At 50.9% G+C, this 70,308-nt stretch overlaps 1 protein-coding gene and 1 long non-coding RNA gene across 5 annotated transcripts; one reads left to right on the top strand and one right to left on the bottom strand.

Moving 5' to 3' along the window:
- Window positions 1-12,956: 12,956 nt before the first annotated feature.
- LOC147582674 (uncharacterized) lies at window positions 12,957-27,239 on the bottom strand. 2 transcript variants are annotated; one of them, XR_015249414.1, is made up of 3 exons: window positions 27,100-27,239; window positions 16,948-17,133; window positions 12,957-13,294 (listed from the first exon to the last, which is right to left on the bottom strand). It is a non-coding gene; the product is annotated as an uncharacterized LOC147582674 (long non-coding RNA). The 2 variants fall into 2 exon arrangements; XR_015249415.1 differs by having other exon boundaries at window positions 12,957-13,291.
- On the top strand, window positions 25,811-69,116 carry STK35 (serine/threonine kinase 35). Of its 3 annotated transcripts, XR_015249413.1 has the most exons (5): window positions 25,812-26,249; window positions 26,839-27,436; window positions 39,634-40,383; window positions 65,598-65,707; window positions 65,846-69,116. XR_015249413.1 is itself a non-coding variant. In XM_086701847.1 (4 exons), exons 1-3 carry the CDS (start codon window positions 25,944-25,946, stop codon window positions 40,344-40,346), a joined length of 1,617 nt encoding a protein of 538 aa, XP_086557973.1. In that variant the 5' UTR covers window positions 25,811-25,943; the 3' UTR covers window positions 40,347-40,383; window positions 40,556-40,702. The 3 variants fall into 3 exon arrangements, 2 of the variants coding, with proteins under 2 accessions (XP_086557973.1, XP_086557972.1); XM_086701847.1 differs by lacking the exons at window positions 65,598-65,707; window positions 65,846-69,116 and adding an exon at window positions 40,556-40,702 and having other exon boundaries at window positions 25,811-26,249; XM_086701846.1 differs by having other exon boundaries at window positions 65,598-69,116.
- The last annotated feature ends 1,192 nt before the right edge of the window (window positions 69,117-70,308 follow it).

Here is a 70,308-nt window from a genome sequence, read left to right as displayed (position 1 = left end):
AGGGGGGTTGGCTGAGCTCAGCTTCAGCAGCGAGGGGTCCAGGGGCTGTGCCAGATGTGGTCAATCAGGGTCAGGAGCCCCTGCAAGGATCAGCAGGTCAGCAGATCCCAAGCCCTGGGGGCAGAACGGGTAGAACGGGAACGGGGGACCAGGGAGCCCGTGGAGGTTGGAATTGGCCATCAGGCAGCAGGGTCCCCTACCCAGTCCTGGCATATCCCACTTCACTTCACTAACCAGGTCCTAAAACACAGATGGCCTTAACAAAAATACCAAAAGGGAACCTAATCCCATTATATTAAATAGGAAAAATTAAACACACATTAATTCAAAACCCTCAACCAATTTCCTGAAATTTTACTGAGGTAAAAACTCAGTAAAATGTATGCATGCATGTATGTGTTTTCTGGATATACATATACACATATGCATATATATACATATACATATAGATGTTTTGTTTTTTTTTTTAATTTTTTTTTTTCCAACGTTTATTTATTTTGGGGACAGAGAGAGACAGAGCATGAACGGGGGAGGGGCAGAGAGAGAGGGAGACACAGAATCGGAAACAGGCTCCAGGCTCCGAGCCATCAGCCCAGAGCCCGACGCGGGGCTTGAACTCACGGACCGCGAGATCGTGACCTGGCTGAAGTCGGACGCTTAACCGACTGCGCCACCCAGGCGCCCCCATATAGATGTTTTTTTAAACCATCCTGTTAGGAGCTGGACAGTCTGGGTCGCTTGGTTGAGTTTTCAGCACTTGTACGTGAGTGTCTCATCTATCTGTTTTATTTGGAATATTACATATGAAACTTTTTTCTCCCAAATAATTTTGTTTCAAATGTCCTAATGAATTTTAGGATCTAAATATAAATGTTTTCCTGGGGCGCCTGAGTGGCTCAGTCGGTTAGGCGTCCAACTTAGGCTCAGGTCATGATCTCGCGGTTTGTGAGTTCGAGCCCCGCGTCGGGCTCCGTGCCGACAGCTCGGAGCCTGGAGCCTGCTTCGGATTCTGTGTCTCCCTCTCTCTCTGTCCCTCCCCTGCTCACGCTCTGTCTCTCTCTGTCTCTCAGTAATAAATAAACATTAAAAAAAATCAAATATAAATGTTCTCCTATATAAATATTTGCCCCCCAAAAGCATTGTTACTGACACACCCATCCATGCTATCAATCACAGTCATTCTAGTGGGAGAACATTCCACAGGACACGCCTGAATACTGTGGACGCTCCTCCTTACAGCTGACCCCATCTTTGGCAACAGTCCCACAGTAAACATGCCATTGTGGGTGCCATAATTGACGGGAACTGTCCTCTCTTGTCGCACATTTAGAATGTTTCCCGTTTTTCACAACCGTAAACAAAGCTGCATGAAAGCGTCTTTGTACAAACCTCCTTACCCACTCGTCCAATTACCTCTTGGAGATCAATTAAATCCTTGAAATGAAATTGCTGGGCCGAAGGTGCTGCACATGTAAAATGTTTGATACACGCCGCCAAATCGCCCTCCAAGAAAGGTTGCGCCGACTCCGTCGCTGGAACAATGAACATGCATCACTGGCCCACCTCGCCGGAGAGGAGAAAGGGTGGCTTTGTGAACACAGCCTTTGGAAGCGGAGAGCTTCGTCATTCAGGTACCAATTACATTTGGAAATGAGATGAGCACGTGGAATCTCCCCCATTCATCTCTCTGGGAGTTTCAAGGCTCCGCTCCCGGGCAGATGAAACAGTGAAACAAAACCGGTGAGAGGAAGTCAGTGTGGAGCCAGGACATTTACCCTGATGAGTGTTTTCATTTAGGACGGACTTCCAGGGCTTGCTTCGCTCTGACTGGAGGGACCAGCCACAGCGCACTCTGTCCCCAGTTGTTCTCCGCTGGTGACGCTTCCTTCCTAAACCAGGCACGCTGAGCCCATCAGCCGGCTTCTTAAAAGCCAATCGAGGGGCGCCCGGGTGGCTCAGTCGGTTAAGCATCCGACTTCGGCTCAGGTCATGATCTCACAGTTCATGGGTTCACGCCCTGCACCCGGGTCTGAGCTGACAGTGCGGAGCCTGCTTGGGATTCTCGGTCTCTCCCTCTCTCTCCCCTTCCCTCTCTCCCTCTCTCTCTGCCGCTCCGTCACTCCGTCTCTCTCTCAAAATAAAAAAATCAAGCAAATCACGATGCCCCACCCGAAACATGCTCTGGAGAATGATGCCCGACCTACCCACACAATTGCAGCCCTTCACTGCATGATAATAATGATAACATCAACCACAGCATAAAAGTTAGCACTTACACTACAGGGTGTTACTGTTTAATGGGTTTCAGTTGGGATGATAAGAAAGTTCTGGAGACGGGATGGTTGGTGATGGTTGTACAACAATGTGCATGTACCTAATGCCTCTGACTTGGACACTATAGGATGGTTAAAACGATAAATTTTATGTTATGTATATTTTACTACAATGGAAAAAAAAAATGTAAAAAAAAAAAAAAAAAAATCCCCGACTTCCCGTTTCTGGTCCAGCACCCAAGACACTTGGAAGTCATCACTCTGTCCCGACAGCAAGGACAAAGCTAAACAAACCGAAAAATCAACAATTCTTAAATCTGTAAGAGACATGAGGTCCCAGGGCACACTCCTGCCCCCAAATTGCACAGACAGGCAGATCCAGGCATCATTCTCCAGAGGATGTTTCGGGTGGGGCATCGTGATTTGCTTGATTTTTTTATTTTGAGAGAGAGACGGAGTGACGGAGCGGCAGAGAGAGAGGGAGAGAGGGAAGGGGAGAGAGAGGGAGAGACCGAGAATCCCAAGCAGGCTCCGCACTGTCAGCTCAGACCCGGGTGCAGGGTGTGAACCCATGAACTGTGAGATCATGACCTGAGCCGAAGCAGAAACTTCTACGGGAACCAGTGCCAGGGTAGGAAAACCTGAGCGATAATCGACAACTTGCAGCGGGTGTGAATAAGACTCAGAGATAAAACCTCCAGGGGTGCCCAGTCACGGGGAGCCCCGAGACTTTTTACAAGTTTTTCCTCCAGCAGCTTGACCAGGTTCTCAGGGTGAATATTGGAATTTCAGTGACTATGGAAGGAAAATCCCGTCAAGCCTCTGCCAGGGCAAGTAGGAAATACACCAAAGCACTCTGTTCTTCCTCCCAATGCCTGCCCTCAGGAGAAACTATTTCTTCCAGAGCTTTACCTACTGGGTTTTATCAGAGCCTAACTGACCCAGGGGAAGGAAATATCCAGCTCCAGCAACTGTCTAGCCATCGTGTCCCCTCTCTGGGAGGGAAAAACTGAGAAATGCTTGTCAAGTCCACAGCCCAGAGACACAGACTCATTTACAAGACTGAGACCTCATCACGGGACAATAGCATGCTGGCCCTCCCTATGCTTTATCACCACATCACTAAAGGTCTATTTACATGGGTTTCTTTTATCCAGTAGGGCTTTCAAAACAAACAAACAAACAAACAAATCACAAGGCATACTAAAAGGCAAAAACACAGTTCAAAGAGACAGAAAACATGAGAACCAGACTCAGATAGCAGGATGTTGAAGTGATCAGACTGGGAATTTAAAATAACTATGATTAAAAAATAAGTAAAATAAAACATGATTAATATACTAAAGGCGCTCATGGAAAAAGTAAACATCATGCAAGAACAGATGGGCAATATAAGCAGAGACGTGGACATTCTAACAAAGAACGGAAAGAGAAAGGTTACAGTTTAAAAACCCTTGGGGCGCCTGGGTGGCGCAGTCGGTTAAGCGTCTGACTTCAGCCAGGTCACGATCTCGCGGTCCGTGAGTTCGAGCCCCGCATCAGGCTCTGGGCTGATGGCTCAGAGCCTGGAGCCTGTTTCCGATTCTGTGTCTCCCTCTCTCTCTGCTCCTCCCCCGTTCATGCTCTGTCTCTCTCTGTCCCAAAAATAAATAAACGTTGAAAAAAAAAAAAATTTAAAAACCCTGTAACAGGGGCGCCTGGGTGACGCAGTCGGTTAAGCGTCTGACTTCAGCCAGGTCACGATCTCGCGGTCCGTGAGTTCGAGCCCCTCGTCGGGCTCTGGGCTGATGGCTCAGAGCCTGGAGCCTGCTTCCGATTCTGTGTCTCCCTCTCTCTCTGCCCCTCCCCTGTTCATGCTCTGTCTCTCTCTGTCTCAAAAATAAATAAACGTTAAAAAAAAAAAATTTAAAAACCCTGTAACAGAAAGGAAGTCTGCCTCCCTTCAAGACACATAACACGAGGGGTTATGTGAACAACTGTAGCATAGGGGTTCAGATGCGGGGTGGCTCCCAGATAATAATTCTATTCAACACATCATGTGGATTAGGGCTGGACCAACTCAGACACCTCGCACTCTTCTCCTGGTAGATATTAGTATCTGGTGCTGAACCAGAGGGGTCAGGTGTTGCCCTGACCTCGCCTGCCTTTTACCAAGTTCAGGTTCAACTTCACGGGATTCAGAAGAGCCTCAGTAAACCCAGCCCTAGTAGGTAACCTAAGGACAGAGGCAAAAAGAGTTTTAGGGATTGCCCTGTCTTCCCCTTTTTCTTTTTCCAGTCAGCTCACTCTGCCTTCTGCTGAGCTTTGAAGTATAATTCAAAGGCCTGAGCTGATCTACTCCCAAGCACCTGCCCAGCCCAGCTCTCTGCCCAATTAACAAGCACTTTATCCTGAGACTGGGCAAGTGGGTGCTGCTGGGATATTATTACTCGGTTGCCAGCCTGGGCTTCTGCATCCAGGGGCAGCAGATGTATTCCTCTAAAGGAGGTGAGGAAGGCGTACAGAGGCCCAGGGAAGCACCAAGGGGGTCACCCAACCCAGAAAGGAGGTTGGGGGTCAGGGAAGACTTCCTGGAAACCCAGTATTACAGATGAGTCTGGAAGGAGGGGCGGGAATTAACCCTATTGACAAGGAACAGATGCTCCCCAAAGTGTCTGTGTATGCAGAGCCTGGAGGTGTGAGAAGGCAAAATAAATACACTTAGGAAACAAGCCCAGGGTGAGAGCTTAGAAATCCAGTCGGTAAGCGGCTCATCTCTTCTCGCACCTCAGACTCCCCCCCCCTCCCCCCCCCCCCCCCCCCCCCGGAGAACCTGATGCGTTCTAGCCCCGTTGTGAGCGCAAATATACACGGACGCAGAAACTGGCACCCAGTGGCAGCAGGGATCCCAGGTTCAGGATCCGTTCCTTAGGTCAACCCCGGTCTGTAGCAGTTACCCAAACAGCCCCCAGAGAAGGCCAGCAACCCCCTGCCTCTGCAACATTGTTTTCTTTCCTCTCTGTCGTCCAGCGGACACTTAGTGACTCATAATCTTTATTTCAAAGGGAGGCAAGGAAAAGCCGACTGAAAGCTTCCCGAGCTTGGAGGCGGTTTGACAACTGATGTGTTTCGCTGTAGGGCAAACGAGTGCCCAGCCAGACTTGGCGAGGAGGCCCAAATGTCATGATTGCAGGTCTTTTCTTTGGGGCAGTTGGGTTTCTTCATAAAAGGAAGCTCCAAGCCACTGCTTGGGGCAAGGGAGCCGCAGGGGCTGTTGCTTAATGAGCCTCAACGCAAATATTCTGAAGCCCTTTTTTAGGCAACCCCTGTGTCTAAATTCAGCATCCCCCTCTCTTCCCATATGCTGGGACTGTGGTCCCGAAATCTGGAACCTCTCTGGTTAAAGTCCTCCAGAGACTAAACCCCTGGTATCCTCTGAGGAGAGAAGCACCTGACGACATGGGTTCCAAGTGCCCCACGACAAAGAATTTCAGTCCGTCCTCTTCGTTTTTGGCAACCCGATTTCCCTCCGCTTCCTGCAGGACTTGCTTCTCTGGCAATTCTAGAGCCTTCCAGGATTCCGGGGTGAATCGGCTGTTCCTTTACATGTGTTCCTCCTTCGGCAGGATGGTTGACCCTCCTCCACTCTGCCAAATCTTTTGCCCTCCGCCAGCCCGGTTACTGTCTTCCTATTGTGTTTCACGCTTAGAGGTGTCTCCTGATCTCATCAAAGATGTAGAGGGTGTTTGCTTATTCTTCTTATCGTCTGAAGTGGAGCTGATGAGCGGAGAACAAGAGAGAAAGAAAACCCGGCCACCCTTGAATATACTTAACGCTACTGACCTGCACACTCGCAAATGGTAAACAGACGGTGCACGCACTGTCATGTGGTTTTCACTGCCACGGAAAGCAAAACAAAACTGAGCCATCTTCAAACCCGAAGTCTCCCCGCTGAGTTTTCTATGGATTCTGAAAACCAAACACAACAAGCCATCTCCTTGAAACCCTATTTACCTGCTGCACGTGGATATTTTGATTCCGTCTACACAATCGATGGAGACAGTTACTGGGAATACCCACGGCAGTGGTCCTCAAAGTGTGGTCCCCAGGCCAGCAGCCCTGGCGTTACCTGGAAGCTTACCAGAAATGCACATTCCCAGGTCCTACCCCAGAACTACTGACTCAGAAGTTCTGCAATGTGTGTTTTGAGGCCCTCCATAACTAAATATTGCCTATCAGCTTTGTGACAGCTGACACATAAAGTTCGAGAACCACTCACTTCAGCAATATGGGGGGGGGGGGGCGGGAAAGAATGAAAGCAAGTACAGGCTGGGGCGCCTGGGTGGCTCAGTCGGTTAAGTGCCTGACTCTTGATTTCGGCTCAGGTCATGATCTCACGGCTCGGGGGTTCCAGTCCCGTGTGGGGCTCTGTGTCAGGCATGGAGTCTGTTTAAGATTCTCTCTCCCTCTCTCTCTGCGTCTTCCCCCACTTGTGCTCACGCTCCCTCTCAAAAACTAACAATAATAATAAGTAAAAAGGGAATTAAAGAATAAAAGAGAAATCAAGTATAGGCTGAACATCAAAGGAAGGGTCTAACTTCGTAACACGGATAAAATGTAAAGGAAATCATGAACTAGGGAGAGAAAGTAATTCACTGAGTGCCTCCCATGTGTCACATACGGTGCTTTCCAGTTTCCATACTTTTTTAAAATTTTTTTAAACGTTTTTTTAATTTATTTTTGAGACAGAGAGAGACAGAGCATGAACGGGGGAGGGGCAGAGAGAGAGGGAGACACAGAATGGGAAGCAGGCTCCAGGCTCTGAGCCATCAGCCCAGAGCCCGACGCGGGGCTCGAACTCACAGACTGCGAGATCATGACCTGAGCCGAAGTCGGACGCTCAACCGACTGAGCCACCCAGGCGCCCCATCCAGTTTCCATACTTATTTAATCCTTACAGTTTCCTTGAAAAGAAAGGATTATTCACCCCATTTTACAGATAAGAAAACTGAGGCTTAAGAAAAGTAAGTAACTTAGCTGACTAAGAAGGATTTCAACCAAGGTCTGCCTGACTCCATTAGCCCTTCTCTTTGTTTTCCTCAACACTGAGAATATTGCTGGCTATGGAAGACAGAAATGAAAACAAGGTTTCTCCTCTGCTTGGTAAAATCCTATTCACCCTCCAAAGCAGAACCAAATTTCCCCTCCTCTGGGAAGTCTTTAAGAACTGCCTCGCTGGGGCACCTGGGTGGCTCAGTGGGCTAAGCATCCAACTTCGGCTCAGGACATGATGTTGTGGTTCGTGAGTTCGAGCCTGGCATCCGGCTCTCTGCTGTTAGTGTGGACCCAGCTTTGGTCCTCTCCTCTCTCTCTACCTGCCTCTCTCTCTGTACTACCCCCCTCCTGCTCACACTTTCATTCCCTCTCTCTCTCTCTCAAAAATAAACATAATCACTACAAGAAAAAAAAAAAGAAAAAAAAAGACTAACTGCCTTGCTCAAAGTTAACCTTCCTGTAGCATTTCGCACGTACCTATTTTGAGTACCTCCTATGCCTTATTATCGAAGTTCTGAAATCTTTGGTCCCAGGATCCCTTAGAATTTATTGATTCAGAGGCAAATGAATCTCGAACTAAACCCCACAGTTTGCACAAAAATTGTTCATCAAAAAAGGATTAGATGTAAAATGTAACACTTTTAGGGAAAAAAACACACCTTTTCGGAAAAAAAAAAAAACTTACAAAAATCTTTGTGACCTAGGGCTGGGTGAAAAGTTCTTAGAAAAAGCATGAGTCATCAAAATGATAATAATAATACATCGGACCATGCAAAATGAAAACCTTCTGCTCCGTGAAAGGCCCTATAAAGAGGACAAAAGCACGGGGAGAAAATACGTGCAAACCACGTACATAAAGAACTCTCCGCACTCAAGAGTGAGCACAAATAATCTGAAATGGGCAGCAAACGTGAACAGACACTGCACTGAAAAGGATATACAGATGGCAAGTAAGCACATAAAAATATTTTCAACATCATTGGCCATCAGGAAATGCCAATTCAGATCGCAATGAGATTATCACTACGCAACTATCACAATGGCCAAGATAAAGCACAGTGATAACACCAAATGCTGGTGGAGATGGGGAGAAACCAGATCCCTCATAAATTGCTGGTAGGAATGTCAAACGGTACAGCCACTCAGCAAAAAAAAAAAAAAAAAAAAAAAGTATGGTGACTTCGTACAAAACGAAACTACCCAGCAATTGTATTGGGGGGCATTTACCCCAGAGAAGTAAAAGCTTCTGTTCACTCGAAAACCTGTACATGAATGTTCATGGCAACTTTATCTGCAACAGCCAGAAGTCAGAAACCATCCAAATGTCCTTCCAGAAGGGGAACGAGGCAAAACCATCATGTATCCATGGCATCGAGCACTCAGCCATAGTACAAGGGGGCACCATTGATATTCACAACCCCTCAGCTGGATCTCAAGGGACTTAAGCTGAGCGAAAACGCCAATCTCAAAAGGTTACACAATATATATTCCACTTACAGAACATCCTTGAAATAACAAGATTACAGAGAGGGAGACAGGGGTCAGGGAGGGGAGGGGGAAGGAGGGGGCTGTGGGTCCAAGTAGGTAGTAGGGGAGACGCCTGTGACAGAATTGTTCTACATCTTGACTGTGGTTTGGGTCACACAAATCTCTGCATGGGATAAAGTGGCGTCGATTTAAGCGCACACGCTCGTAAAACTGATGCAATCCGGATCAGGAAGCTGGATTGTATCACTGCCAATCTTACACAGGATGTTAACCATTGGGAGAAACTGGGTGAAGAGCACCCAGGCTCTCTCTGTACTTTCTCACAACCCCACGTGAACCTCCCATGGTCTCAAAGTGAAAGTTTAAAAACGTATATGGTCCGCAAAGGGATTTTGTTGACGTGAGCCATGTTAACTGCCATTTACTATATTAGACACTAAAATGGAGATTTTTCTTGTTTTTTTTTTTAATTTTTTAATGTTTATTTATTTTCGAGAGAGAAACAGAGCACGAGCGGGGGAGGGGCAGACAGCGAGGGAGACGCAGAATCAGAAGCGGGCTCCAGGCTCTGAGCGATCAGCACAGAGCCCGACGCGGGGCTCAAACCCACGAACCATGAGATCATGACCTGAGCCAAAGTCAGACGCTTAACCAACTGAGCCACCCAGGCTCCCCTAACTTATCTTCAAAACAATAATAAGCCCATCTCGTGTTAATGTAGACAAACCACTTTTCACGAAACACAAGCATAGTTTTCGAAACATAGCGAGAAGAGTGACCTTGTTTTGCAAATTTACAAATTCTCTTTAATGTCTGCTTCACAGACAACTGATTCTCCTGTCTGCTTCTGCATTAAAATATGTTGTGATAACACACTTCATGCAGCCCTTGGAAGAGTCCACCTTACCCACGTGAAAAATTGCAAGTGAAAAAGGACATACGGCATCTTAGTGTTATGATGAAAATAGTGTGGGCCTCATGGACCCCCTTAAAGGGTCTCAGGGGCCCCCCAGGTATCCTGGCGCCACACTTTGGAAATTCTTGTATTATTGCGATCATTCTTTGCCACATCCACACCGGTGCTTAGTGAGTGAGGACAGGGAGACTTATCTCTGTCGCCTTTGTATTCCAAGCACCTTATACCGTGCCTGGCAAAAGATGATACCCAATAAATATTTGATGAACCACTGGAATATTAACAGCTTGTCAGCCCTTGGAGAGAGAGAGAGAGAGAGAGAGAGCAAGAGAGAATGAGCGAGATCACCAATCTGCTTGACAATATGTGCTTTAGACTTTTCAGTTCTGAGTCAGAATAAAGGTCAGACTGTTCTGGCAGAGCTCGGTCCCAAAGAACAAACATTGTTCTGAGAAACCAGGAGCCTCCTGGGGCATGAAACATGGGTTTGCAAGGACTGAGTGGCCTTTGGAAAAAGGTCTCGCTGTGTCACAACTTCTCACAAGTCTTGACCTTGAAGCCTTGCCACACCACCCCGAGTAAACCTGGGGAGATGGGGGCTTTGTGGGTTGTGCCGAGACATAACGAATTCTCTTCTCCCGCTCTATTATCCTCCTACCCCTCAGTCCCTAGGTCATCCCCGGAGCACCCACTGGTGACCAGTCTGTCCACTTGGTCCACAGCCACCCGTTCTAACCACCGCTCCAGGTTACAAGTTGGTTCTCATTTCTCATCCCAAGAATTCACCAGAGCATAGACCAGGGAGCCTAGAAAGACGCAGAAGCGGACTTCGAGTCGCCACTGAGAAAGGTTCGTTAGAATCCACTCTGTGTCAGACACTGAGCCAGGCCTGTGGGCTCTTCCGCCATGACCAGGCTCATGCCCCACCCCCAGCAGGAAGTCCTGTTCTGGTGGGGAGATAGCTTGGCTCCATGCGAGGAGGCAACAGGGCTCTGAAGCGGAGACAGAAATCCTCTCTCCTAGGATCAGGGACAGGAGGTACATTTGCTTTCGCCTTAAAAGGAAGGTGAGGGCTGTTGCCAGGCAGAGGAAGGGTCAGCACCCCTAAAGGTGGTGTGTTAGGGAAGTTGTGTTGACACAGACCTCAAGGAACAGTGGGCTAAATAAAATGGAAGTTTCTTCCTTTCTTTTGTCACAGTCAGGGCTTAAGATGGTCCAGGGCCCCGATGGTGACCCCCACAGCATCAGGGGGCCAGGAACTCCAGCCAGTGGATTTCCAAGGGGAAGCGGAAGGGAAGACAAGTTCTTTCCTAAGGAGGGCACGCGTAGGAAGTCGCTCACCTCCCGCTTCACCTCTGCTCACCTCCCCCTGGGCCAGAGCACAGTTGCAAGGGAGGCTGGGAAATGCGGTTTCAAAACGCCACCTCCCATTGTTCTATAGAGACCAGGGGACAACTGGAGGTCTCTGCCCCAGGCACAGAGGGGAGAAAGTGCAGGGAGGTTCAAGGAGCCAGTAGCTAGGTGTGTTTTGAAGTTGCGTGAAGGAAAAACGAGAGATGGGTTGGGGGCCTCCGGTGAAGAAGGGCCACTTCATTCTGGAAGTCGGTGGGGCCCAAACTTGAGCACACCCTTCAGCATCACCAGAGGGCCTATTGAAGCCCAAATCCTGAGCCGCCCCCCCCCACCCCAGAGTGTCTGATTCAGCAAATCTGCGGGGGGGGGAGGACACAAATGCACATTGCTAATCACTTCCCCCCCCCCCCCCCCCCCCCCCGGTGCTACAGGAACTGAGAAATGTGGGGTCGCAGAAAGTTTTAAAGAGAAGAACGAGACGACAAGATCTGTATTTCAGAAGGCTGTTTCCGTCCAGGGATAGAGAACGAGCTGTACTGGAGCCTCCCCAGAGCACTAGGACTTCTCACCCTCTTGTTCCTGAGTGTTCCTGAGAAATTTCCCTCAAGAAAAACCGGGATGATAAAGAGCCTGCAAAGCAGACTTCACAGAACGCCAGTGCTCACGGGTCACTCCCTACTTCCTGGCAGGGCTGATGGCATCGGTACCAACCCGGACCAACCCGCTCTTGGCATTGAGCGCAGGAGCCTGGATAGGGGTGAGGGTAGGCAAGTGCCTTTCCTCCCTGGCCCTGGGTTTCTTCACCAATAATACTCATGAGGAGCATTTACCTATATGGGGTGCCGATGACTGTCAGGTGGCACAGATCAAAAAGTTGGCCAATGTCCTGAGGCTGTGGGGACTCACAGACCCATGGCACCATAGCTTGGAGAGTAAAATGGCATGCCCCCCGAAAGGCAACTTGACAATCAAACCAGAATGTAAGATACCCATGCCCTTTGATCCGAGAGCTACATTTCCAGCAAATAAGCTCATAGATATGCTCACATTTATGTGCAAAAGACAGGTTGTTCAACACCCATTGTTTGTACTGGCCAGAGGCGGGAAACAACCTAGATGTCATCCAGAGAGGGCTGGTTAAATAAACCATGGTGCATTCACAAGTGGAATAATGGACAGCCCTTCAAAATAATAAGTTAGGTCTATACGAGCCAGTTTACCTGTCAGAGATTGATGATGGTGATGATGATGATCATGGATAAATATATATAGGTATGTGTGTGTATCTCTCAATATATATGTATATTTCATATATATATGTATATTTCATATATATATATATATATGAGAGAAAGGAAGATACATGCACACACACACACAGATACAGGAAGAGGCTATATGTAATATATATATATATATATATATATATATATATATATATATGAGAGAAAGGGAGATACACGCACACACACACACACACAGAGATACAGGAAGAGGCTATATGTAATATATATATATACACATATATATATGTATGTATATATATATACATATATATATATGAGAGAAAGGGAGATACACGCACACACACACACACAGATACAGGAAGAGGCAAAATACTGCCATGATATCCTGCCATTTAAAAAATATACATGTGTAAAGAAGAAAAGAGCACATCTATATACACACACACATATACATATATATATATATGCTTACCTATCTCTGGAAGGATTTGGAGAAACAGCTTGCCTGTTCAAGACAGGAATTGGAGTGGAGGTCCAGGGTGAGAAAGAAACTTACTTTTCACTGCAACATTTTTTTGTCTGTTTTTTTTTTCAACCCTCAGTATGCATTATTTATTTAAATAAATAAACATACAAACAATGCCATATGCTTTACATACTTTATCGAACTGAATAACCTAGAAGGGAAGTACTCTTACTATTTCCAAGGCACAAGGACATTCACTCATTTGTGGGAAGGATGGGGGTGGGGAGGCAGCGGAAGGAGCCTTGATCTGTAGGGTTTGCCAGTTCCCATGGGGTAACTTCTCCCACCGTGGCTAATTTCAAGCTGCCAATGGGGACAGCACCGACCAGAGCTGGGAAGACACGCATGCACACGATCAGCTCTAATGCGCCTGGAGGAACCAGTTCCAGCACATGTCTGTCGGGGATCTTGCCAAGGAAGGCACCCGTGGCTTCCTGCTTCACACCTGAAAGGGCTGCTTTTCAAGAGCAAAACAAATGTAAGTAAAATACACCACTTCAGGACCTAAGGGCAGCTTCCGGGGGTCTTGAGACATAGATGCTGGAGCATTTATTTGTAGTGTAAATAGCCTGGCTTGTTCTGCAACGGATTTGAAACAGACACCCCGAAATTAAAATTAAGCATCTGGGTTTTATAGTTGCAAATTGCTCTGCCATTCTCTTTATGAAATACTGCCACAGCCATACCAGCAGAAGGCAATAAAAGAATAATAAATTAATCAGTGTTAGCATTCTGTCAACACAGCCCCACAGACTTACCAGGGCCAGCAATCTACATTAGGAAGTTGGCATAGAAACTTTCCCAGGGCTTTAATGGCAGAGGTGGGGGCGAGAGGACCAGACAGACTTGGATTTGCGTGGTGTCCTGGCTTTGCCGTCTGCTAGGCACCTTGGATAAGTCACCTTACCTTCTGACTCCCAGTTTGCACATGGGCTACGTGAGGACAGTGGCATCACAGATTTGAGCAGACACGTTCACCACATTTAATAGATGAGGTTAACACGTGGTGTATACTTAGAGATGAGGCAGGGTGTTCCTCCCTAAAAAATCACCCCACAGCATAAAGTGAGAGTTGTCTTCTATTTAGGATCTTATGAAGGCTCATAGAATGTTCCATGTTCCCTAGACTCTCAATTACTTGCTTTTAAACAACAAAGTATTCTTCCAGGAAGACCCATTTATAGAAGTCACCTGATGAAAGAAGTTTTTAAAAAAAAAAAAAAAAAAAAAAGCAAACGGGGCGCATGGGTGCCTCAGTCTGTTAAGTGACTTTGGCTCAGGTCATGATCTCACGGTCTGTGGGTTCAAGCCCAGCATCGTGCTCTGTGCTGACAGCTCAGAGCCTAGAGCCTGCTTTGGATTCTGTGTCTCCTTCTCTCTCTGCCCCTCCCCTCACTCATGCTCTGTCTCTCAAAAATGAATAAACATTAAAAAAAATTAAAAACAATTTTTGATACATTATACTGCGGTTGGCCTCATAGCCCCTATAATGAAGCAAGCCTTATAAAATGACTTTGAAAGCAATAAATTAAATGTTAAGATGCTGTGATTGCAAACAGAAACCAATAGAACAAACAGAAAAACAATAGTGCCCTAAGATTAAGTGAATCAGGACTTCGAGATTAAAATCTTTCGGCAAGAGAATCAATAAAGGCTCAAAAAGTGCTGCATCACACACAATTTAAATAGGAGGGAAATTTATGCGATCCAGGAAGCAATCTAGGCGATTCAGAAATCATCCCCAGCAATAATAAAGATCCTGAAATATACGACCCACAGAAAGAGATGGAATAAAATCATTTTGTAGCTGTAATCATCAAGGCGGGGTGTGGTACTGGCACAAAAACAGACACATAGACTGATGGAATAGAATAGAGACCCCAGAATTGGACCCACAAATGTATGGCCAACTAATCTTTGACAAAGCAGGAAAGAGGATCCAATGGAAAAAAGTCTCTTTAGCAAATGGTGCTGGGAGAACTGGACAGCAACATGCAGAATGAAACTAGACCACTTTCTTACACCATACACAAAAATAACCTCAAAATGGTTGGAAGACCTAAATGTGAGACAGGAAACCATCAAAACCCAAGAGGAGAAAACAGGAAACAACCTCTTTGACCTCAGCCCCAGCAATTTCTTGCTCAACACGTCTCCAAAGGCAAGGGAATTAAAAGCAAAAATGAACTATTGGGACCTCATCAAGATAAAAAGCTTCTACACTGCAAAGGAAACAATCAACAAAACTAAAAGGCAACCGACGGAATGGGAGAAGATATTTGCAAATGACGTATCAGATAAAGGGTTAGTATCCAAAATCAATAAAGAATTTACCAAACTTAACACCCGAAAAACAAATAATCCAGTGAAGAAATGGACAGAAGACATGAATGGACACTTCTCCAAAGAAGACATCCAGGTGGCCAGCAGACACATGAAAAGATGCTCAACGTCACCCCTCATCAGGGAAATACAAATCAAAACACACTGAGATACCACCTCACACCTGTCAGAATGGCTAAAGTTAACAACTCAGGAAACAACAGATGCTGGTGAGGATGTGGAGAAACGGGAACCCTCCTGCACTGTTGGTGGGAATGCAAACTGGTGCAGCTGCTCTGGAAAACAGTATGGAGGTTCCTCAAAAAATTAAAAATAGAACGACCCTACGACCCAGCAATAGCACTACTAGGAATTTATCCAAGGGATATAGGAGTGCTGATGCATAGGGGCACATGTACCCCAGCGTTTATAGCAGCACTTTCAACAATAACCAAATTATGGAAAGAGCCTAAATGGCCATCAACTGACGAATGGATAAAGAAGTTGTGGTTTATATATACAACGGAATACTAGTTGGCAATGAGAAAGAATGAAATCTGGCCATTTGCAGCAATGTGGATGGAACTGGAGGGTCTACGCTAAGTGAAAGAAACCGGGCAGAGAAAGATAGACATCATATGTTTTCACTCATATGTGGAACTTGAGAAACCTAACAGAAGACCATGGGGGAAGGGAAGGGGAAAAATAATTACAAACGGAGAGAGAGGGAGGCAAGCCATAAGATACTCTTAAATACAGAGAACAAACTGAGGGTTGATGGGGGCATAGGGGAGAGGGGAAAATGGATGATGGGCATTGAGGAGGGCACTTGTTGGGATGAGCACTGGGTGTTGCATGTAAGTGATGAATGATTCACTTTGGGGGGAATCTAGCCCCAAAATCAAGAGCACACTGTATACACTGTATGTTAGCCAACTTGAGAGTAAATTATATTTAAAAAAAAATCATTGTGTAAAATGTGAGAGTGGAAAAAAACCCAGTACGTCTCAATTAACATATTATTTCTTAATATATATTTAAATATTATTTAAATAATATATTAATAAACTTGAAAGTACGTGCATACCTAAAATAATAAATTAAATATCGCACATGGACATTTGATTATTTCATCTACGGCCTTAAGAATTTATGTATGCAAGGAGCACCTGGGTGGTTCAGTGGGGTTATTTAGCGTCTGGCTCCTGATTTCAGCTCAGGTCATGAGCTCACAGTTCGTGGGATCAAGCCCTGTGTTAGGAACACATCTGTCAGCACAGAGCCTGCTTGGAATTGTCTCTCTCCCTCCCTTTCTGCCCCTCCCCCACTCATGCCCACATGTACATTTGCTCTCTCTCGAAATAAATAAATAAACTTAAAAAAAAGGAATTTGTATATTCAAGTTGACCCCCCAAATAGTTTCTTTTTTGCAATCTTCTCGCTGTGAAAAATGGGAGGGTCGCCTTATATTTACAACTACTAAATACTGAGGTAAGAATGTGCAAGCACTGAAAACTCAACATAGCTCTGCGTGATCTGCAACAAGAACTATTACGGTTGTTAATACTATTTTTATTCTGAATGTTCCACCACCAGCTGGGATCTTTGGCGGTGCTCCTCAAAGCACTCACCTGGACTGAAATTCCCCAAGCTACTTCCTAGCTGTGTGATCTTGGGCAAGTTGCCTAACCTCTCTGTGCCTCATCCGTAAACTAGAGATCATAAAAGTATCTCCTGTGGTTAGAACTTCAACCAATCAGTATATGTAAGAAGTGTTTGAACCAGTACCTGGTAAGTGTTTCTTAAATGTTAGTTGTTACCATGACGTTCAGCAACGGAGAACTCTATTGAGGAACATGGCAGCTTTCTTCACAATGCAGCGAGATTTCATCATCAACAGGGAACCCGTCTTGCTCATCAGGATTCCCAACTCACACACAGGCAGAGCTGTAGACCGGAATTGGTGGAACCACTCTGGAAAACAGGACAAAGATTCCTCACAAAATTCAATATAGACCTACCATAGGATCCAGCAATTCCATTTCTGTGTGTTGATCTGAAGCAAATGGAAACACTAACCGGAAAAGATACGTGCACCCCTAGGTTCATGGCACCATTATTTACAACAGCCACAAGATAGAAACAACCTAAGCGTCCATCAGTGGATAAACTGGTAAAGAGAATGTGATACATGTATAGGAATATCACTCAGTCGTAAAAAAGAAGGAGATCTTGCCATTTGTGGCAACGGGGATGGACTTTGAGGGCGTTATGGGAAGTGAAAGAGGCCAGACTAAGACAAATACTGTATAATCTCACTTATATGCAGACCCTACGAAAAGAAACAAAACAAAACAAAAACAAAAACAAAAAATATTCCAACAACCCAAGCTGTCAATTACAGAGGACAAATTAGTGGTCACTTTCAGAAGCAGGGGGTGGGGGAAACGGGTAAAGGGGGTCAAAGGTACAATTTGAAGTTAGAAAATAACATGGGGATGTAATATACAGGATGGTGACTATAGTTAATGATAGTCTGTTGCATATTTGAAAGTCGGTAAGAAAGGAGATCTTCAAAGTTCTCATCACAGGGGCGCCTGCGTGGCTCAGTCGGTTAAGTGACCCACTCTTGATTTCAGCTCAGCGATCAACTCTTGATTTGATCTCGTGGTTCGTGAGTTCCAGCCCTGAGTAGGGTTCCTCGTCCTCACTGACAGTGCAGAGACTGCTTGGGATTCTCTCTCTCCCCCCTGCATATCTCTCTCTCTCTCTCTCTCTCTCTCTCTCTCTCTCTCAAAATAAGTAAACTTAAAACTGTTATTTAAAAAAAGTTCTCATCGGGGCACCTGGGTGGCTCAGTTGGTTAAGCGGCCGACTTCGGCTCAAGTCATGATCTTACGGTCGGTGAGTTCGAGCCCCGCGTCGGGCTCTGTGCTGACAGCTCAGAGCCTGGAGCCTGTTTCAGATTCTGTGTCTCCCTCTTTCTCTGACCCTCTCCTGTTCATGATCTCTCTCTCTCTCTGTCTCAAAAATAAATAAATGTTAAAAAAAATTTTTAAGAAGTTCTCATCACAAGAAAAATAATTGTGTAACCATGTGTGGTGATAGATATTAACTAGACTTACTGAGGTGATCATTTCGTAATACACGCAAATAGTGAATCCTTATGTTTTACCCCTGAAACTAATATGTTATGTCAGTTACACCTCCATTAAAGAAGAAAAAAAAAAAAAAAAAAAGCCTAGACTGGATATTTCTTTACGTCCCTACAGTGAGTTCTTCACAACAGGAACTGAATTTTATTCATCTCAGTCCCCAAATGACAAACAGTAGGTGCTTAATCAGTATTCATTGAGCAAGTGAGAATGAGGTGCAGTCTACGTTACTGCACATTATTTTTCACTGAATTGTATTGTTTTTTTTCACATCTATAAAAAAGGACTTAAAAATTAATCCCAAAAAGGCATACATTAAAAGTTCAAATCATACAAAAATGTTGAGAGTAGAAGGACCACCTGGAGAGAATGCTTCTCGGCATCTAGAGTATTCTTTATCAAAATGTTTCCTTTATGTATGCATAATCTAACATGTAAGTACCAAGGCTATATCATGTACTGGTTTAAGACCACGAGCTTTGGAATCAGATATGCTGGGGTTTAAAATCAGGCTTTACCTTGGGGCACCTGGGTGGCTCAGTCAGTTAAGCGTCTGACTACAGCTCAGGTCATGATCTCACAGCTTGTGAGTTCAAGCCCAGCATCGGGCTCTATGCTGACAGCTCGGAGGCTGGAGACTGCTTCGGAGTCTGTGTCTCCCTCTCTCTCTCTGCCCCTCCTCTGCGCGCGCTCTCTCTCTCTCTCTCTCTCTCTCTCTCAAAAAATAAATAAACATTTAAAAAAATTTTTTTAAAAATCAAGCTCCACCTTTTTAGTGGCATGGTCTTGAGAAAGTCACATAACCGCCCCGTGCCTCATGTTCTATGGAAAATGAAGATAATGAAACCTACCTTATAGGCTTAATAGGCTATAAGTCTAAATAGAGCACTTAGGATAGCAACAAATACAGAGAAACAACTCGGTGAAGGTTAGTGATTACGTACATACATATATTTAAACAAAATTTGAAGTCACACTATAGATCCTAGTTTACATTTGCTTTTTTTAATGTAACAATATGTTGCAAACACTTGTTCTGTGGTAGTACATACGGGAGCCAATTCCTTCTTTCTGATGCCTACATTATATTCAAAAGTGTATATAAGTAATCTCCTGTCTCTGCCACCTGAGTATTTCTAATATTTTACCATTACAAACAACCACAATAAAAATCCCCATTGCCTATATATTGCTTTATCCTTGGGTATTTCTATAGGATAAGTTCTAGAAATGGGATCGCTGGATCCAAGTGTATGAATTTTTAACTATATTGATAAACAATGAGTTATCAAAGTGCCTCCCCCAAAGGCTGTATCCTTTACACTTTGATCAACGAGTGTACTTTGTTGCCTTGTGCCTATGGATGTTTTAACCGGGTTCCCCCAACCATTTATTTGGACCGTCCCAGTAGTTAACCAGAATCAGGGACTTCGCCCTGTTACTTCTGCATTATATTCCCTCATCTTTCCAAAAATCATAAACAACTCCTAAGAACCTAGCAACCAGTGTTCTGCGGACACACAGCCTGACAAAGAATGTTTACGCTATTCTCAGACGGGAGAAGAGAAAAGGTTGGAATCTCTGAGCCTCTTCTGTGGCCAATAGGAAGACCATTCGAAATTACAACAATCCATTCAGTTTGGGAAACAGGTGCCTCTAACTGCTTCCATCTTTATTTTCCGTGACTCGGACCCTCTTTGTCGAGTCGTACTGGAGATGCGATGTCTCCAGTGCAGCGTCCCCAGGGTGTGATCTGAGTACCTAACTTACTTGTAGCTCTTCTGATGCTTTTAGGTAATACCAGGACGACAGGTGGATGTCAGAGCCAGAAGCTGAACAGCGCCACCAAGCTGACAGGCTGCTTCAGTGGTAGCTAAATCCCATGCCCATGTTTATTTTTAATTTCATTTTAATCCAAGCAGTAAATATATATAATGTTGAAGAGTTAGTTGCTACTGCAAACTGGACCCTACTACAAGGCTTATAAGAAGAACCTCCCGTGCTAACCCCAGTCACAGCCATGAAGCAATAACTCATTCTGTAGTTATCTCTTCAAACCTGATTATGGGGTCACTTCCAAGATCTTTTCATTTTAGGCTTTTTGTATTGATCTGCAGCTACGGAGAAAAAGAATTTCGTTTTCCTCTCTCTCGCTCTCTCTCACTCTCTCTTTCTCTACACACACACACACACACACACACACACACACACACACACACACACCCTCTCCAATTTTCCCCAAATAATTACATCATAATTTTTGGTTAAATCAATGTGCTGTTTTCACATTATAATGACAATGTAATATTATCTCCAGCTAAGTGTTGATGCTTATGATAATTACAACGTTTTTCTTATGAATTGCTTTTGTTTTCTTGGCTTTAATAATCACTGTGTGTCCTATTTGCTTAGTTTTCTCTATAATAGCTCCAATCCATCTCCAACTTCTTTGCCAGAACTCCAATCCTTTATAATTGTCTCAGCTTTGTGCTCAGTCTAGGGGCAGCGTAATGTAATGTGGTTCTTCACGTGTGGTCCCTGGACCAGCAACAGGAACAGCATCACCTGGGACCTAGCTAGAGATGCAAATTACCAAGCCCTACCCAAGACTTACTGATGAGCCACCACTCTGGGGCTGGGGCCCAGCAATCTGGTTTTTTGACCAGCCCTGCACCTCCAAGGGATGCCAACGCGCACTCACGCTCGAGAGCACCAGGACAATGGTTACGAGTTCAGATACCCAAACCCAAGGCCACTGGGGTTCGGATCCCAGCTATTGCACCCGTTTGTGATGGAACAGCTTCCAGGGCCCAATCTTCCCATCCATAAAATGGGGCCAAAGCGTCCCTCCCACATAGCTGGGCAGCATAACCGGCTTCAGCATTGCTTTTTTCCTTTTGAGATGGAGCGCAAGCAGGGAGGGGCAGAGAGAGAGAGAGAGAGAGAGAGAGAGAGAGAGAGAGAGAGAATCCCAAACAGGCTCTGTGCTTTTGTCAGCACAGAACCCCATGTGGGGCTTGAACTCACGAACTGTGAGATCATGACCTGAGCCTAAATCAAGGGTTTCTTGCAGACACCCCTCCTGGAGCCCAGTAGAACCAGTTCCATTATGGGAGGGGAATGCAAGCCAGCTGCAAAGCCTCCCCCAGTCTTCCAGGGTCTCCTGCTCAGAACCAGCCCTCCTCTGAGCACCCACCTCAAGCCTCTGTCTGTCAGCACCTCCAAAGTGAAGCCCCCTCCGGCACCCCTGTAGGAGCCTCTCCTCTTTTTAATGCCTCCCATCCTCCCCTCCCCCTGCTACAGCCACCATTTCACACTGTTCTCTGCCTCTGCTGCCTGGCCCTACCCTCCCTCCGCTTCCCCCTTCCCTCCTAGCCCAACAGAGCCAGCTCTCCCCCTTCCCCACCATTCCTTCCACACCCCTCCACTCCACCCAACTCTCCCCTCCAGGGCCAGAGCTCTCCACTGTCCCAGGGAGTCACCCCTAGGGTGGCCCCTGGGGCGTTCTCCTCCCCCTGAAATACTGCAGGATGGGCAGGAGCATCAGCACTCTGCCTCCTCCCCCTGGGCAGTACTCAGAGTAACCACCTGTGAGAGCCTCAGCTCTCCCCTCCCGCTCCCTCGCTTTCCTTGAGGTTCCGTATATCACAAAGGCTCAATAAATCCCAAGTCCTCATAGGGCCCATGCATCCCTGCCTCACGACCCACCTACCACATCTCTCTCTCTCCATTTCCGGTTTCTCCTGCCCCGTTCCCTGCGTTCCAGCCACGCTGGCCTCCTTTGCACCTGTTGTTTCCCTGGGACACAAATGCTCTTCCAATAGATACGAATTTGGTGGATTCTATCAGGTCTCTGCTCGATGGGCACCTCCTTAAAGAGGGTTTCCCAAGCTGCCATTCGAATATAGCACCTGCTTGGGGCACCTGGGTAGCTCAGCCGGTTGAGCCTCTGACTTCGGCTCAGGTCATGATCTCCCGGTTCATGGGTTCGAGCCCCGCATTGGGCTCTGTGCTGACAGCTCAGAGCCTGGAGCCTGCCTTGGGTTGTCTCCCTCTTTCTCTGTCCCTCCCCTGCTTGCACTCTCTCTCTTTCGCTCTCAAAAATAAATAAAACATTCAAATAAACAAACAAACAAAAAAAAAGGCTCAGTTGGGAAACTAGCTGGAAGAAAGACTCCATTGGCCTTGTTCAGCTTCTGGGGCCAGGAACAGCACGAACAGGGCCAGCCCTGCCTCAGCACTACACAGCCTTCGGTCCTGAGAAGTGCTAAGTAAGGACACTGGTGTTCATGGCCTGGCGGGATTTGGGTTTGTGTATTCACCTTTTAAACCAACTTCATTGCCATATAATTTACATCCCATAAAAGTCCATCACCCAGAAAATTCCCTTGCGCCCCTCAGCAGTCCAACTCCCACCCCGAGGATAACCACCGATAGGTTTTCTGCTGCAGTGGATCAGCGTTGCTTGCCCGTATATTAATGGAATCATCTAGTGTACTCTTTTTAATTCATTTTTTTTTACGGCTTTAATGAGGTTAAGCTGTAAAACTGATGTACAAAAAACCGCACTTATTCAAAGTGTACAATTTGAAGTGATGTTAACATATCCCTCCCCTGAAACTACCACAAGATAACCTCTTTTTTTTAAATTTTTTTAATGTTTATTTTTTAAAATGTTTATTCATTTTTTTAAATTTTCTTAACTTTTTTTTTTTAACGTTTATTTATTATTGAGAGACAGAGACAGAGCATGAGCAGGGGAGGGGCTGAGAGACAGGGAGACACAGAATCTGAAGCAGGCTCCAGGCTCTGAGGTGTCAGCACAGAGCCCGACGCGGGGCTCAAACTCACAAACCGTGAAATCATGACCTGAGCCGAAGTCGGACGCCCAACCGACTGAGCCACCCAGGTGCCCCCATTTATTCATTTTTTGATAGAGACAGAGCGTGAGTGGGGGAGGGGCAGAGAGAGAGGGAGACACAGAATCCGAAACAGGCTCCAGGCTCTGAACTGACAATACAGAGCCCGACGTGGGGCTCGAACTCACAAACCGTGAGATCATGACCTAAGCCGAAGTCGGACGCCCAACCGACTGAGCCACCCAGGTGCCCCTAATGCTTATTTATTTTTGAGAGTGAGACAGAGCGTTGAGCCAGGGAAAGAGAGAGAGAGGGAGACACAGAATCTGAAGCAGGCTCCAGCCCAGAGCCTGACGCGGGGCTCAAACTCACAGACAGCGAGATCATGACCCGAGCTGAAGTGGAAAAGTTAACCAACTGAGCCACCCAGGTGCCTCTACCACAAGATAATTTCAAGAAAATAAACATATCCATCACCCCCAAAAGTTTCCTCGTGTACCTCCCTCCCCACCCCAACTACGAATCTGCTGTCACTGTATATTAGTTTGCATTTTCAAGAACCATATACAGAATCATGCAGTATGTATTCTTTTGTGCCTGGCATCTTTCACTCAGCATAATTATTCTAATTAATGCATGTTGTTATATCAATACTTCAGGCCTCCCCACCACCCCGCCCCCACCCCCAGCAGCATCTCATGGTATAGGAAGACCACAGTCTAGTCATCCATTGACTTACTGATGAACATTAGAGTGTTTTCTAGTTTGGGACTCTTATGGCAAAAGCCACTATAAACATTTTTATGAAAGTGCATTTGTGAACATAAACTCTCGTGTATCTTGGGTAAATGCCTAGGCATGAAGTTGCTGGGCCATCGGGTAGATCTGTATTCAACTTCCTAAGAAATTGCCGAACTTTTTTTTCCCCCAAAGTGGTTGTACCACTTTACACACTCACCAACTGGCTAAAGTTGAACATCAAGCTTGTTCCTTCCTGTCTTTGGGCTTCTATACTTTTTCCTTCTTCCTTAAATGCCTTACCACTAGTTTTTAGCATGGCTGACTTCAGGTCTGCCCCCTAAATTCATACGTTGAACTTTGATATTAGTCGATACTAATATCACTAATATTGCGACAAACCAATGTCCTGTGCCTTCTGATGTGACACACTCAGGACACAACTTTCTTTCAGTGGCATTCCTGCCAAAAATGCATAATCTGAATCTAATCATGAGAACATATCAGACAAATACAAATTAAGGACATCTACAAAACAACTCCCCAGTACTCTTCAAAAATGTCAAAGTCATGAAAGACAAAGAAAGGCTGAGTAATTGACTGCTTCTCCAGATTAAAGGAAACTAAAAAGAGGGGACAACTAAAGGAAACCTGTGATCCTGAATTGGATCCGGGGGAATGGCTACATTATTGGGCCAATTGGCAAAATTTAAATATTAAAGGGGTGTTAAAAGAATCATACCATTGTTGAAATTCCTGATTTTGATAATTATACAGAGATTATGCAAGAGAATGTCCATGTTTCTAGGAAATATACACAGAAGTATGTGGGAGAAAGAGGCATAATGTCTGAAACCCACTCTAAAATGATTTGTGGGGAAAAAAAGTGTATGTGCATATTATACACACATACACAGGAGAGAATATGGTAATGCAAATGTAGCAAAATATAGCAATTTGTTATTCTGGTTAAAAGTATATGAGAATTCTTTACTATTCTTGCAATTTACATGTAAATTTGAAATGCGCCCCCCCCCCAACACACACAATTAGTCCTTTCGATGGATGCCCACATTATCAGAAGTGGCCTATTCCCAAACCCAAGGCACTCTTTCACATTCTCCATCATACTTACCAATGTCAAAAATTATTCTATTGTTTAGTTAATAATATCTAACATTTACTGCGTGTAAGGCCCTGTCCTGTTGTTTTAACTGTATAACTACAGTGATTCCTCCAACTACGGTTCCTCCCATCTTACAGATGAGAACTAAAGACACAAGAAAGTTAATTAACTTGCACAAGGTCACCCACATCGTTTGTCTCCTCCAGGGGCCTAGAACCTCAACTAAGGTAGAGATTGACTTGTTCACTGCTCTTTCCGCAGCGACTTACAACAGTGCCTAGCACATTACAGGAGTTCAATTAATACAGGTTCAGCTTAAAAATAACGAGCACCTACTAGGCACTGGAGTACAAAGCAGTGAACAAACTAGCACTTTCAGCCTTGCATCCTATTAGCCACCTTATATATATTTTGCTACTCTTAATATATGCATTTAAATTATATATATTTCATTTGGCGCTATCAACACTGGCAAGGTAAGGTCCAATCACCCATTTTGCAGAACAGAAAGCTGAGGCACGGAACGGGCCCATGATTTACCCAGAATCAAGGGGCTATGGGGGGCAGGGTGTGGATTCCAACCCAGGCCGGGCGGTTCCCAGGCACTACCTATGAATCAATCAAACCGACCAATCCAATCAACCAATCAGTATTTATTAGGCGCCTACTGAGCGCAGCCCCACTTCACCAAGCGAGGGCGAGGAGGGAGGGGGCTGCGGCGCGCAGTCGGCCGCGGAGGCTAGGAGGACACAGCGGATCGCGGAATTTGGCGCCTATTTTTTGTCGGCTGGGTGTTCTCGCCTGTGATTGGGCCCCGGCGCGGCGTGCCCGGTGCGCCTGGCTGCGGCTGCTCTGTCGACCTTGGCAAGACCCAGGCGGCGCGGTACTCGACCGGCCTCCCGGGGGATGGGCCACCAAGAGCCCCCGCTGGCCCGAGTACGGGCGGGAGGTGCGGCTTATATAAACAGGTTATGTAAAGGGCTCAGCTGGCGCGAACACGTGGAGAGCCGCGGGAGCCCGGACACCCGGTTCTCCCCCGCCAGCGCCGCTGCCACCCCCCGCACGGCAGCAGGCTTCGTAGCACACTCGGCCCGGGCCGCCGCCTCTGGCGCCGCTCTGTACAGGAGGCAGCCCTGGCCGGGAGCGGACCATCCCCAGCCCGGGACGCCAGGGGGGAAACGGGCCGCCCGGAAGTGGAGGGGCGCCGGCCAGGTAAGGGCGCAGTCTGCGGAGTCACAGCAGGCGCCGAGGCTGGAGCCACCCCCATCACCTCGGGCGCTTGGGGAGGGCAATCGGGCCCCCAGTTTGGCGGGCTCAGGGACGCGGAATTTTTAACCCAACCCGCCGCCCTCGGGGACTTGGGTCGGTCCGCCGGGCTCAGCTCTGGCTTAATTCAATGGACTGTTTACACCCGGGAGAACCTAAAGCGGGATGCGGGGAGGGGTATCCCAGAGGAGATCAGGCAGGGAAGAAGATTTCCACAGCCAGAATTGCTTCTTAAGGCAATTTTCTTAAATTGTAAAGACTGCTGGTCCTTGTTTTTTCTGTTTTTAGGCGACAGTTTAGTTGAGAAGACGGGGATGTTTTGCTTTTCTTTCCGGTTCCCCTCTGAGCCACAGTCTAGTGGTTTCGTCTTTCCCGCTTTCCCCTCCCCTCCCCTGTTCAGTCATCAGCGGCAGCTTCCGTCTTAAAGGGGCCGCGGCGGCCGGAGGAGGAGAAGGAGGAGGTGGGACGCCCTGCGGCCTGCGCTCCTAGCCTCCCTGTTTCGGCCTAGTTGGTTAACCAATCCTTTCGTCCGCAGGTCACAATCCAAGGTCCCGCTCCTCCACGTCCCGGGGCCGGACGGAGGGATGAGGCAGGGGGGACCCGGGCAGCGCCGTTGCTGCTCCCCCCGCCGCCCGCAGCCATGGAAACGGGGGAGGAGGACGGCGCCCGCAGAGGTACACAAAGCCCCGAGCGGAAAAGGCGAAGCCCTGTGCCGCGGGCGCCCAGCGCGAAGCTGAGGCCGGCAGCGGCCCAGGCCATGGATCCGGTGGCAGCCGAGGCCCCGGGCGAGGCCTACCTGGCGCGGCGGCGGCCAGAGGGCGGCGGCGGGTCGGCGCGGCCGCGGTACAGCCTGTTGGCAGAGATCGGGCGCGGCAGCTACGGCGTGGTTTACGAGGCAGTGGCCGGGCGCAGCGGGGCCCGGGTGGCGGTCAAGAAGATCCGCTGCGACGCCCCCGAGAACGTGGAGCTGGCGCTGGCCGAATTCTGGGCCCTGACCAGCCTCAAACGGCGCCACCAGAACGTCGTGCAGTTTGAGGAGTGCGTCCTGCAGCGCAACGGGCTAGCCCAGCGCATGAGCCACGGCAACAAGAGCTCGCAGCTTTACCTGCGCCTGGTGGAGACCTCGCTCAAAGGTAGGAGCGCCGCCGGCTGTCCCGCCCCCATGGGGCCTGGACCCGCTCCCCTGGATGGCTCGGCCCCGGCTGACCCCTAGACCCGTAGGCCCTGGTCCTGGTCCTGTCACCCTGGGCCCAGACACACCCTCCTTCCCAGGGCCCAGGCATTTGGGCCCTCTTCTCCTCTCAGGACCCGGGATCAGCCCCTGGTGCACACGTTAGCTGGTATTTTCGTAAAAAGGGCCCCTTAAGTGCTGACTATTATCTTAGTGCTCAATAAAGGCGAACTGTTATTAAACTTCTAGCACTTGGAAGTTCCACAGGGCCAGAAGGGGATTGGGTTCAGAGTTGGTGCAAGAACTTCACAGCTCCCTCTCTAGGGCCTCTTCTCTTTCCCTCCCAAAGCAAACAAAAAGAACTTTACTGGACCCACCCACACCTCCTCCCTGTCTGGTTCCAAATGTCCTGACACCCTCCAGCTCCACTCCCAAACTCTTAACTTTCTAGTGTTCCATTTTCCTTGGGGACCCCCCAGCCCATCCCAGGACAGTCAAACACACTGGTGGGTTTCCCTGGCTAAGTCCTCTGGGTCCTGCAGAATGATAACCCCCCTGGAGGGCCTAGAGCTGTCACCTAACTTGTAACACCTTTTTCCTCCTTTCCTCTGTTTTACATACTTAATCTTTTTCTTAACTCCCTAAGACTGGCTGTCTTGGGTATTTTTCTTCATAGTGAAGATGGGGCCCCAGGGAGGCAAAGGAACTTTGCAGTCATGGGAGGGCTAATCCTAATTTTTGGGTTTTAGCTGCTGTTAGGGCGTGAGTTCATGCTGAGTGTTCAGGTTTGTTCAGACTACAAGTAGCCAAGAATCTCTTCAGAGAGGAGAGGGCAGCTGGGCTAGAAAGGTCTTAGGAGACCTTCTCAAGGGAGAGGTCACCAATCTGAGTCCTAGCTAGGTCCTAGACTTTGGGTAATTTTAAAGGTAAACCCTTTCCTCTTTCTATAAATGAAGAAACTAAGGATTAGAGGTGAACAAATAGAAGTTGATGAGGTTAATCAGCTTGTACAGGAAAGTTGGGTTTCTTTACAGTTTTTCAGAGCTTAAGTGACAGTGAACCCAGATGTGTCTTGATTCAAGGCCTAGATTCTTTGAAATGGGTAATGATGCCCTCACTTCCCCAGAGAAAAAGGTGGAAGTGACCTTTAAGAATGGGTAGGATTTGGGGTGGGGCTGGATAGCGCATTTTATTTGAAGCTTTTGCCTGATTTTAATCTCCTGCAGCCCATCCCAAGAGAACTCTGTCCCATTTCAGTTGTTTGACAGTGGGTTGAGGGACATGATCTGTATCACCTGGGGTCCTATTTTTCAAAACAGGTTTTCACTTTTTATGCCCAGCCCTGCCTCCCACCTTAAAAAGCCCACCCTGTCTCCCCAGGGTAAAGACATTTGTTTTGAAAAGACTTTCCAGGAGATTTGAGCTTACCTGTGTTCTGCTCCCTCTTCGCTTCCGTTCTGAGGCTGTCTTCTCCCCTGGATAGTCTGGATTTCCATAATACAGGACTGCCTTGGGATGTGGGATTTCACACTTTGCCAGTGGTCCCCTTCTACCCTCAGTTCAGCGACGCCAATCTCGAAGTTTCCACCTGGGTGTGGAGTCTTGACTTCCTCTCCTTGCCTATAGATACTGTTCGAATTCTCTCGCATGTCGGATTTGTCAAAACTCCATGGTAAACGGCCGCAGCCTAGTCTGGTGGTTAATACCATAGGCTTTGGCGTTAGGCTCACTTTCAGTCCTGGCTTGTCTGAACTCACTACATGAGACCTACAACAAGTTGTTTAAAACCTGTGGGGAGCATTCCTCTATCCGTAAGATAAGTGTGCCTATGTCCTGAAGCTTGCGGTGCACTCTGGGAATGTCCCTAAGTGCTCAGGTCAGGAGGAACTAGCAGCCTCAGCAAGTTCAGTCCACACTTTGAATTCTCTGTCATCATCCCTCTTGAGATTCACTGTGTTCATGTTCAAGTTTCTGAAAAACTTGTCTGACCATGGAACCCATCCTGTTGTTTGCGTTGTCCATAACTCCAGGTGGAGGGAAAAACTGGTATCTTCTACCTCTTTGTGTGAATTAAAACCGGTCTAGAGAAAGGAAATTAATTTTGCTTTAGGGCACACACTTTAATTGTCCCTTTCAGTTGTAGGGAGTCTTCTATAAAGTGTGGGAGCCTCTACTGTGGGTCGGGTAACCCTCTGGGCTCAGAGCAATAAAGGAAATGTAGACAACCTAGCTGTTGAAACTAACATTGACATTTACATGTCAAATGTAAATTTAGCAAGCTGTAAATAGGCATTGTTTTCTGCTATTAGTATTAAAGTAAAGAACAAAAAGGCCCACTTTACTCTAGGTTAAGCTTTCCTTGCCTTCAGCTTCCAAAATTTGCAGTCTTAAACTGCCCTGGGGCGCTGCAGTATGCTGTTATCACTCAGAAATGTCCAAGCTGGAAGGAATCTTACAGATAATCTGGTTCAACCCTGTCATTAAACAAACTCTTCTGCGGTCACCTTTTGCCCAGTCTCCTGCAATTTAGACTAATTTTGAAATAGGCCAAAAAAGTGTTAATCTGATTTTAAAGCCTCGATTGAACCAAATCTACATAATTTTACTTAGTCCCCATAGTAGCATTTCTGGGGATTGCGGGGGGGGGGGGGGGTGGAGGAAGGACAATCTTTGCCCCCAAAGCAACCAAAATTGGGAAAGTTTGAGGACCTGTAGAAGACTTTAAGTGCTAATCAGGGTCACCTGAGGAAAAGGTAAGTTGGTTAACGAGGGCTTTCTACAGAGTGTTGCACAGGATTAACAGGAATGATAATCTAGAGTTAGCCAGGAGTTGGTGGAGAAGGTAGGCTTGAAAGAAGGATGCGTAGGACCGTGTAGATAGGTAAAGAAAGGGGATTTATTTCACAGTTGGGCCAAATAGAGAATAGTTTGGGTTTTTTTCCCCCTTCAGTATCTGCTGTCTAGTGAATACACAGTAGGCATCTCTACAGTCTTAATCATTTGACCTATAAATCCAATGTCGAAAAGAGAAACTTAATGTAGTTCTTGGTTCTGTCCAACTTTTTTTGGTAGCTTCTATGTCTTATGTCGTTCCCTTCTCTCTGAACATGGACCAAACAAGTCTCTGTATTAAGTAGAGAACAGAAGTTTCAGAGTCCGTGGACGGAAACAAGCCTAGAAATGAGGATTTGCCCCCCTACAGAGTTAGTGGTAGCATTCAAACCAGCCTCCTAGGCTTTTTTAAACCAGATTAACAATCCTGTAAATTATTTGGCTGATGAGTTGATGTCTTTGTTTAGCTCTTTTAGTAGTTTTCACAAAAAACAGGAGTTAAAACATCAACAGCTTGCTTTTATCCCCTGTTTCCATTGCCAAAGGACCCTGTCCCAAATGTAACTAAAACTAAGTTCAAGGTGGCTGCCGCTTAGTAGACGGCAGACAAGTCTTAAGACTTAAGACTCACTGTCAACCTAAACTCAAATTCTGGCACACTCTAATGCACATGCTGATCCTTCTGACAAACAGCAACAAGTGATGTATATATAAATATATTTATATATATATTTATATATAAATATATATATAAATATATATATTTATATATATAATATATAATCTCCAGGACGAACCCAAGGCTTGTTAAACCAAATAAGTTTGGAAAAGCTGGGGGTCTGGCTTATGCTGTCTTGGTAAGACACAAGTTCTGCTTCACCAACTTTCATGTTTACTGTATTAAGAGATCTTTAGGTGGCTTCACAGGGGTGGGAATCTAGGTCCTTGGGAAGTCTTGTCTGTGCATCTATGCCCAGTGGTGACGGTGAGTCAGGCACTGCATTGGGAGAGGCTTTGCAAAGTTCCCTCCGTGGGGCGTGCAGAAGACACAGGCCTAAGTGACCTCGATTCAAGGTCATGAGTGATGGGTAGCCTAGCAAACGGCAGAGGTTCCCTCTGGAGTGGGGAGACACGGGGGAAACAGAGAAGGTAGACTAGAGTAAGTAAGATGAGGCCAGAGTTCCTGTGGGATGGGAAGCCAGGGTCTTAGCTGCCCCCGCCCCAGCCTGTTGAGTGCCTAGGAAAACCTTAGGCCAGACCCCTCGAAAGCAACTCTGAATTCTCTACTGTAGAAGTGAGTCCTGCAATTACCCGTTTTACCAGTGGGGAGACTGAAGTTTGTGAACTTGCGTGGTGTAAAACAGCCAAGCAAATAACCAAGCACAGGCGTTAGGGCTCGACTCCATTCTCCTGACCAGCTGTGCCGCGCTCTTGGGACAGGTGGCTTAAGTTCTGGGTGCGCTTCTGTTTTTCTTGGTGGTTAAATGGGCATAATCACATTTTACTCCGAAACTAATGGCTACTGTTTGTTTTTAATTATGTACTAATCAGTACTTGGCACTGCTGATTTCTACTGGGGCCTCCCCTGTATCTCAGCTGCTGGGGACCCTGTTACCTCCCTTCTGGTCTGCTCTTGAACGTCCGGAGACAACCGCGCAGACTTCCCTCACTACTGACTGCCTTCTGTGTGCACTGGGAATTGTAGATATCGGCCTCGGGAGACGGGAACAGCCCTTGCTTAATCGAGAGTTTTGGCTAATTGAGTTGCACTGGGTAGGCTTTTTATAGTGGAAATTCCTAAGAATTGCTCAACCCCCTATAAAACATCCGTTCACTTTCAACTCCGACTTGGCCTTTGGTAGAGTCCTTAGTGACTCCAGAATTCTGGACCCTTACCTAGTTGTCTTTAATGTACATATTCTGCATGCTTCCTACTGGAACTTTCCTTGCTGTTGTTGTAAGCCTCTCACAGTTCTCATCTGGCTTTATTTCGCCCAATTACTGAGCACCTACTGTGTGTGAGGCACACCGTGAGGAGGCCAGAGACTTGGTTTCCTTCCGCCATGAGTGCCCAGTCTAATGGAGGAGATAAACAGAGCACAGCAGAGGTTACCTCAGGATGGCCTGTGAGAGGGGCTCTAGATGAGTGGCGGCCAGGAAGGTGGACTGTGTTTAGGGGAGGGAAGGAGGAGCTGTGAAAGGGTAAACAGAAGCAATCTTGGCAAGAGGTGAGGCGTGGGGAAGCGGTAAGGCCCCCACGGGTGGAGAGAGGAAGGAGTTGGCCGCCAAGGGTTATTTCCCACTCCCTGCCTGGCTGGTGGAGTCTGCATTCTAACAAGACCCCTCTAATGTTCTAGAACTAAGAGCCGGCCTCAGTATTTTCATGCTCCTTGTCTCCTTTAATCCTCCCACTTGCAAGTGTGTGTGTGTTTGTAGCCGGGTCTCCTACGTGGAAAAATCCGGATCTGTGAAGGTCAAGTAACTCGTCCAGCACTATCAGCGAAGGGTCAGCTGTAGATTTACATCCAGATGCTCTTTCCAATCTCCGCATCCTTGACACGCTGCCTTATGACTGTCAGAGGGCCACCAGTGGTGTCCAGACACAGGAACATAATTAACGCCCGGTAGTTGTCTGTTCTGGCATCCGGGTACCGTGCAGAATGCTTCCTGTGTCACAGTTAAGCCTTCCAATAGCCTCAGGAGGTAGAGGTCTCCCAGTTGATGGAAATGAAACCAACTCATAGGGTCTTACAACACTCGCCCAGAGGTCACATAGCCATGTAAGTGGAAGAGTGGGGGCGTCGACCCTGGGCCTGGCTGGCTCCACAGCCCTTGTCCTTTTCTGTTAGGCCTGCGGCTTCTTGGGTTCTTGGCCTCTTGGCCTCTGTAGGATGCTGTGTCCTGTCTTGGCAGCCACCATCAGGGGTTGATTGTCCAGAGCACAATGACATTTGACTAATCTTGTGAAGTACTTTGAACACACCCTGTGTGTTGATACTGGACCCAGCCTCCTTATAGTAACCTGACACAGCCCAAGGTCATTGAGACTGGGAGTTCATCTTTCTCGATTTTTTTTTTTTTCCTAACCCTTTTTCTTAGAAAAAATTACAACTTTCTATTTTTAAAATTTTGTATTAAACTTGGCATCCGACGTGGTATGTGACCTCCTCTTTTGACTTATTTAAGTAAATTAGAAGTATAACACGACGCTTGAAAGCATTCAGCCAAGCGGCAATACCATAATTATCCACTAACCCTTCTTGGGCTCTTGTTTCCAGTCCTTCACTTTTTTTTTTTTTAACGTTTATTCATTTTTTGAGAGATGGGGGGGCGGGGGGGAAGGTGGGGGGGGGACACAGAATCCGAAGCAGGCTCCAGGCTCTGAGCTGTCAGCACAGAGCCCAGAGTGGGGCTCGAACCCATGGATCGAGAGATACAACCTGAACCGAAGTGGGATATGTGCAACCGGCTGGGCCACCCCTGGCGCCCCATCCAGTCCTTCACTTTTACTTTGTTGTATCAAATACCAGTTCTGGTGCTTTGGGCACTTGCTGTGCCCTTCTTGTTGCTGTCGGCCATAGGATATTTTTTTTTTTTTTTTGTCTTTTTGGTATTCTTAGAATAAATTCCTAGAGTGAGATTTTTTATGTCGCATGGATGGAGCATCTTGAAGACTTGTCAAAATCCTAATTAGTGCTCCGCTGAAAATTGCGTGGTTGGTCTATCAACACTAGGGACTTGGTGAACGTTAAATTCCTTGGGGGCATACGTTCCTGAACTTAACAGGGACCTTGTGCCACAGGGGGTGTAGAACGGCTAGGCGTTCCATTCAGCTCGGACCCCGGAGCCTGCTTCGGATTCTGTGTCCGTCTCTCTCTCTCTCTCTCTCTCTCTCTCTCTCTCTCTCTTCTCTTTCTCTTTCTCTTTCTCTTTCTCTTTCTCTCTCTCTCTGTCCCTCCCCCACGCGTACTCTATCTTTCTCTCTCCCTCAAAACTAAACTTAAAAAGGAATCCAGGCTGTAGAGACTGGGCCCTGCCTCTTACTAGCTGTGAGACCACAGGCAAGTAATGTAATCGTGAGCCTTAGTGTCCTCACCCGGAAATGGGGATACAGTTATGGTCTAAGTAGATAGGGGTTCGGAGTAAGAAGAGGGTTGGCCAGAGCTCTCTCTCAGTTCTTCCTTTCCATCACGGAGGACGGGTGATGTTCCTAAGTTCTGTTGATTCTAAACCTCCCGAGACCTCCCCCTCTCCCCCTCCGTGCCCTTCTCTCCCCTCCCCTGCCATCTTGGCGGTCAGAACCCAGCTTCAACAGTCGCATGTGGTAGGGTTGTCAGCAGCCTGTACGTCTTAACGTAAACGGTATATCTCCAAATCAGTGACTTAAGATTCAGGAAGCAGTATATCCTTCTAAAATATGCCAACAACTTTTATGGCTTCTTTTTTTTTTTTTTTTAATGTTTTTATTTATTTTTGAGACCGAGCATGAACAGGGTTGGGGCAGAGAGAGAAGGAGACACAGAATCCAAAGCAGGCTCCAGGCTCCGAGCTGTCAGCACAGAGCCCGATGCGGGCTCGAACTCACGGACTTTGAGAGCATGACCTGAGCCGAAGTCGGTCGCCCGACCGACTGAGCCACCCAGGCGCCCCTTTATTGCCTGTTTCTTAGAGCTGAAGTTCAAATCCTTCAGTCGGCCAGACACCGGTTCTTCGGACCCGACTCAGGCATCCTTCCCAGCCTCATTGCTGCCCACCTCCTCCTCCGTTTTCTGCGTTGACCCCCAGATTTCTTGGGTCCCTCGCTGCAAGCTCACACCCGCCCTGTGCGATGTGTTCGTTCTACATCCTTGGAGACCCAGCTCAGGGGTCGCTCTTGAGTGATTGCAGCCTGCCTTTCTTCTCTCCTAACCACCCTTCCCGCTTCGCTTCCTCGGGCACAACTGTGGCCTATTCCTTGCTCTCTTAGCTGCGGTTGGTCATTCTGCATCGAAAGACCAGAATCCCTTGTGAGGGCAGAGACCACTGGTTATCTCGGGGCCGGTGTCTGACCAGCAGTGTGTGCCCAGGAAATGTTTAAATGGAATGGACTAGAGCAAGGAGATCCAACTTCTGGAGGCAGCTTTGGGTAGAGGCTTCTAAATCCCTGGGGATTTTGTATCCCTTTCTAGGAGGTTGCTGCTGTCCCAAAGCTCACGCTGACTTACCCTTATGCTGAGCCTACTGGCCTCAAGTCTCTGAACAAAGCAGGCCCCATTTTTGTTGGGAGATGCCAACAGTAGCTATCCCCCTGAATAATGAGATAGGAGACACCTGCTTGACTTTTTTTCTCCTCCCATTTTCTCTGTCTTCCTGTGAGCTGTGGCTTAGCATACGTTTTGGCGTAGAGTTTACGTGGTGGTCTCCTGGCTGTTGGCCTTGAGGGGAAGGTAACCAAACTATCCTGAAAGTGGGCCTGTCTCGCTTTAATCAAGCTGCATTTCTTGGGACCCAGGCGACAGCCTTGGGTGGTGGAAGGAGTTGGCAATGGAGGTTCACATCTTACCCAACCAGTCATTTCGGGGATCTTGGGCAAGTTACTTAACCTTCCTCTTAGTTTCCCCACCTTATAAAAACAGTGTCCGGAGAGATGAGACTGCTCCCACGTTGACGTTTAATGGTGCCTGGGACCCAGAGCCCAGTGGCCTCTCCCAAATCCTGAACAGTTCCAGGTACCAGTCTTTTCTCCCGCCTTGGGGAAGCTAAATTTTTAACTCCTCACCTTACAGAACTGTCAGGCTGCACCAAAGGAATTAAAAAATTTACTTTCGTTTCTAGCCGCTCAAAGAGCTGTAAGCTTCAAGTGGGGTTTCTACTAGACGGCGCATGTGTATGCCACTTATACATCTTGAAATTGGGGATAAGCATGGGGTGGCTTGGTGACCGCAGGGCCCGCCAGGAGATGGACGGGCGCCGAAGCTCCCTTGGGTCACCTGACCTTCATAAGCCTCCTGCTAACTGGTGGACCCCAGCAATGTGTCTCCGGGAATCCGTGCTTGGTAATCCCTGGAGGTTTGAGCCTTTTTCCTTCCCGGTGTGCAGTCACCTTGGTAAATTACAAGGCTAGGGCTGGTAAATTACAAGGCTAGGGCGGTGGCCGGTGGGAAGAAGGAAGTTACTGGGGGATCAGGCAGGCATCCAGGCGGTTGGCATTCAGGCAGGACCCAAAGGTACGCATTCAGATGCACCTGCAGAGATCTGGGAAGAGGGGAGGTCTTATAGGGAGAGAGCACCTCAAAACCGTCTGGTCTGGCTAGAACATGGGTTTGGCTCGTAAGAACCTGAGCAACACGACAGAATCTTCCACTTTTCATTTTCTGATTCCAGGGTCCTAACGTGTGGGAGCTTCACTCTAGCCTACAGCACCGGGGTTATTGGAATCGGTGGCTTCCTCGGACTTGGCTGAGGCCCAGGAGGGATGTTACTGATGGTTAGGATGTCCTTTCCCCAAAGTATCTTAGGCTCTGCGAAGTGTATTTTTTGCCTGAGACTTAACTCCCAGGAATATGTGCTGTAGGTGTCCCTCTCGTTTGGCAGACGAGGCAGAGGCTCAGAGGGGTTCGGCCATCTCTCCCAACCTTTGCCCACGGTTCTAGCCATCTTTCCATGGTATCTCCGGCCCTCCTTGTTTTCCATTGAACTAATGAACCACCTAGTTAACCAGTGGGCAGAGCTGGTGTCTAAACCAGACTCCTCATCTTCTAAGTCTCCCCTCCTAACCCTTCCCATTTCTTTGCCCGGCCTTGCATCTCCACAAAAATGCATCAAGTGCCCTGTGCCCTCCCTCCTCCCTCTTGCGGTGAGGTAGGTAGGGGCTCAGGTAGGCAGTCTTCCCGGAGGAAAGGACTGGAATTCTCACATGCCTCTCTTATGTTTATGAGTAGGTAGCTGGGGATTCCTGCGTGAAAACACATGCTGTGGCTTTCTTACGAAAGGAGCCCACGGCCCCGTGCCTGTGCAGGGAAATGGCTTCTTGCGTCTGGGACAAGTAGCCGCCTTCCCCAGTTTTCCATTCTGTCATGCTCGCTGGTGCTGTCTGTGTCTGATTCCGAGACTGCTTCGTCCTGACCTCTCATCCAGCAGCCCCCCCCGTAGCACCTTCTGGGCTTCGATCATTCCCCCAGTGCTAGCTCTTCAGTCCTGGGGCCCGTCTACCCCCCTCCCCTCCCCCCCATTCCCTGCTTAGGGCACTTACGTACCCTTCTCCCCCCACCCCCCACCCCGGGTTCTTCCAACCTGGACCTACAGTGTAGTCTGTTTTGCCGACTTGTTTTCTTTTGCCTTTAGTTGCCGTGGTTACCAACTTTGTATATAAAGTAATCACCATTCCCCACCCTCTATTTCCCCACTTTCAGTGAAAAAGTTTCACTGTTTTCTGATGGTCGCCCTTGCCGAGGGAATTTGATGGCTTTTTAATCGCTTCCTTTCTGGCTGTACCACCAGTAAACCTCTCTTGCCCTCCTTTTTATGAGTCTTTACTCTGGAGCCTGGATTGATTTGGGCTTCAGATCACTGCATCATCTTGCAGTGTTTTCAGATAAAGAACCTCAGCCCACCAGAGCCAGTGACCTAGAAAGAGGATGAGGAGGTGGGAAGAAGCTAATTTAAAAAAATAATAATAACAACAACACCCATCTGCCCTAAACTGGTTCTACCTGTATTGCTTTGATTGTGAGTAATCTAAACAAATTATATAATTACAGGGGAAGTGTGGTCTGACCGATCGTGGTCAAAAACCTAGAGCTTTTGCCTTGTTCATCTATCGGTCTTGCCTCACCCTAGAGCGCCCAGAGTGGCGGCTTCTGGGGGACTCTGCCTTGGTGGAGGCTGCGTGAAGAGGTGTGACTCTTGCTTTCCGGGGGAGTGGGGACACTGGTAGGCATCTGAGGACTGTCTTCGGGCATTGGCTCAATCATGAATGACCCATATGCCCACCCCCGGTGGGCCCAGCCTTTTCATCAGCAACATAAGCCATCTGCCTCTTTAGACTCTGGGGGCAGTTCCAGTCCTCAAGTAACTTCCACCAAAGGACTCCATGGGCCATTGATAGCTTTATAAAGAACATTGGGATTTGTCGGTAGATGCCAATCACCAACTTTCCTGGAGTTTCTTTGGGTCCAAAGGAAAGACTTCTGGAAAGGCAGAGCCGGAGTTTCCGGCCGACATAGTTTGATTCTAACCCCTTCGTCTACTTTGGACCCCACTGTTCCTCCAGACTTCCTGTTTACGCCTCTGGTCCGTTTGTTCCTGTGTTCCATTATCCATCCCGTCTTGAAGCCTAGAATTCTCTTGCTTATCCCCACTGATCTGCCTGTCCTTTAGGTGTAACTCCAGTCTTCCGCCTCCCTCCTGACTCCCAGGTCTGGCAACTCCCACCCACCCTTCCCTGTTTGTAAAAGTTGACTTCGATGCAGATGCTTAAGATGCTTGCCGTTCTAGATACCTGTTATGTCCCTGAAGCTAAACTTTCTGGAGACAGGGGCCTGTTCTATAACTAGCTTGTGCTGGGCAGATGTGGGTGAGCAGGAAACTCTGGTTGGAGTATGCCTCTGAAATAAAATTGTGGTGCCATTCTAAGTGCATTGACAAGAGCCTCACCGGTTATAGGAGAGCGGGGTGGGGGGAAAGGTCCTTCGCTTGGAGGGGATGAACAGACCGTGGATGGCCTCCGTGCATACTTGCCCTTGTCTGGCCCGCAGCCCCGCAAGCTGTGGGGGCGTGCTGCTGTCTGGAGGCACGGTAATGAGATACCATGGCTTCCTAGTCACGCATTAGAGTCCCTGGACTCTTAAGTCTCTGTGAGCCTCAGATTCTTCATCTCGTAAGATGGGGCTATTTCCTCCCACCTCCTGGGCGGTGGTAAATACCGAATTGAATGGCAGGTGCCGGTATAGGTATTCTGCGAGTGATTACATGTGGCCGTTTACAGGTGAAGCAGCGGAAGCAAACTTGGACAAGTGGACCGAGGGCAGTTGCCTCCTGGTTATTCATCCAACCAGCCAGCAGTAAGCCCCTTGGTACCCAGGCACCGGGTGATTCCAGAGCCAGGTGTCTAACACCCGCCCCTGCAGCCCGTGCCGCTCCTACCTTGTTGACCCTGATTTCCTCCTGCGTGCTTAGAGATGGGCCTGCTTGTGCGGTGTTGGCTCAGTGCCAGTTTGGCGGGTCCGCTTGGACCGGAGCGTTGTTACCCGTGTCACTCTTCCCTTCCCGAGCCGCGTGCCTGTCGCCTTACCGGTGACGCGAATGTGTCCGTGGCACTCAAATTCTTTCCGGTCTTCTTTGATTTAGGAGAAAGGATCCTGGGTTATGCTGAGGAGCCCTGCTATCTCTGGTTTGTCATGGAGTTCTGTGAAGGTGGAGACCTGAATCAGTACGTCCTGTCCCGGAGGCCGGACCCGGCTACCAACAAAAGCTTCATGCTACAGCTCACGAGCGCCATTGCCTTCCTGCACAAAAACCACATCGTGCACAGGGACCTAAAGCCAGACAACATCCTCATCACGGAGCGGTCTGGCACCCCCATCCTCAAGGTGGCAGACTTTGGACTAAGCAAGGTCTGTGCTGGGTTAGCCCCCCGAGGAAAAGAGGGCCATCAAGACCACAAAAATGTGAATGTGAATAAATACTGGCTGTCCTCAGCCTGCGGCTCCGACTTCTACATGGCCCCCGAAGTCTGGGAGGGACACTACACAGCCAAGGCCGACATCTTTGCCCTGGGCATTATCATCTGGGCAATGATAGAAAGAATCACTTTTATTGACTCTGAGACCAAGAAGGAGCTCCTGGGGACCTATATCAAACAGGGGACCGAAATCGTCCCTGTTGGCGAGGCGCTGCTAGAAAACCCAAAGATGGAGTTGCACATCCCCCAGAAACGCAGGACTTCCATGTCTGAGGGGATCAAGCAGCTCTTGAAAGATATGTTAGCTGCTAACCCACAGGACCGGCCTGATGCCTTTGAACTTGAAACCAGAATGGACCAGGTCACATGTGCTGCTTAAAATTCAGGGCAAAGCATCTTGAGTGTTTTGAAACTAGGTGAGTGTACTCTTGCTCTGCATGCACGCTTCCTGGACTGGATCCTTCATCCTGGGCCCTTGAGGGAGCCCTGTGGAGTTGCGGGGGGGGGGGGGGGGGGGAGGGGCAGATTGTAGGGTGAAAGACCACAAAGTGCTTGTGATCAGAGACCCCCTGCCCCCACCCCCAACAGGTCACGAGGAGGAGATCTGTGGGGTGGAGGAAGAAAGAGCCCGAAAGTCTAGCGAGGTTTTCCGAGTGGACGTTGCATTTGAGCGGCGTCTCGAGGTTTTTAGAAATCCCTTTTCCTCATCCATTGATCAATAAATGTGCAAAAGAGGTACGGACAGTTTTTTTTCAGAGAATACACGCTACCCCTGATGGTATCCCTCCTGGTCACACGTGCAATTCTGCACGGTTTAGAGCGTGCTATATTTAGGCACCGCTTTGTTTCCTGCCCTTTGGGCGCTAATCTGAGCACTTCCCCATGTGATCCTTTGAAAGTACAGTTTTCCAACATTGGCATTCCGTTACACGTGCCATAACGTAACCTTTCTCCTGCTTTAGACATCTGATGGGTTTTCTCCATTTTAGATACTGTGAATGACGTGCGAGTGAATAGTCTTATGCGGAAGTCTTCGCTTATTTAAGGAGATTGATTCGGGCTTTCGTTTGAGCGCTGTGCTGGGCCCTGGGGTGGCAGTGGTCAGCAAATTCAGAAAATGGCCCCATCCCCATGAATTCTGCAGCTTAGCTGGGGAGAGAAACATTGATCGGTACTTAACCATAGTTGCTTTGCCACAAAGGAGAACTGATAGGAAGGGAAATGAGCCTTGTAGGGGAGTTGGGGAATTGGGGGTCAGGGGAGCGTTGCAGGGAAAAGGACTAGCCTCTGCAGAGGACCTGAAGACAGGCAGCCTAGCGCCTTTGAGTACCTCCCCTGGTTTGGGGTCGCGGAGACAGCAGACCGGTGGTAACCAGAGAGACCGTGACCTGCCAGGAGAGCTGAGGTGGCAAATCCCAGCAGTGGCAGTGGGAGTTCACCTGGGCCAGAGTCTGAGGTGTGAGCGAGGGAAATGAAATCGGAAATCAGGTGGCACCAGGGACCCTGGAATTTGGCCTTGACTTAGTAGGCATCTGGGAGCCACCCGCGGGGCAGCGCAGCGCAGCAATTAAGAACTTCCGGCACGTGCGAGTGGAGTCGAACAGACGGACCAGTTAGTTTATTCCCACCATGAGGGATGTCGTTGAACCTGAAATTGAGTAGCCGTGAGGATGGAACGGCGCCTGGGTCTTCAGGGCAGGCGGTCGGCAGGACAGCTGGCCGGATGTGGAAGCACAAGGACTCCTAAATTTGGGGAGATTCGTGGCAGCAGACACACGTGCTGGCTGGTGGATTGGTCAGATGCGAATTAAGCTCACATCGTCCAGCCTAGTTTTGCGGGAAGGGAAAAGAACGTCGACCGCCAGATACGCCAGGGGGACACAGTAGCATTTTGGTTCACCTTTGCGACTCCGCAGGGGGTTGAGTCATTTCTCCACCGTCCTAAGTTAAGTTGCAGGTGTATTTCTCCCTCCCTCCTACCTTCTGTTTCTTACGAGGGCAGGTTGGAAATGAGCTCCTCTTAAATTCGCTGAATCCTTGAGATGAGGCGATGAGGGGTGCTGCTAATCCCAGGGGTCACATTGGGCACAGAGCCGTCGGTCACCCGGGTTGGTTCTTGGACTTCCCTTCCTTCCCCTTCATCACCCGCAGAGTGCTAGTTGGTGGTGCTGAGTGCCGAGTTGAGCCTGGTCACATCTGCGGTGTTCTCCGTGAACTTCTGGATTGAGTCACCAGGTTAATCCTTTCCAAAACCCCTGAGCACTTTCCAGATGCCAGGCCAGTTCGTCCCCACTGCCCACCGAGAAAGGGTGCTCCCTAAAGCTCAGTAGGAGACAGCGCCGGGTCAGAGCCCAGAAAGGGTTGGCTAGACCAGGTTTCGTCGTATTTCACGCCGTCACATCTCCTCCCTTCCGCTTATAAAAAAGCTCTTAGAAGTCAAGTTTGCCCTGGAGTAAGATGACGGTTGTCATTGGAAGAGAGACCTGAATGTGGGTTAGAATCGTGGGGTTGTCGCAACTGATTGAGATCGGGGCTCCATTTGCACAGCCACGGTTGGGATTTGTGCTATTTTGCAGGGCACAGTTTTAGCTCCTATAGGGGTGATTCCTTCAGGTAGGAGAAATAGATGACCTTGACATAAGATAAGATGGGGCATGTAGCCCTGCAAAGTGCCCCAGGCTCTGACTGCTAGTGAGGACAATAGTTGTGAGCTGTATCTGGCCAGTTCAGGGATCGGAGGCTTGAGTTGGGATGAACTATTGTGCAGCCTCCCCCTGCTCCCCACTTAAGTTTAATAGACGGAGAAGCTAATTCCACATATTCAACATACTATTGAGAAACTATTTGCCCGGGACTCTTTGGCACCAAAGATACGTCAGTAGAGAAACTAGACAAATATTCTCGGCAGTCGTGGAGCTTATATTCTGTTGGGGAGATGGACTTATAAGTGATATGTTCGAAAATACTCAGTACTCTGGGGGCCTTAGAGCAGGACAAGGGACATCAGACTACTGAGAGGTGGAGGGCGGAGGTGTACTTTTCAGTGGAAGAGATCGGGGTGGGTCTCTCGAGACAGTGACATTTGAGTAAAGGTTAGGAGTGGAGGGAGTGAGTCATGAGGATTTCTGGGGGGGTGGGGGGGGAAGCATCCCAGACAGGGAGCAGTCAGTATAAAGGCTCAGAAGCTGGGCAGAGCAGAGAGGGGAATGTACGAAAAGAAGCAAGAAAGGTGACTGGGAGTCAACTAGGGTAGGCCTTGGAGGCCATTGTAAGGATTTGGGGTTTTGTGCCTGGGTAAGATGGGAAGTCCTGGGTATGTCCTTCAGCTGTGTGAGAACTGATCTTTTGAAAGGATCATTGTGGCTGCTGCCCTAAAAGGATAGGGGATAAGATAGGAGGCTACTGTAGCAACCCAGGTGTGAGAGGGAGTGGTGGCTTGGAACCATGGAGCCAGGGAGGGGAGATTGGATTGGGGATGAGTTTTGGAGTCAGCCAACAATTTTCCTGCTGGAGCGAATGGTACGAGAGAAAGGGATCCAGGATGACTTAGAGGTTTCTGGCCTTGGAAGCCTTTGGAAGGATGGAGTTGCCACCAAATGAGATGGGAGGGGCATCGAGAGGAACAGGTTTGGCTGGGGAAAGTTAGGCTTTGCTGTCGTGTGAAAGTTTGGAATGCCTAAGTGGAATCCAGGCACAGAGGCGGGACAGGAGCTAGAGGAGTCTGGGGTTCAGGGGTGAGATCTGGTCTAGAGATAACAAATTTAGAGACCTCCAAGGCACCGCAGCGGGCATAGTGATTTCCAAGAGGGACCGAGCTCTGGGCCATCCCACAGTGAGGTTGGGGAGAAGGAGAGGAGCCAGAGAGAGAGGAGACCTGGGTCTGGTGTCCTGGAAGCCGGATGAAGATGAGACATCAGGAGGGGGAAGTAATCAGCTGTGGTCCTTGTGGCGGTGGGTCGAGGGAGAAGAGGACCGAGGACTGACCTTGGGCTTCAGCGATCAGGAAGACATTAGCGCTCACCAGCAATTTTGGTGGCTCATAATGGGGAGAACCCCTGATGAGGGTGGGTTTGAGAGGAAATGAAAGGAGAGGAGTTGGAGACAGTGAGAATAGACCATTGATTCTCCCAAGTTTTTGTTTTTTTGTTTTTTTGTTTTTTTTTTAATTTTTTTTTCAACGTTTATTTATTTTTGGGACAGAGAGAGACAGAGCATGAACGGGGGAGGGTCAGAGAGAGAGGGAGACACAGAATCGGAAACAGGCTCCAGGCTCCGAGCCATCAGCCCAGAGCCTGACGCGGGGCTCGAACTCACGGACCGCGAGATCGTGACCTGGCTGAAGTCGGACGCTTAACCGACTGCGCCACCCAGGCGCCCCCCAAGTTTTTGGTTTAAAGGCTCGGTTATACTCATGAAATTGAGGACTCCAAAGAGGTCCTGGTTTGGGTTCTATCTATGGATACTGGCAGAATTAACAATTAAAACTGAGAAGCGTTTTAAGTGTTCTTTTCAAATGAATAAAAATCAGCTGCGCTGTAATGTAAGCATCATAGTTGATGAAAAATATTTTCAAAAAAAAAAATTTAGTAGAGTGGCCGTGCTTTCTATCTATTCTTGCAAGTCTTTTTACCATCTGCCTTAACAGTCAGCTGGGTTCTCCTGTCTGCTTCTGATGTTTAACCTGGTGCCACGTCCCTCATCACATAACCTCCAGAAAACCCCACGGTACATGCAAGAGAGGAGGAAAGTAAAAAGGCAAACGTGTCTCGGTGTTACTAAGAAAAGGTTTGGCTTCATGGAGTCCCGCGCTCCAGACCACACTTTGGAGAACCGGGGGTGTAGATGTCTCTCCCTGAGGAATTTTGTGTGGAGGGCAGCTGGAGGCCTAGAAAGAAGGAATTATTCAAGGTCCCAAATGAAGACAGGGAACTTGTGTGTCCTTAGTCCTTGCCAGCTTTCCCATTCGGCCTGTTGTCGTGGCTCAAACTCCCACCACGTGTAGGCAACACTCTTGTCCCCGGTACCGGCATGATGGAGAACCGCCTCCGTAATCTGGGGTTGTAGATTTCAGAGTAATGTCCAACTCAGGGTCCCCCTGGCTTTAGCTCTCTGCAGCACTGAACGCATGCACTTGGGGTTGACAACACAGGGCTCCTCTGAAAAGAGCCTGGTGGACCGTCCGGGACCAAGTGTTTCCGTTTTCGTGGTTGGCTGGCTGTGGGACCTCGGGCAAGTTATTTTACCTCTCTGGATTTTATCCTCCATTAAATGGGGTAGATCATAATTACCTCACTGAGGTTTTACTGTCCATAAAATGAGATAGATATTTCTTGTTGAGGTGGCTGGAATCACAAGAGGTTGTGCAAGTGCCCTGTGTAAACTGTGTAAGTGCAATGCTAAATTTTAGATACACACTTTGGCTCGAGGCGAAAGTATTGTCTTCTGTTCCTCTCCGAAGACCATGGTTTTTAGTAGCCTCGCCTCAGAGGATTACCAGATTGCTTTTTCTTTCTTTTTTTTTTTAAACAAAGCTGGGCTCAGAGGCAACTCTGTCCAATTGCTTGTTCCAGAAAACTTCTCTATTTTTAAAGATTACTCGATGGTGGGTCTTATCGCTCCCTTATTTGTCATTTTTTAAAGATGTTTAATAACTCCTAACGTTTCCTCCCAGCTGGCCACAAACCTTACCCAAAGTGGGTAAGCCAGACTGGTGTTCTGCGTGCCACCGCCCATGTTACCAAGGGAGGGTGCTGTAAGATGAGGGAATCCACATTCGTGTCCAAGTTTGCTGTCTCCTATACAAGCCTCGGTTACTAGGGCCGGACGAAGCCAGGGCCCTTGAGTGACATTTACTTGGAGCGGGTGGCTCAGGCCTGCTGAAGGAAATCAGATGTTGCTGTGACCTGAAGGGTCATAGAAAATACTCTTTGTTCCATATGTGATCTTGGTAGCTGCCTAACATCGGAGAGAAAAGAATCCGGCTTAAGTTATTGTTGAAGTAATAAAGGATATATTTATCCTTGGCCTGTGGTCCAAAGACGTGGCTCTGGGCTCGCATGCTGGATGACCTGAGTTGACCCCTTGACCCGGGCTTCAGATTTTTCTTGTTTTGTGAGATTTGAGAGGACGGTCCCCCACCCTCTGGCGGGGCCCCTCACGGTCTTCTGCAGATTCCCAACCTTTTCCAGATCATCTAACAGGCAACGGCATGTTCGTTCGCATCGGAGCTATAGAAATCTCTTCAGATCATTTGTTTGCTTTCGGCAGAATCCTACCCAAATTATGTCCCATTCTGAGTGTCCAGTTAATCAAAAGTGATGCTGGAGACTAAAAGATGGGAAAGAAATGCTTCACGTGGTTCGTTTTGAACAGCTGAATTTCCAGAACAGGATCCCTGGAGGGTAAATTAAAACACGGGTTGTCGGGGGGACATTGGGAACCTGGGACAGATAGGCATTTGGGTCCCCTCTCAGTTGAGGGTGACTTCCTGCCCCAGCTGTGAATCCAGGAGCACATAAGCCCTGCCCTACCCTCACAGGACTGCAGGCCCTGTGGGAAGCAGACACATGAAACTGAGCTTCCCGGCCATGGGACCCCCACCTGGAGACCCTGTGCATGTGAGGTTAAGGTTAAAGGGGCAGGTTTTGAAGAAGGGCGACAGTTCCGAAGGTGGCCAGGATGGGGTAGTCACTGACCATCCGTGGGCCAAGTGTTTTTGACCATTATTTCATTTATTTCTTCTCATGTGACTTCCCAAAGGTCACCGCTGGTCTGGAGCTGAGTCTAGACTTAAACCCAGGTCTAAGTCCCTGGTGTCAGCCGGTATGGGGTATTGCCTCATTGAATCATCTATGGAAATCATGGGTCTTTGCATTTTTCTTTTTTTTAATGTTTATTTTTGAGAGAGAGAGAGACCATGCAAGTGGGGGAGGGGCAGAGAGAGAGGGAGACACAGAATCGGAAGCAGGCTCCAGGCTCTGAGCTGTCAGCACAGAGCCGGACACGGGGCTCGAACTCACAAACGGTGAGATCGTGACCTGAGCCGAAGCCGGCTGCTTAACCAGCTGAGCCACCCAGGCGCCCTGAAATCATGGGTCTTTGTAATTGTGTTCGGCAAACGGTTGAGCACCAAGTGAAGGCCGAGACGAGTAATATGGGTACTCCAGGAGCACCTAGTAGGTTTCTAGTTGGGAGCTAGTTTCTTCTCCAGGAAAGCACTGCGTGCTGGTGAACAGCTAGGTAGCCCAAAGAGGGATAAGAAGGACACTTTGTCCGTGAAGCCTTAGCTGCTGAGGGGACTGGAGTCCGTTTGATTCCTCCCACCCCAGAGGCTCATCCCACTTAGTCTCTGGTGGAGCCTTGACCCTTCCAAAGAGAGGATGGGAGGAGGGAAACGCCATCCTTGCCCTAAGTAGATGACCTAGATCCTTAAAGAGTGGGGGTCTTATTTAAAATTGAGAGCTCAGGGGCGCCTGGGTGGCTCAGTCGGTTAAGCGTCCGACTTCAGCTCAGGTCATGATCTCACCGTCTGGGAGTTCGAGCCCCGCGTCAGGCTCTGTGCTGACAGCTCAGGACCTGGAGCCTGCTTCAGAGTCTGTGTCTCCCTCTCTCTCTCTCTGCCCCTCCCCTGCTCATGCTCTGTCTCTCTCTGTCTCAAAAATAAAAAAAATAAAAACATTAAAATTGAGAGCTCACTGGAAGGGGAATAGATTGAGTGGGTGTTTATCAATCCTTTGATCCAAGGAGATCTGTAGTCTTGAGCCCCTCTTGAGTCCCCGTCTGTAAAATGGAAATCTCCCTGCTCGCACTCCACGGGACTGCGGGGCTGCGTAAGAGCGCAGGGGTCGGGAGCAAAGATCCAGAAGGTTCGCTTCTCCTGTCCCCTGGAAATTAAAGCTCAGCCTTCACTGTGAGGACCTGGCAGCCCTGGGTACCGGCTTACAGGGAGGCTGCAGGGCCTGATCCGTCCACTCATGTTTTCTGGAGGCTCCCCCGGGTCACAAAGGCTGGTGTTTGTGAGACCAGACTGTTCCCTGGGAGGGGCTGGCTTCTACCCCTGCTGTCGCCATCCCTGCTCCGGCTCCAGCTGTATCAACGGGAGGAAGCTAAGCTGAGCCGTGGGTTATGTAATGGGGCTGATGGCCCCCAGGGATAATCTGTCCCTTGAAGCTCCTCAGGACATCAAAGCCTCAGTGAGGGGACAGGCCTGCCCCAGGGCTGTTGTTCCTCACATTCTGCTCCTCCCTGGCATCCTTGGCTCCTCTGAGCCCAGACGGCATCCCTTTGGGCAGCGCACAGCAAAATCGCTTTTGTAATCATCCAGCTGTAAGCGGGCCTGCCTGATGGTTGGGGTCCTTCCAAGTCCCATTTCCTGCCCCCCCCCCCCGCCCCACCCCCCACTCCAGGACACAGGCACTCCTACCCACGATCGTAGCCCCTGGTTATCAAAACCTGCTCTGAGGGGCCCCTGACTGGTGTTGAGCAGAGGTTTTGTCCTTTCTCCTCACCTCTGAATTAAATACTTTCCACATCTTTTTTATAGTGGACACTCTGTATATAATCAGCCCATAGCACCTGCGTACCTGTCCCGGGCGGCCGTCCTTCTGCAGTTGAGGAAGCAGAGAACCACTCTTACTAAGTGCTGAGAGCCAGGATTTGAAGCAGGGTGTCCGACCGGAGGTTTCCCTGCTCCATTCTGCTTCCTGCAGCCTCTTCAAAAGCGGCTTTCGATGGGTTGACGTTTTCAGGCAGATGACAGGGTCCCTCTCCAAGCAGCACCGCACCGGTGACCCCTAAGGCATTCGTGCACGGTGCCGCCCGTGGGCAGCGTTCAGTCTGACGGCCGATCTTGGCCGCCACCCGCCCCTTCGGGTGACCTCACCCGTGTGCGGATTCCTCCTGTGTCACACCGCCGCTGCCTCCAACGTGGGCAGGGGGAGGCGAGGCTGGGAGACGGGAGGCACCCACCTAGCCAGGGGTCGGGGAGCGGGAGGCAGAGGCCACATGAGCAGGCAGAAGTGAGAATTAGCCAAAGGTTGGACCGTGGGAGACCCGAAGCCCACTGCCGCTGATGGCCGCCAGGAGGGCGCTTGCGCTGAGGGAGTGCCGGAACCGTCTGTGGCACCAGTGTGCGGAAGGGACTCCGACGTGACCCGAAGCAACCTGTTGCCCATTCCATCTGCTAGGTATCCTGGTGGGAACCCGTCTCAAGTAAAAGTGGAAGTAGCCTGGGCGGTTGAGGCTCTGGACCCAAAGCAAAATGGCAGTAGTTGTTGGGTTTCTCCCCGACGAAATTTCCAGTGCATTTAGTAAATCTGGACTGAAGCAGAGGATGTCATCATTTGGTGCCTCTCAATGGGGCCACGTCACTTTTGGTGTTGATCGTTTGGCCTCCAGTGTTGCCCCCTGGCGGTTGACCCGTGTGGCAGCGCGGATGAGACACGGGTGCTTAGTTGTGGTCGCTGTGGCTCCGGAGAGCTACAGGAAGCCTGGAGAGAGTGGAGGGAGGGCTTCCCGGAGGAGGTGGTACCTTGAGCTAGTTCCCGAAGGCAAGTTCAGAGGCATCTTGTAAACCAGGTGATACGCGAGTAGGTCACAGCTCGCCAGAAACTCGCCTTAGCTTTACCGAGGCTTTGTTGGGTACAGGACCCAGCTGGCGAGGAGAGAGGATACGGTTCTGGTAGCGAAACCCCCAACCAGAGATGCGCTGTGGACCCAGGACCTGGGGAGAACGCCCAGGGTGCTGTCTTGATAAACTAGGGCAGCAACATACAGTATCGCAGCCCTTCCTTTCATTTTCACTAGTGAGTCCTCTGTGGTATTACCGAATCAAAGGAAATGGAGACCTCCTCCAGCATTTCTGGGATTCAGAGGCATGGCAGGCCTTAAAACTGCCAGCCAAGTTTAAAATAAATCAATACCATAAAATACTGCAATGAATTTCCCAACTTTAAAGGAATTTCACTTTCAGTTAGAGGTGCCCGGGGAAAGCTATAACTCAGCCTGCATCATACACAGGTCAGATTTCTGTGTTTTGTTTCTTTGTAAAAGAAAATGATGTCTAGGGACTCGGGAGGAATGGATTAGAGCCACCCAGGCACACCATAGGGCATAGTGAGGAAGATGAAAATGCCTCTATTTTTCTAGGCTGCAAAAAAGGAGCCTGGAAGGCCACCTGGGCAGGTAACCTCCCGCGTGGTAAACCTTGGCTCTCCGTCATTCCAAGGCCTGGTCGGTACTGTAGCAGTGATGGAGAGCAGGTCAGCTTTGGTATATGATGTGGGATTTTGGCATCGGCCAGCTGCTCCAACGGGAAGGTCACAGCGATGGACTCGTTCCAGTGGACTCGTTCTGCGTTTACGTCCATCCTTCTGGAAAAAGGAAACCCCGAAATCTCACGGACAGCACCCTTTAGGTTTTGTTGTTGCTGTTGTTGTTGTCTTTTCCTTTCTGCTTTTTTCAGACATGTCTCAGACATGTCCTTCCAGAAGGCTCTGGTCTAGGGCACATCTGAGGCCTGGGCTGGAAGTACGATGCAGTCAGATCTTGGCAGAGTACGTGGGCCTTCGCGGCCCAGCCCAGCCTCGCGCAGACATAAGGAGAACTGGAAGTCACAAGTAAAGACTCATTTGTTGTTAGTAACCAGATTGCATACTCGGTTTGACGAATGTCTGGAAGGAACCCTTGGTTCACATGGGGCAACAGAAACGAGGGTGAGTATACCACATCCCAGACAAACAACAGAGTGGCTTTTACCTTCTAGAAAAAAAAATCCTTTGGGAGGTTAGGCCAGTTGCCTAAGCTGAAATCCAGATGTCCCCGCTGATGGGATCCAGACATCCACCCGTCTCCCCTGCCCCTCAGATGCTCAGGGCAGGGGCACCAACCAGGTGTAGCACGAGGAACCTCGGCAGAGCACCTCGCTCCAGCCCAGTGTTTTGGAAGCCCTGTGGCGGTAGGACAGCTGTTCTGGAACTCTGGCGTCCTGCCCACTCTTAAGAGTGTCCTGGAGTTGGGCGTAAGCTGGTGGTGCCGTAGGCAGACCCAGATGTGAGTCTTCAGGGTCTGCAGCCTGATTACGTGGCCTTGGGTAGGCTTTAACGAGGGTCCGAAAGATTGCTTCCATTGCAGCAGTGGCAGGAACTGTGAATGACCCAAGTGAGAAGTCTCCTTACTTGATAGATCGAGATTCTATCCCGTGGACTTGAAGATCTTGACAAGCTGTTGCCACACTCCTCCCCGCCTCCCCTCACGAGCTCCCACGCCCCAGCACACACGGCATTAGTGACCAGTCTTCTCAAAGTGTGGTCCCGAGGCCGGCGGGATCCCCTGGGAACTTGTTAGAATGCGGATCTCTGGCCCCACTTCGGTCCTATGGAGCTGGAAGCCAGGGAGCGGTATTGGGCAAGCCCTCTGGGTGAAGTTGATTGATGCCCACTCAGGATTGCAAGCGGGCCGCACAAAAGAGGGCTACAGCACGGCCTGCCTACCTTGCCGTCTGTTGCACCTTGCCTCTTAACCTTTTGCCCTCAGAAAGCTTAGATTTAGGCTTAAGCACTAGGAGGAGGGACCCCACCGGGTCCTGATCCTGTCTCTGCCTTCCATAATTACCTAGCATTGGGACTTCAGGCAAGTCACTTCTCTGTGGGCCGTGGTTTCCTCATCCAGAAAACCAGGGCAGCTGAAGGACCGCTGGCGGCCCCCCTCTCCCGCTCCCTCAGCCCTGGCGCACTCGTGGGCTCCAAGGTGGAGGAGTTTCCAGGACTCAAGACTCCCGATTCTTTGTCGGTTTCTCCCTCTGTGCAAGTGTCCTTAGGATGAGGTTGAGTTCCTGCAGCCACCTGCTCCTGGGAGGAGAAAGGAAATAATTGAACTTCTCCATGGGCTTCCGTGGCCCTGGGAGACTAGACTGCTGAGCCATAATAATACAGTGGGCCTCTTGGGAGGATCCCCAGCAAGTACCGCCAGGGGAATACGGCGCCCTGTGGGGTCTCTGTGGTAGGACAGGCGATCGCCCTTCCAGAAAGGGGGGGAATTTGAGAGGCAGCTGGACCGAGGGAATGGGGGAGCAACAATATGCAGGTAGGGCTTAGATGTCTAAGTGGAGTCTTAGACGTGGCTTTGAATCCTGACTTGAAACCTTCACTTGTTCATCCCCCAGGCGCGCATGGAGCCCCTGCTCTGTGCCCAGCTTGGGCCATGGAGATGAAGCTAATCCCTGACCTCAGTCCGGCTAAACCTCCGGCACCTCTCTGAGCCTTGGAGCCCTCATGTATAAGATGGCCTGCTAGCACGTCCCCTATAGGGTTTGCATGTGGATTAAAAGGAAAATTAATATACAGCTAGCCTAGGAATGCTAGGCATGCATTAGCCACTCCATAGCTGTTGGGTTTCTGTTGTCTTTCCATGCTAATTCTTGGCCACGCCGGTAACAGCTAGAAGCAGTCTCAGAATGTGTGTGCGTTCATGTGCTTCCCACCTGCGCCCACCAATAAAAAGAAAACACACACCCCAGAGGGGCTCTTTAATTTCTTTTAAGTTTGCTTATTTTGAGAGGGAGAGAGAGGTGGGGGGGGGGGGGGCAGAGAGAGCAAGAATCCCCAGCAGGCCCCGTGCTGTCAGCGCATGGGCTCGATGTGGGGGCTCGATCTCACGAACAGTGAGATCATGACCTGAGTCGAAGTCAAGAGTCAGAGGCTCAACCAACTGAGCCACCCAGGCACCCTCCCCCCCCCCCCCCCCCCCCCGTTAAATTTCTTGATAGCCTGTAGGTGTTGCAGTATATCGGGGACAGCTCAGATCTGGTCCCCACCCTCCAGGTACTTGGACCATGGTTTGAGAGACAGGTCGGGTCCTAAGGGAAAACTAGAGCTACGATTTCAAGCATGTACGGGTAGAGGAAATAGCAGAAGATAGGGGACCTGCCCGAGGCGGTCTGAGAAAGTCTTGTAGAGGAGGTGACATTGAAACTGAGACCTGAGGAATGAGGTGTCTGCCAGGCAGGGGGGCAATGAATCGGTAGGGGCAGGTGGAGGAGATAGGAGCCTGATCTGTGAGGCTCTGGAGGTGGTAAGTCCCTGCACCGGTAACCATCGGTTTCCGTGTTTACAGGAGCACTGTGGCTCTGTGGCCAGGGTTGGAGAGGGCAAGTCCAGACCCGGGTGGGACAGGGTGGGCAACTGGGAAGTCGAGTTTCCCAGGTTAGGGTGGATGGTGCGTGGGACGGGGAAGAGTGAATTCGGGGTGCATTTGGGAATCGCCGGAGGCTTACAGGTGGACCGGATGAGGGAGACGAAGGTAGGGGTGGCTCCGTGCATCTCTGGGCTGGGGATCAGAGCCATGTACGAGACCATGAACCCTGCAGGAGGAGAGGGGCTCTGGGGGGTGGAAAATACACAGATATATCTTGGAGCTGTGGCCATAAACCCATCCTGTCTCCTCTAGACAGGCAACTGGTAAGTTGTATGTGATTTTCTGGGTCTTTTTTGAAGTGCCATTGGATCCCAAATTTGGGGCTAAACACGGGATACCTTCTTGAGCCCCGAGAGCCCCCCTGAGACCCGAGGCTGCCTTCGCAGCCCTCGTTTGATTACCGTGCCTTCCTGTGATCTGTTCTTTTGTAATCAGCTTCTCATTAGGTGACTGATGTGTCTGGCTCTTCTGTCTTGATTTGCATATGCACTCGGCTATAATTATGTCCCAAGAACATAGCGTTTTGTTGTTTTTTGTATTTACTTTTGCTTTTTCAGAGCTGAAAACCTGTGCAGCGTCCTGTCACATGGGCAGGCTGCTGGTTCTGCCAGAGAGCAGCTTTCTAGCGCTGGCATCTCGCTCTTTGTGGGTTTGTGTGTGTGTGTGTGTGTGTGTGTGTGTGTGTGTGTGTGTGGTTATATAACATCAGGACCATGATTGCTGGCTATAAAATTGATTTTGAGAGCTACTTTAATTTGTAAACTGGGAACTACTTTCTATTTTGGGTTAAGGACAGGAGTACAGGGGGAGAAGGTGCGGGGGAGTCCTCTGCTCTCGGTTGCCTTTGGGCATGTCTGTGCAAGAACCAAGAGCTGCGGGGCGGCCCCATGGCCTGAACTTGACACGGGGAAAGGGGCTTCAAAGTCCGTCCTTCAGCTGTCCCCAGACGCCTTGGTTTTCCAGGCATGTGGGGCACAGGGTAGAAGACATGTGGGGCACAGGGTAGAAGCTGGCCCCACCTGTTCACATCTCCTTCCCTGGAACCGTCTGTTTCTTTACTCCTTTACAGATGCTTCCTGAGAGCTTTTGCAGCTAGCTGGTGGCCTTGCCTTTGCTGTATTTGTTTCTGCGTAGGAACAGGCCTGGTACAGCCTGGAGTCTTTATTATTATCGTAAGGCGTGAGGGCAGGGGATGGGGGGCTCTGTCTGTCTCTCTCTCTCTCTCTCTCTCTCTCTCTCTCTCTCTCTCTCTGTCTCACTCACTCGCTTACTGAGCACGTGCCGTTGGCCAAACTTCGTACTCTCCCACTATGTTTATTATCTTGTTAAAACCTCACGTGCGTCCTGGGTATGGAGTCCTTTCCACTCCAGAGACAGGAAGTGACTTGCCCCACTGGCCACGTGGCTAGCAAATGCCACCTCCAGGGCTAGAGGTGTCCCTGCTCTTTTCCACCCGCTTCTGAAGACAGGTCACGTTAGCAAGTCTAGCGGCCCGGTGCTCAGTGCTCCTGGGAGCTCAGCAGAGGTAGCACTGGCTTTTGGTTGAGAAAGTGGGTAATGGCAACATGTGGGACCTGTGACTTAAGGTAGCCATTGAAGAAAGGAGGGCCGACGGGTGTTCTCAGCAAGGGACACCGCATGAAAACATTGAGAATCTGTGTCAAGAGCGGGTCTTTGGGTTGGTTCACACAGCGGTGCAGTGGGAGAGCGAAATAGCGTGAAGTTGCCGAGAGCCTTGAATGTCAACCTAAGGAGGGTGACCTTCGCCCTGGAGAAAAGGTGGGGGTGGGTGGCAGTGGTTGTATACAAGTCTGTATTATTCTCGGCAGATGAGCCAGTCCGCACAGGGGGAGGGAGGAGATGCCACACCCGACCATGCCAGCCTCCAGAAGGTGCGAGACGGCACAGCCCTTTCCTGAGCCCGTGAAGGGCGATGGGGCCACACCCGGGGAAGCCATCGGGAGCCCGGTGCTTCCACGCTGGTGCCAGGAAGGCACCTACTTGGGGATCTGGTATGCTGATAAATCTAGGTTTGAATTGCAGCCCTCCCGCTTCCTAGCTGGGTGACTTTGGTCAAGCCCCCAGCTTCTCTGGGTCCCCACTTCCTGTCTGCTCAGTGGTACCCGTTGGACACGGCCGTTCACCGTCCGCTGTTGCAAAGACTCCATGCACGAGAAGCAGGAAGGGCCCGACGCAAGTCGTAGCACACGGGGAGAGCTCGGTTAACCGGCAGCTCGGTGCGTTGGCCTTCGATCCGCCTGTTTGTTTTCACCAAATCCGTACGGGCTAATCATTCGTTTTCACGTGGCTTTCCGCTAGCGATCCGCAGGGCTCTTCTTTTCGCTGAGAGAGCGCCAGGCCCCTTAGCAAGTGGCCCCAGTGAGTTCCCCTGGGCACACTGGGCCTCGTTCCGCCTGGTGGCTGTAGCCAGAAATCCATATGGTCTCCTTTTGCCCAGACCACTGTGGGCATGACCTCGTCGGAGTCTTGCCTTTTATAACCACCAACTGTCCCATCACCATATGGAAGAACCACCTCTTCCCTTTAGCTGTGCCCGCACCTTAGATTTCCTCCTGGCAGGGGGCCAGCGAGGAGAATTCTCCCCGGAGCCCTTTGTCTGTTCATCACAGCAGCCACAGCTGCACCTCAGTCTCTTCGGGGACCGATTGAGGCCCTTGGCAGCGATCGTTTCATCCCCACGCTTAATCAGTTGAGGAGGGGAATTAGTTAGGGTGTCCCTGTAGCCGACTGCCAATTACCAGGGCTGTTTCTGCAGACAGAAAGTTCCCCCTTAGTTCATCTGGAGCGCCAGCCAGTACCTGTCTACCAGGTCAGGTGCTCCCCGGCTCCTGAGGGTCTCCCGAGGTGACTTCCCAAGGCCAGGCAGACCGGCTTTAAGTGGGTCTGCATCCTCAGATTGGACCCAGGTGGGGGTGATGCGGGGTACAGTCCTGTGGTTGCTGGTCACCAGAGAACCTTCCAGATGTCCGACTCTTGGGTCTTGCCAGTACTTCCTTTTGAGGGGGGCTCCTGGGTGGCTCAGTCGGTTGAGCGTCCGACTTCGGCTCAGGTCATGATCTCGTGGTTTGTGAGTTCGAGCCCCGCGTCGGGTTCTGTGCCGACAGCTAAGAGCCTGGAGCCTTCTTTGGATTCTGTGTCTCCCTCTCTCTGTCCGTCCCCTGCTCATGCTCTGTCTCTCTCTGTCTCAAAAATAAATAAAATATTTTTTAAAAATTGAAATACTTCCTTTTGGGCATCTGGCAAGCTTTGGGGCCGCGCACTTGGAGGAATGGGAAGGTTTGAAACACTATTAGGCAAGTCCACAGCGGTGACGACAGGAACACTGCTGTAATCCGTCCCGGGCTTGGAGTCTGCAAGCTTCCGTGGTACCTGCTGGCTGCGTCGTATGCGGAAACGCTCCCTGCCCTGGACGACCTGGCTGACATCCTGGGGATGAGGCTGCCATCTGTTTGCAGCCGCTCGCCATCTTGGCTCCAAGCTCTGCCCGCTCCCCTTTCGCTCAGCAAACCAGGCCCTGCCAGCTGTTGCCGCGACAGTGTGTGTCCTCACTGTGGTAAGTGGGCCACCGATCGAGCTCAGCTGACTCGGCACAGAGCCTGTCTCCTCCCCACGGCCTTTGTCCGCTCTAAGAGTCTCAGGTTTGGGGCTCCTGGGTGGCTCAGTCGGGTAAGCGACTGACTTTTCGGCTCAGGTCATGATCTCGCGGTTGGTGGGTTCGAGCCCCGCGTCGGGCTCTGTGCTGACAGCTCGGAGCCTGGAGCCGGCTTCGGATTCTGTGTCTCCTCTCTCTGCTCCTCCCATGCTCGTGCTCTGTCTCTGTCTGTCTCTCAATTATAAATAAACATTAAGAAAATTAAAAAAAAGAGGAGTCTGTGGTTTGCCTTGAACATCTGCAGGGAGGGGATCTTCCCCAGCCCACCTGGAGGAAGGGCTCTGGCACAGTAAAGCCGGAGCCTGCCCCCCAGCAGCGCGCCCCGCAGCCCTGAGCCCCGGCCTGGCTTGTCATGCTCACCTGTGCGGTGGGGAACCGCAGTAAGCCCTCCAGCATTGCTTTCTGCTCAGAGTTTTTGCTCTGATAGATAGGGAGCCCGCAGAGGTGCCCATGGTTCTCAAGATTCCTTGCGTCGCGGGCCCTTCTCCGAATCTGAGTGTTGGAGCTGTCCCTCCAGAAAAAGGCCCAGCACCGACACGCACTGTGATACTTCATGTGGCTTCAGGGCATTTGCGGTCCCCGTGCATCCTTGGAGTTCCGAGGACCCCAGATTTAGAACCCCTACCTTGCTCCCAAGTGCCCTGGCGGCCCAGGAAGAAATGAGGTCCTCGGCAAACAGCAGGGAAAGCTAGATGACCGGAAACGGGTTCCCAAGGCCAGGCGAGGTCCTGTATCATTTTTCCGCATTTTACCTAAGTGTCTCTTAGCGGATTGCAGTGCAGGAGTAAATTCCTGTAGTTGGGTTTGTGCCCGTTACAGCCTGGGTGACGGTTTGCCTTTCAGAATTCCTGGGGCTGCTTCCTCCGGACACGCATGAGTGGGTAAAGAGGATGCCGAAGACAGGGCAGGTGGCCTCTGAGACAGAGGTGGGCCGCTGGCTGCAGGAGGGCTGGTGTTTGGTTCCTCGGGAGGGGGGGAGGCTGCCCTGCCCCTCTCCGCCCTGCCACCACCTGTTGCAACAACCCGCGTGCTTTGAGTGTAGAGTGTGGGTGTCCGCCCTGCCCGACAGGACCCCGGCCGGCTCACCGCCACCCCCTCCCTGGCCGGCTAAGGCGCGTCGTTGAGCATCGTTGCATTTTCCAGGTAGCCACCCCTGGATTTCAGGCTTCCCTCTCTAGACTGAACAGAAGGGCAGTAAGGGAGGGGATGGGGGAGAGGGCCGAAATCGGCCGGGGAGCCCCCCGGTCCTGTAACGGGTAGGCGATGTCGTGTCGGGGAAACCCTTCATCCCCGTGCGCCTGGTCTTCTCCACCCAGCTTGGAAGGTATGTGGGGGCGGCATGGTGTGGCCCGCTTGCACAGGCAGCATCCCAGCTCCTGCCTTGCCACCTGCTGGAGCCTGGACAAGTGGCCCGGTTTTCCAAGGTGAGGGCGAGCATCTCTCTTGACCCAGCTTGGTGGGGGACGTTCAGTGGGACCCCCACTACAGGCAGGGATTTCATAACCATATTTTCGCGTTAAGATCTCGTCATGCTGAATGATTCTGTGGAGTTTGTAAATTAATTCTCTTACTGCCTCGTGTGAACTCCCGGTTCCTGTTCGTCAGCCAGGATTGGACTCCTTCTGGGCTTGGCAGCCCGAGAGGCTCAGGAGAAGCACAGGACGGTCCTGTCCTTTAAGGCAGCTTGGGGTTAGCGGTGGAAAGAGGGGAGCACAACAGCTTGGCTCGTGGGGGTCTGTGGTCCCTCCGTGTCTGCTCGCCGGAGCGCAGGGACTGGGGCCTCCGGGAGGAAGCATGCGGAAGAAGCCTGGAAGGGTGAGTGTGGTCTCGGGACAGCGAGGGGGCAGGTCGAGGGCCAGGGGAAGACACAGCCAGACCAGCACTTGCTGAGGCCCCAAGCAGAAAGGAGGCTGTCCCCTCGAGAGAGGGCTGACTTGAAGCCAAGTCGCCTTGCCAGGAATTTTTGCCTCAGCTGGTGGTGCCGTGAGGTTTTGGTTTGGGGTGTGGTCTCACGCGGCCGTCCCCGCACGTCCGTGACCTCCCACACCCCTCACCGTGCCCGTGTACCCATGCGGGCACGTCCACGTTGTAAGTTGAAGAAACCGAGGCTCCGGGGCCCCGACTAGTAATGGGAAAAGGTGGGGTGTCCATTTTAGATCTTCTCCCTCGAAGCCCAGACCCTCGACACAGCACCAGCCCTCTGCCACTCTGTAACCGTATGCTCCACGAATGATCTATCTTCTCCCCACGTTCGGCACCTGCTTCTAAACTTGGCGCCTCCGTTGGGCCTCCAGGTCGGGGCTCAGAGACCGTAACGCATGCCGGGACCCCGCCCGTGTGCTGTGCCACGGGCCGCTCGTGGCAAGGTTTTCCCTAGTGGAACAGCCCCACTCCGAGCCCCACGGTTGCTAACAAAGCCTTAGATAAATGGTACGTCAGAAAGCTTCGCTCCTGGCCTCGGTCCCTCTGCCAGTGAGGGGACAGACGGTGTTGCCGTGGCCTCTGAAGTGGGGCGGGCATATCGATTGCTGAATAGGAGAAAAGCCAGCGGCTCTGGTGTATTAAACAAGTGAGGAATGACTTGGTTTGAAGCTGATCCTACTTGGGAGGGGACTGCCCCTCTGTGACCCTGCCGTCCCCTTGCCTCTGGTGCCTCCGCGGCATATGATAGGCTGAAAACGAATCCCTGAGCCTTGGTTTGCCCATCTGTAAAGTGGAGACGGTTCCTACACGGCCCCTCGCTGGGGGCAAAGGAAACATTACTGATGAGGCCTTGCATGGTGTGTAGCTGTCAGAGGCATCATTAACTCCATGGTGACACCACCACCCCGGACTGCGGGGAGAGCTTGGGTAAGAGTTGAGTTCTTAACACTGCAACTTGAGTTTGTGCTGTGTTTAGTGTATGGGCCTGCCAACCAGATGATTTCCTTTTCTGTTGAACAGATGAGAGGAGGGGCGCCTGGGTGGCTCAGTCGGTTAAGTGTCCAATCTCACGGTCCGTGGGTTCGAGCCCCACTTTGGGCTCAGTGCTGACAACTCAGAGCCCGGAGCCTGCTTCGGGTTCTGTGTCTCCCTCTCTCTCTCTGCCCCTCGCCCACTTGCGCTCTGCGTGTCTGTCTGTCTCTCTCTCTCTCTCAAAAAATAAACATTAAAACTCCATCTTGAGGCCTGAGCAGGTTGAAGGGTGCCAAGGGTACCTTTGCCCGCTGACACTCCTTGAGGCAGGGGCTCGCTTTCAGAGAAGGTGCTTGGAGAGCGCCCCTCTCCTCCACTACTCCATCCGCTGCCTTCATGTTACATCTCCATATGGAACTTTTGGGGCAGAAAGTTCCTGAATTAAGCCCCATCTCTGGATAAGCTGTACAGTTGGGTCCGAGAACCGCAGTGACTGTTAACACAGCTAACAACACGGTAGCCTGTCCCGGTGTCCCGCCCGGTGGCGAGTGCTGGGGCGGGCAGTTCCCTTGAATCCTCGCGGCAGACCCTGAAAGGGTAAACCCCATCGGCCAGTAAGGAAAAAGGAGGCTCAGATGATTAAAAATGGCTGGTAAGCGGCAGAGGCAGGATTTGAACCCAGGACCGCCCACCTCAGCCTGTGCTGTTTCCCCGATAGAACATTTGAGTGAAGATAACGGAGTTAAAACATAGGCGTGGCTCCTGGAGGCTTTTAAATCCTGCGGCTCCCAGACCTGTGCATTTTGAAGGACCCCGTGCAGTTTGAAAGGAGGAGGCGGAGTATAGGAGTTGGGGGATCACCAACCAGTCCCAACTGGTTCCATCAAAACATGACCTTTTGACATCAACAGAGTAGGAAGGCCGCACCTTTGGAGTACGGGACAGGCCCCTCTTCACCCTCTTCACCCGGGCGTTCCGCGTCTGCATCCTGAGGGGGGGGGGGGGGACGTGGGAGCCCATCCATCCTGCACCATCATCCTCGCTGCCACCACGCTCCCCCCCGCCCCCACTTCCGTTGTCCAAACTGCTGGTGGCATTAATGGGAGCACTTTGCTCCCCGGTCTCCTTGATCAGACCAGACAACCGCTTTGCTGGCAGAGGAACACCGCATCCCGTGACAGGCTCTAGACCCAAGGCCTGTGCGGCGGTACCTGAGCCAGGCCGTCCGTGAACCCTTTCCTGGGTGACCGTGTCTGTAGATGAAGGGATTACGTGGGTTTTAAGCTCCACGTAAGCGCTTCAGGAAGGGATTTCCCGTGACCGTGACATGCTATGAGCAGGAGCTGGGGGGGGGGGAGGCCGACCTAGGCCCAGACCCTTTCCCCTCCTGCCCCCCTCGCCGTGCAGTCCTTGTTCTCTGAGCTTCTCTGGAACCGGGTGACGATAGGTGCTGCGTCACCAGGTGGTTGGCTGAGGGCTCCGCGAGGGGACACGCTGGGTGGCAGCTTAAGAGAGCTGAACACCGCCTTGATAGGTTGTTCCCTACAAAACCCGTAGCATGTGCATGTTAGTGCCCCGTGAGTGATTGCTGTTACGATAAGTACAGAGAAATAAGGTTGGATGTGCTGAGGGGCCCTCATCCGAGAGCCGAAATAAGAAAGTGCAGGATTTGCCAACACGCCTTCCCCGGCCCCTCTCCCCCCGACCCAGGACCATCGCAGACTCGGGCTGCCGGAAGCCACCGGCCAGGCAGCTGGGAGCACCAAGTGCAGACCGTCAGAGCGGAAAGATTGGGCAGGGACACTGGGGAAGTTTGGATTTGGTGCCGCGTCTGCTGCTCAGCAGCTCTGTGGCGGGGGGTGAACTGTGGCCTCTCTCTGGGCCTGTTCCCTTGTTAAAATGGGGCAGTCATCCTCACCGAATGAGATGGCCAGGGAGGCGAACGGCGCAGTGTGCTGCTGACGTCATCTGTAGGTTAATCACACACGACTCTTCGTTGTGCCCCAGCCTCCTCCCAAGAGGGCTCTGTGGTCAGAGGTAAGCTTTCCACTGGGAGGGATGAGGCAGCCCCTGGGTGAAGCTGAGAACGGAAGGGGCAGTCAGGGATCTGGGTCTGACGTCTGCTAGGATGAAGCCCGGGGGCCCATTCGTTGTTCCAGCAGGTGCCCGGGAGGGTCCGCTGCTGCTTTAACCCGGAACTGGGTGGTCTGAGCCATTCCCACTCGTGACCACAGATCCTGTGTTCTGGTGTGGCCGCTGCCATTGGCTCCATAAGAGGGTCGGAGGACCTTCTGTCATGGGAGATGGGAGAGAAACCCAAAGCCAAGGTTCTCCTCCTGGAAGACAGCCCTCTTACTTTCATTGTCCCTGCCCCCCCACCCCCACCCCACCGCTGCCCCAGGGAAGACCCTGACCTCTAGGCCGTCCTGGGACGTCCTACCGGGAGGACCAGACCCAGTGCCAAAGCAGGGGGAGGGGGGAGGAGCCGGTGGGAAATGTCCGCCTGGCTTCCTGGCAGGGGACCCGGTGATCACAGCGGTCATTGCACGCTGGTGTCTCGGGAGCGCTTGCGGAGAGCTGTGCTGTTGGTTTGACCTTCCATGGGCACACTCTGGTTCTGCTCGTTCAGTGTATACAAGGGAGTCCCGGGTTCTGAATCTCTCCGCCTCCTCGACCACTGCTTTGCTGCTGCCGTGGGCCACCTCTCTGCTGATGGGCATCCCTTCGAGCAGGTTGTCCTCAGCTTGTGTCCTGCCAGGGGAGGGAGGAAGGCAGGGTTGAAACTGGTCGTCACTGGTCCCAAAGATTATCTTAGGAGATCACACACGAGCCTACAATTTCCTGGGCTTTTCTTGTCCTATTTTACAAGGACTTAGGATGTCCTGGATGGTGAGATTCCCCCCAAGCCCTCCCGCCCCCTGGCTGCTGGTTGCTCTGCTTCATCTTGAAAGCATGGGGCCAGGAGGCAGCGGGCACAGCAAAAAATAAAGCCAGAGTTTGAGGTGGCTTCTACATCATCCCAGGGTGTGCTAATGATGATTTTATTTTTCCAAGTCAGAAACTGGGATACCAGACCCACCAGTGGATTTGTTGCTGTCGATTGAGGGGACTTAACTGCAGGGAAGCAGAGGCAGCAGAGGAAAAGGTTGGGGCTGAGAAGTCCAGTGTTTTCTTCCAGATCAAATACTTTTCCGAAAAGTGCCTTTATAATGCACTCCCCGCTTGACTCATCTACAGACCCCGGGAGCCCCCTCCCTCGCCTTGAACTAGAGGAGGAATTGCACGGTCTCACCGCACCTGACAGATGTGGCAATTTCTCGCCGTGCACTGTGTGTGGAAGAGCCCAGAAAAGAGCCTGGGTCTGGCGTCTTGGGCTGCTCCTCCCCAACCTTCCTTGGGGGCTGCCCGCTTTTCTTATCCGTTAGAGTGCGCGATTTTTCCCATCACAAAGTAAAGCATGAAAACGCGACGTGTCCTCGCTCCTAAGTGGGGGTAGAAGAAAACACACCCGTGACAAGTACCACGTTTCGACGTATTTCGTGCCAATTTCCATCCACTTGGAGGTTTTTGGTTGTTGCACAGTGATGGCCGTACCGTCTGCCACGGAACTTCGTAACCTGCTTCTTTCTTAACCCTGGGAAGTATGTTCAAAACACCACACAGCCTCGTTTCCTCTGTAATTATATCACTGAGTAGATGGATCATTGGCTTCAATCTTTTATTTTTGGATTTGTGGGTTGTTGTGTCAAAATTTAAATAGCACTCCGGTGAACATCTTTATTCGTAAAGCCCTTTTCATGTTTTAAGATGATCCATTAAACTAGGTCTAGAAGTGGAATTTTGGGGTCTAGAGGTCTTACACCCATCTGAAGCTCTGAGAACACATGGCCAGATGGCTTTCCAGAAGGCGCCGGTGCACTTCTCCAGCAGGGTCTCCCCTGCTCCCCTCACCCACAGCTAGGAGCAGTTCTGGTGATCACAGGACTACAGCCTGCTCAGATCTCACACATTCGCGATTTCTGGCCAGCGATGAGGGGAGGACAGGTTCGTGGAGTAAGTCAGTTCCCACCGTGGGCGAGGTAGTTTACGGCCATTACTCAAGTCAGACCTTAAAGAAGCACCCCCCACCCCCATTTTGCCCAGGAGGAAACAGGCTGACAGGAAGCAAATTGTCTAAAACTGCCGGACCCCACGGCCTCTCGTGAGGACTAGCCAGGCATCTCCCCGGGACCTGAGAACGACAGGCCTGTGTGGTCGGGCTGCACGGGCAGCGAGAGACAGTGGGCAGGGCGCTGGGCGGGGAGGGCAGACCTTTCAGGCCGGACGGAGCGTATCCAACAGTGAGGCCCGTCGGGGGGTGGGGGGAGATTTGGAGGGATTTCAAGCGTGCCGTGGAAGACTTGTGTGATTCAGTTGTTCAGGGTGAGAGCAGGCACTCCAAAACCCCGAGATGAGGCCGTGTGCCACACAGATGGAGCATTGCTGCCCTGGGTACCCGGCCTGCCTAGGACGGGGTTCTGCTTAGCTCAGACGGGGACAGCCAGGCTGGAGCCAGGGGCTGGCCCAAGGCTAATCTGCGTAGGCTCTTGTGTTCTCAGCCTCCAAGAAAACAGGTCCCTGAAAGGCTGGTGGCTGGTTTTGCTCCCGAGACCTGGCACCAAGGCCGTTCCCAAACAACAGCTAATCATAATAGGGCCAGGCGCAGTTTCTTTCTTTCTTTTCTTTTTTAATGTTTATTTTTGAAGGAGAGAGAGGGGACGCAGAGAGAGAGGGAGAGACAGAACCCGAAGCAGGCTCCGGGCTCCGAGCTGTCAGCACAGAACCCGACGCGGGGCCCGAACCCACAAACCGCGAGATCATGACCTGAGCCGAAGTCGGACGCTCAACCGACTGAGCTACCCAGGCGCCCCAGGCACTGTTTCTAATGTCATGTGTATTCGTTCATTTGGTCCTCATCATAGCCTGCGATTTGGTACAGGCGATGGGACCACAGGGCGGAGGACGTAAATCTACCCCATGGTCAAGTGGCAGGACCTGTTCACCATTGCAGGTTCTGGCTCCAGAACCTCATTCTTAAATCACGGCCCTGAGTCACCCCTGTTCGTCCGTGGCTATGGGATGCTGTATCCTCTGGAGACCTGAGAGCTTCGGCTACAGGTTCTCAGACCTCATACAGGTTCTCAGGGACCCGAACCTCACTTGTCTGTGAGATAGGGTAAGTCAACTCGAGAGCATGGCCACGAGGCACCATCAGGGCGAGGAGGACCGTGGGCCAGGGCCTGCAGGGACGGACAGCTGGGGTCCCGTGGCAACTCTTCCTAATAGCATAGGGAAGGAGTTCGTGATCGGAGTTGTAGCTGCAGCCCACAAGCCTGGGTTCCCGGCCAGGGCCTTCCCCTCAGTCAGTGCGTGATGTCAGTCATGTAATTTAACCTGTGCCTCAGTTTCCCTCTGTGAGAAAGAATAATGTGTCTCGGGGCGCCGGGGTGGCTCAGCGGATTGAGCGTCTGACTTGGGCTCAGGTCATGATCTCGCGGTTGACGAGTTCGAGCCCTGCGTGGGGGCTCTGTGCTGACAGCTCAGAGCCTGGAGCCTGCTTCGGATTCTGTGTCTCCCCGTCTCTGCCCCTCCCCCACTTGTTCTCGGTCTCAAAAATAAATAAACATTTAAAAAAATTTAAAAAGAAAGAAAGAATAATGTGTCCCTACAGCAGGGTGCTTACAGCATATCTAGATTTACTCCCTAGCAAGGGGAGAATACAGGAACCTCCCCGGCCCCCAGCACATGACAGGTCCTGCCGTCCTGTGGTCGGATGCTGGAGCCTAAATCCCCAGCCTTGGGTCCACTCATCCCCTGCCTTCTGTCCTCCAGGTTGATCCTCGGGACCCACAGTCTCATCACGTCTCACACAGAGGACGGCAGAGCATGTAGGCGGCGGCTTGGTCGGTTGGCGATCTCCCAACAGCTGGATCTCCGACAATGTGAAGCTTTTGTTTGGGATTTCCCCCCTCCTTTTAGTTTCGCTTCATTTTTTTTTTTTTTTAATCTTATTTCATTTTTTGTCCTTTTCTTTTTCTTTTTTCTTTTTTTCTTTTTTTTTTTTAATTTAAACGATTAAGACTTCAGAAGAGCAAGAAACTTAATGCTGTGGAGAAACGACACGGACAAAGCATATGTGTAAATTTCATTTTTAATTTTTATAAGGGGTTAGGGAGCTATTTTGTTTTGTTCCTTTATTTTCCCTCTGTCTTCTTGGTTTTACCCATCCCCCGGTTCTGCTTCCAACACCTCACTTCCTCAGAGCGGGGCGGGGGGTCGGTCCCACCACGGGGGCGTGAAGACAGGAGGCGGCCCGTGGGCTGTCCTTCCGTGTCCCCCACCAGACGCGGGCACTGCCGTGCTGCTCCTCGCTCGCCCTCGGGCCTTAGAAATGATCAGAGGCGAAGAACCACCTGGAAGAGGAAGACAGGGTTTGGCCAGGAGAACTCAAGAAAGTCCAAACTGCGGGTTTGTTCTCTTTCGGCTTCTGGAAACTCTGGGCCACTCCAGGACACGCAGCGGTGGGAGTCCGCGGGTGGCGGGGGCAGGCGGGGGGATCGAGGTGACTCCCCCCCTCTCCTCCCTCCCCCAGCTTCCTAGTGGTTGAGTGTCAGCCCCGCCCAGCTCGACAAGCCTACCTTTCTGTTATCGGGTCTCCCTCCCTGAGGAAGACCCCCCTCCCCCCACCCCGCCCCAGGAAAAAACTATTGTGCCAAACCTCTACCTGGGACACGGCCGGGTCTTCCGCAGGCAGCTGTCACTCCTGTGAGGTCAGCGCCCGTCACCTCCTGCCTCCTGGATCGTCCCCTTCCCACATGTGCCCGCCAAACGTCCCCGTTGTCACAGAGACTGCCTGAGTCCCTGAGATCCCGTTGTGACCATTGCCATAAGAACAGGGTGTCCTGAACTGCCTGCCACTGTCCTCTCCCCGTGAAGGGTGTGCCCCGCGTGTGGGCCTGTGGTATCACGGCCAGAGACAGGGTCAGGTGCCGTCTTCCTCACCCCTAGGGACTTACTGTTAGGTGTCCCCACTCAGCGTAAGCGTGTCTGGTGAGGAAAGAAGGGACCTGCCGAGAGCAGAGAAGGGGATGGGGTAGACCCCCTGCGGCTGTCAGGTGCCCGTTTGTGACCTGCCACCTTAAAGCTTCCCCAGCGCCACCCCGTGGACCTCACCACCAGTGTCTGCTCGGGCTGTGGTCTGTCTGGCCGTCCATGCTCTCTGGCAGTGCTCTCGCAGCTCCCTCCTCTCGGGCTTCTGAACCCTGGCAGGGGCACGGGGACTGGCCTTGTGTGGTCCCTGTCACCCAGAAGCTGCTGGGGCCACTTCAGAGGCTTTTCACCCCCTAACGGCCAAGCAGGAAAGGGTGTTGGGGGAAGGGGAAAGGAATTGTCTCACGTTTGTTTTCTGTTCTCTCTAAACCAGCATAGGATCGATAGGGGGAGGTAGTTGGAGGGCATTCGGGTTGGTGTGTGACCAAGGTGGGGGTCCCCCCCCCAGACCCCAAAGCAGCCGTCCTTTGGCCCCGGGAGTTTGGGAGAGACCCACACAACGCCACCCCCCAGACTGCAACCCCGCAACACATTTCGTACTGCTCCCCACGCCCCCCCCCCCCCACCCCGAGCAGGTGGTTGGCAGCTGGGAGCAGGGCTGCAGGTGCGAGCCGGGCCCTTCCCTTCCTGGTGAGACCCGTTGTGCCCACCTGCCTCCTGTCTCCTCTCGGGCGCCTTGGGGTTGGGCAGCGCAGTGTCCCTAATTACAGCACACTCCCCTTCTCTGCCTGTCGCCCCGGCCCCCGCTTCCCCTCGGGGGGCTGCTGTCTCTGTATGTGAACGGATGGGAAAAACAGTCCCCGAACTCGACCCCAGCCCTCCCTGCCTGCGGCCCCTGCCCTCAAGTCCCTGGTGAAGGCTCAGGCCTAACAAGGTATTTACCTTTTGCTCGACTTTTCCCCCTCTCTCCCCAGGTCCCTTCCCTCCATCTGGGCGAGGTCTTGGAGCTGCCGCGGTCCCCCTTTGTTACTTCTCTTGGCATCAGAGTAGCCCCTGTAGGTCCCAGGGTGTCTGTGCCCTTGGACAAGGCGGGTGGCCTGGTAGGGATAGCCGGCTTCTGCGTGCCCTTCCCTCGCAGAACTCAGCTGATCCTTGCTTGGTGGCGGGGCCTCCTTCCCTGGCTCAGGATGGCCCGCTCGTTAGCCCCAAGTGCCTGCCTCTCCACCCCGAAGAGAGCGCCGGCTCTGCCCGCGGCCAGTGGACCAGCTTAGGGTTGGACCCGAGGAGCCCCATCCTCTTCCTCGGCCACCTTCCCCCTTTTCCCCCCTCCCCCACCCGTCAGCTTCCTGCCTTTTCATCCTCTCCACCTGCGCAGCAGCTCAGGGGCACCTCATTCTCCATGCCACCGCCTTCGGAAGGCCCGTCCAAGTTCTAGGAGTTTCCAGACCTTAAAATAGCAGTCATTCTCTTCTTGGATCTGTGAAAAGGTTAGCCCGGAGGACGGAGCTTCTGGGCCTGAGCCCTGTGGGTGTGGGGCTCAGTTCCCCCCTCGGCTCGAGGACTCAGCAAGACAGATCATAGTGCCTTATTCCACTGCCCTCCCTTGACCAGACCTGCTGGCTCCGCCTGAAGCCCGCGGCATCCCTTTCCCTGTCCGTGTCCATGTCGTGCCCGTCTGTCACACTCTCATTCCTGCCCACAGAGAGCCACGAAGGAAGGGTCCCCCTGCCCCCTCGCCCCATCCCACCCCAAGGGTTGCGGCCAGGCATAGGGTGTCCTTTAGCTGAGGACAAAAGAACCACCGACTGGACTCTGGCTCTCACCCCCCCAGCAGGTCCCCTCCCTCTTACCTCTAGCCAGGAGGATGCCGCCATCTGTTCGCTCAAGACCGGCTCCGTCTGACCCCTTCCTGGGCACCGGGGACTGAGGACCAGGCCTTAGCCTCCTCTCTTCCCAGAGGCATCAGGACAGGAGGGTGGGAATTCTTTCCTCCCACCTGGACATGGCTTGCCCCCGACGGCTGCCCTTCCGAGGAAGTGTGTTCAATGTTTACTTGAGAAATACCCTGTTTACAGCTGGAGGAGAAACGTGCCCAACGCTGGCGGAGATCTGCCTCCCGACGGGGCCTGGCCTCCTTTACGGCACTGCCAGGGGTGGTCCCAGAGCAAATGAGGGCAGAGACGGCCGGGCGCGCACCCTGACCCCGCGGTGCTAAGACTACCCACTCACCACCTTCCTCGCAGCCTTCTTGCCCCCTGGACATTCCCCGCCTTGACCATTCCCTTCCTCCAAGGTTCTCTGCTCCTTGACATATCAGCTGGCTCCTAGAAAACCAGTGTTAGGTTATTTTTTGCTTGAGTCTTTCTAAGAAAAGGTAGAGCTGACATGGTGGGAACGTTCTTTCTATGCTGTCGCAGTTCACCTTTTTAGAAGACGGATCTTAATAGGCTGGATGTCTGGGTTTCAGCCTCAGAGTCTCTTGTGGAAAGTTGGAACCGCAGGAGTTGGGCCTCTACCCCGTAAGGAGGGGACCCCCCCCCCCAACTCTCTGCCCTCAGCTTGCCCCTTGCTTCCTGGGCTTCCGGCCCTGCCCACGAAGTGCGCCTCTCACCTTCGATCCTGCTCGCGCCCCCCCTTCCCCCCGAAACACATCCGGGGGCTCCTGGGCGATTGCTTCCCCCAACTCCTCTCCCCTTCTTTGGCCTGTCTGGTGGCCCCCAGACAGACACAGCACTACTGGAGTCACCTAGAAACCGTCAGCCTGACCACAGCCAAGCTTGGGGCTGAGGCCAGGCCTTTGGGATGCTGGGCCGGTCTCTGCTCCTGCCTGCCGGGCTTGGTGGGCAGGGACTCGACTCCTGTCTAGAGCGATGCCCTCAGAAGGGAAAGCAGGAGGTGGGATATGAGGGTTTCCTCCACGGCCACCCATGGAGAAGTGAATCCAGCTGCCGTCGGTTGCCCCGGGGGGGGGGGGGGAGGGGGTCCCCACTTTCCGCGAGAGGCCACAAGAGGAAAGGAATGTTCAGGAACATTGTAAAGAAATCCTTCGTGCCCCAGGGACGTCTTTCAGCAGAGCAGGGGAGCATTTGCGGGCGATCTCACGTTCATGTGGGGCTGACTTGGGGGTGAGGGAGGCACGAAGTAGCCCAGGCACAAAGTTAGCTTCAAATACTAGTTGATAAATCTATTTTTCTTTATTTTCTTGTTTTGCACAGAAGCTGGTAATCTAGGACCTACGTGTGAACAACTTTATATGACTATTTTTTGTACTTGGTTTACTCGGGTTGGTATGATACATTATATTTAAGTTCCTTGAACACTGTGGATCCCCCTAATGTGTATGAATGACTGAGGCTTTGTAAATTAAGGGACGTTTGTGTGAATAAAGTTATTTGATGGGGTCAAAGAAGCCATACGTGATTTGGAAACGAGTGCTTTGTGGTTTTGTTGCCACCTGTTTGGGGGAGGGAGAGGCCAGCCCGTGCGGTGGCTCCCCAGGCCCGGGGTCGGGGTGGGTGTGGGGGGCGGGGCACAGCACCAGACAAGAAAGAAG

The sequence above is a fragment of the Puma concolor genome, chromosome A3 (genome assembly GCF_028749965.1).
Source record: "Puma concolor isolate L17-30 chromosome A3, mPumCon1.1.hap2, whole genome shotgun sequence".
In the NCBI taxonomy this organism is placed as follows: Eukaryota; Metazoa; Chordata; class Mammalia; order Carnivora; family Felidae; genus Puma; species Puma concolor.
This window is presented reverse-complemented; position numbering and strand designations above follow the sequence as displayed.

Excerpts from the sequence above, each read along its gene's own strand:
- STK35 (XM_086701846.1), top strand. The coding sequence starts at position 25,944 with ATGGGCCACCAAGAGCCCCCGCTGGCCCGAGTACGGGCGGGAGGTGCG. Across the intron at positions 26,250-26,838 it reads AGTGGAGGGGCGCCGGCCAG|GTCACAATCCAAGGTCCCGC; the intron begins GTAAGGGCGCAG and ends TTTCGTCCGCAG. Across the intron at positions 27,437-39,633 it reads GGTGGAGACCTCGCTCAAAG|GAGAAAGGATCCTGGGTTAT; the intron begins GTAGGAGCGCCG and ends TCTTTGATTTAG.